Source organism: Miscanthus floridulus, chromosome 1 (genome assembly GCF_019320115.1).
Source record: "Miscanthus floridulus cultivar M001 chromosome 1, ASM1932011v1, whole genome shotgun sequence".
In the NCBI taxonomy this organism is placed as follows: domain Eukaryota; kingdom Viridiplantae; phylum Streptophyta; class Magnoliopsida; order Poales; family Poaceae; genus Miscanthus; species Miscanthus floridulus.
In genome coordinates this window covers 139,529,815-139,601,903 of record NC_089580.1, presented here as the reverse complement: position 1 = coordinate 139,601,903, position 72,089 = coordinate 139,529,815, and the positions used below count along the sequence as shown (strand labels likewise).

At 42.9% G+C, this 72,089-nt stretch overlaps 1 protein-coding gene across 1 annotated transcript; it reads left to right on the top strand.

The window, feature by feature from the left end:
• The first annotated feature begins 30,920 nt into the window (after positions 1 to 30,920).
• Positions 30,921 to 36,069, top strand: LOC136495414 (serine/threonine-protein kinase RIPK-like). Its single transcript, XM_066491360.1, has 3 exons — positions 30,921 to 31,623; positions 33,839 to 33,975; positions 35,238 to 36,069. The coding sequence occupies exons 1-3, from the start codon at positions 30,996 to 30,998 to the stop codon at positions 35,919 to 35,921; spliced, it is 1,449 nt and encodes a 482-aa protein (XP_066347457.1). The 5' UTR covers positions 30,921 to 30,995; the 3' UTR covers positions 35,922 to 36,069.
• The last annotated feature ends 36,020 nt before the right edge of the window (positions 36,070 to 72,089 follow it).

The window sequence follows — 72,089 nt, the reverse complement described above, 5'->3', positions numbered from 1 at the left end:
ATCGTAGCCGCCCGCCATGGTCGCCGGTGATGAGCTTCGGTGCTCCTTCTAGCCGTACGAAGGCCACCATCGGGTGCGGGTGGATGAGTAGACCATGTAGGCATAGTCGATACCACCGGCAAGTTCACCGGCGGCGAGCTAGGGCCGTGCCGCGTCGAACGGCACCGTCTCCCCTGTTTTCAGTCGATGACAAGTGGGTCCAGCTGACCGGTGGGCCCCTGTTGCCAGTGACTGGTAGTAGAAAGCTAGTTCATTCTTTTCAGATTTAAACCCTAATTTTAGGTGATTTGTTATTTTTGTATCTTTAGTTTGGTAGCTCCTAAAATTGTGAAATAAATTTTGTAGTGTTCCTTAGGAAGTGTAGTATTTAGGAAAAATATGTTTTTGACTTATACAGTAGAAATTTTTGGAGATTTAAATAAGGATTTGAAATGTGCTTTTGAATGCATTCAAATTTGTTTATTTTATATCTAGAGTTCCTGTGCTCCAAAAATTATGAAAATTTTGTGGTAAGCTAGTATTAGCATATATAAACTCTGGTAAAAATTTGAAGACTAGTGCATGGGTAGATTTATAGTTATAGATTTTTCTTTTATGCTAGTTAATCCTTGCATGAATTTTCATAAATTAATTATGAGTCCAAAATTAATGAAATTTGTTGGAGGTAATACTAGTACCATATGGATGTTAAGAAAAATAAGAAATCTGTTGCTTGACACATTTCAATAGGATTTTCCATTTATGCTATTTCAAGCCTTGCTTCCTTATCATTTTTGTATAGAATGTTCTACTTAGTAAAATGACATGAAATTTTTATAGTAGTCCTTTGATAGCATTAATAAGACTTTGTAAATGTTTGAGAATTTATTAAGCATATCTGATATATATTTATTATTTAACCTAGATATCTAAATAAAATAATAAAGGCAATTTAATAAATAGTTTGGGCTTCACCATTATGTTATCTAAAATGTATTTGGTATGCTTAAACTGTTGGTAGGTTCTATGTTGTCGAATTTTGAATGATTACATGAAGTAGAAATATTATTACTTTATATTGCATGTTAAATCATTTCCGAACTAATTCTCAAGTGTGATGAGTTGCATGTTGAAACTGATGTGTACTGTAAAAATGGTTAATAACAAAGTTATAGAGAATTTGATAAGCTTTCCAGAAAGTCCAGGATCACTAGATTTGGATTTGTGGAACTCCAGTTATGAGTGAAACAAGTAGCCGCTATTTTATGGTATAGTCGATGCATTGTAGAAGTAGTTAAGTAATAATCGAGAAGAGATATGCACCTACTCAATAAACATGATGCACTTGTTAACATATATGCATTCGTAATACTCATGCCATACTCATGCATCTAGGATCGGAGGAAGAGATCACGTTGCTGGAATTCGAAGAAGCAGAGGAAGGGAACCCGCAGGAGGATCCACAAGCCGCAGCTCCCGAAGGCGTGGAGCAGAACCCTGAAGAGCTTCCAGAGTGTCCTGACCATCGCCCTACTTCCTTTCTGTGAGGCAAGCCCCGGAGCATTATAAGTCTCCCAGTAATTTACAAATGTTTACTTACGTATTTATGATTGATGCATTAGGTTATAAGAGTTGAATGAAACCACTTGATGCATGTACATTCCTTGTCCAGATATTACACCTTTAACCGGTATAGGTCCAGGATCGAATATATATGCTTAGCCATGCTTAGACCGGTAGAAGTCGGGTGATGTCCTGTCACCTGCGAGATATAGGTGGATACCGGAGCACGGTTGGCTATATCTGCTATCGTGGAATAGAACCATGAGGTAAAAGTAAATTGAGACCGGACGGGAAGTCGATAGAGAAGCAACAAGACATGGAGGTCTTGGGTGTGGACTTATCCCCGTCTGTGTCGATTAAGGACCGTATCGTTGTTGGCGCTTCTGACAAGATTGAACGTATGCCTCTCACTTAGCTGGCCGGATAACTCGTTCCGACCGCGAAGCCGAGTAATTCAACTCAGGCCGGGAACCATTCTATTGTGTGCTCCTTCCGGGGAACGATCAGACTGAGCCCAAGGGCAGGCTTGGCCTGAGCATCCTGGCATCTGGTGTTCCAGATTGTGCGGCGCGGTACGGACCCGCGAAATGTGTACCTGAGTTGTACCAAAGGTGACCTAAGACTATCGTGGCTGGTAGATCTGGGTTTGTGTTAGGAATAAATTCCCAGCTGGTTGAAATCGATTCGAATCGCCGTCTCTCCCGGATAGTGAGAAACTTGGCTAGTCCCAACATCGTAGCAACTATATTATGAAACATGATGGTTCAGATGAATATGGAATTACAATACCTGCTATGGTTACTATTGTATGCTTCTAAATGATATACCACATGTTTAGCACATGATAGTTGCTAATCTAGAAATGGAATAGTTATAATTAACTTGATAAAGGAACCATAATTGTTTAACGGGTAAGTTGCCTTTTTCGCAAAATGTTGCCAAGTTACGTCCACTTATATAGCCTTGCATAATCCTTGGAGTCATTTTATTTCTGGTTCATGACGCGTAAGTCTAGCTGAGTACCTACTCGTACTCAGGGTTTATTTTCCCATTGTTGCAGATGGCACTGTGTATCATGGTTATTGCAAGAGTTGCTTCTATCCCGCTGTGGATGAGGAGTAAGCCTTGGGCAGGCTTCCTTAGTAATTCCTATCCTTGCTTTTGTGGACCGTGATCTGGTTTGGCACTGTATCAAACTATGTTGGAAACTTTATCTTCGAACTTATTTGCTTCCGCTTTAATTATCAAACTCAGTTTGTAATAACTTTTATTAGTACTCTGATGATGAAAAGTATCTGTGAACTTTATGTAATATGTGGCATGTATGTTGAATCCTGTACGATCTTGGTTGTTGTAAATCGTTTATCGAGACCCGTCGTGGTACTCGACGGACTACCGGGTTTATATGGGTTCAAGTATAACAGTGCGACCGCTTGCGGATTTCCATTGTACTTGTATTCTTATAAATTGGTCGGTTCTGCGACAGCTGGCATCAGAGCAAGATTCAACGTTAATTGTCACAAGTGTATTTAAAACAAAAGTTTTTGTTTTCCAAAAACCCTTCTCTAGCAACTATTAGTTATTTAATAGGTATTTGAAATCTAAAGTGTGCCTATGATCACTTTCCTTATGCCCAAATTAAGGACTATTAGGTGGCTATTTAAGTACTAACATGGGGGTTTTTACTTCGTCGTCCATACAGCGTGCTATAGTATGGATGCCATTCACTTGAGTGGTAATGTATGGATCAAATGCCTCTACGCCAAGGTAAGATGAGTGTATGACCGCAAGATGTGAGCGTGCAGTCGGGAAGAGTTAGCTTTGGTACGGCTATGTATGCATGCTTGTAGGTGTATATGGTACGTATTTAATTATGGGTTAAATTCTTGTCGGGTAGATTGATACGGAAGTATATGTATGGGTATACATATATGAAAGTATTTACAATTACATTCTGCATATTTATTATGGGTTTAGGGCTGAAATGAAATTTTATGCAGGTACACTAACAATGAAACATGTAGCTCGACTAGTTACGATATATATGAGAGAACGTATGTATGCCACCGTGTCTACCGTTAGAAACAAATTTTTCCTAGGTTTGTAAGGACGTACGGCACGAGCATGCATCATGTTAAAAATTTCCATTCACATAATTACATTGTTCCTCCCCTTATAAGATTCTTACTCGGTTATGTAACTCTTATCCATTATGGCATTGTCTCACCAAAGGATACATGTTGATGGTGCAGATGGCACGCACCAAGCAGACTGCTCGCAAGTCCACCGGAGGCAGAGCTCCTAGCCGTCAACTTGCTCCACGTACCCGTCAATGTCACACGTTCCTTGGAGAGTTTGGGATGCCTACACTCTTGTGGAGAGTGCTCAGCTATGTAGGTTATCCTGATGGAATGGAACCCCGCTACTTCTGGGCGAATGAGCGGTTGGGAGAAGGTCTCTTAGTTACTATGGAGGCCGTTGTTCGTCCCCGTGGTGACGATTCTGAGTGGACAGGCTGGTGTTATGAGTCAACTGGCAGGACTGCTGAAGAAGCAGCTGGCAGGGCAGCCTTTGGGATCTTGAGGAATATCATGGATCATTTTCCTCAAGAGCTGGCGGCCGCTTTGGTTGGAGTCTTTCCAAGAGGTAACCCATCCACTGACTCATGGCAGCAGGCAAGAGGAAGATCTTTGGAGATTGGTGCAGCAGAAGGGTAGAACAGTGATAACCCTGCCATGAGCGCCATGTTCACAGTGATGAGAGTGTTAGATGTAGTAGAAGGTAGCCTCAGACGTGTGTCTGGTGCTCTTGGTCATGCCCGCGAGGACCGACGTTAGCTTCAGAGGGAGCACGACGCCGAGATTGAGAGGCTCACTGAAGAGATGACTCGGTTAACTCACCAGCGAAATGCAGCTTGGTCCAGGGAAGATGTCCTGAGAGCTCGACAGTTTGAGCTAATGCAGCAGCTGGCCAATGCGGAAGGATACAACGATAATCTGCATGAAGAGGTTCATCTACTGCACAATCAGCTCCACCCTTATGTCCCACCTGGAGCCATAGAAATGGATCTAGAAGGGTACGAGGAAGAAGAAGAAGTGGAGCCTGAAGAAGAAGTAGAACCTGAGGAAGGAGACGATTCTGCATCTGACCTCGATAGTGATCATGAGGAGGATTAGATCGCTTAGCACTTAGTGGAAGGACAAATGTATCACCTTTATTTATGTAATGGACCTGTAGTTGAAGTTGGCATTAGTGACCAGACTATCATGTAATGTTAATCGCACGTTTGGATGAACGTCAATGCAATTCTAGTTCTTTGCCGGTAACCATGCTCTAAATTTGCATGCGTTATGAGCACGATAAGTGGTCAAATTGGTGATGTCATGTTGCGAGAATGAATTGTTATGCCTCTGTTTTTATTGTGCTTTTGAGAATTTTCTCCAGTAATTTCAGTTTGGCATGAGTACCAAATTCATCTGCAATCTCTTGACATCAACCAATAATCGCTTATTGTTGTAAATTCGTAGATGACGCGCACCCATGCAGGAGCTAGTAGCAGCCAGGATGGCAATGGTGATGACTTACGCCCACCACCGCCACCGTCTGCTCAAGAGTTCTTTGCCCAGTTCCTGGGTAGCCAGAGGACAATGGAAGAAGCCTTGCGCCTTATCGCGCAAAACACTGCTCGTGGCCACCCACAGCAACCAGGGGCCGAGCCCAATCAGCACAGTTCATTCAAGGAGTTTCTGGACACGAAGCCACCGATCTTCAAGGTGGCTGGGGAACCACTGCAGGCCGATGAGTGGCTGAATACCATCGAGCAGAAATTTCGTCTGCTAAGGGTCACAGAGCACCTGAAAGCAGAATATGCTTCTCATCAATTGCAAGGACCAGCAGGAATCTGGTGGACACACTTTCTGTCGTCTCTGCCTGCTAATGCGAGAGTGACCTGGGATCAATTCAAGCTGGCTTTTAGGGGACACCATATTCCCCCGGGCCTGATGCGCATGAAAGCAGCAGAATTTATGAGGCTCACTCAGGGAACAAAGTCACTCACAGAATATATGCACGCATTCAACAACTTGTCAAGATATGCTCCAAGTTTCGTGGATACTGAAGAGAAAAAGATTGAGAGTTTCAAGCGAGGGTTGGGTACCAAATTAATGAAGACTATGGCAAATTCTCGATGTGCCACGTACAATGAGTTTATTAGTGATGCCTTGACCCAAGAAAACCACAACAACATGCATGCAGTTGCTAAAGGTCGCAAGAGGGCCTACGAGGCCGGTGCATCCGGATCTTTCCAATCGAAAGCGCCTATCACAGCTAGGCCACAATTCTATCCACCTGCACCCAAGTTTAGGCCTCCACCACCAAAAGCTCAGAATAACAGGCCACAGAAACCGTTTCGTAAGGCGTTCACTATTGCCTTACCAAAAGGAAATGGTAATCAGGACAGCTCCGCCGGATTCAGAAGTAATCAACCTTGTTTCAACTGCAACCAACTGGGTCATTGGTCCAAGGAGTGCCCCCACCCCAAGAGGAATGGCAACCCAAATTAGAATAATCAGAGGCAGGTGAATGCCAGGGCACGTCAAGGACAAGTGCACTATTCCGCTGTGGAGGAAGTGCCCGCCGGAGAAGTTGTCACGGCTGGTATGTTTCTCGTCAACAAGCACCCTGCTGTTGTTTTATTTGATTCGGGAGCTTCTCATTCATTTATGAGTCAAGCATTTGCATCTAGACATGATCAAGAAATTATAGAAGTAAGTAAAGGGGGTTTTAACATAAGTTCAGCAGGGGGAACTGTTACTACCAAAAAGATAGTTAAAAATGTACTCATCTTGATACAAGGGAGAGAGTACACAACAGATTTGATAATATTGCCGGGGTTGTTGATAAGTGTAATCTTAGGCATGAATTGGATGAAGGATCATGGTGTTCTTATTGACACTAGCACCCGTACCATTATGTTGAGAGAACCCACGGGAGGGAATGCTTTTCTAGTTCCGCTCTCCCATGATTTCGAACCCCAACATTTAGCCTGTGCTATCCAAGCCACCACCATATGTGATATTCCCGTGGTTTGTGAGTTTCCGGATGTATTTCCAGAGGAATTACCAGGTCTACCACCAGATAGGGACGTGGAATTTAAGATTGAATTAGTGCCAGGTACCGCACCCATATCCAGAAGGCCCTATAGAATGCCACCCAATGAGCTAGCAGAACTTAAGGTTCAATTGCAAGATCTATTGGACAAGGGTCTTATCCAACCTAGCTCATCTCCGTGGGGATGTCTAGCCTTGTTTGTGAAAAAGAAGGATAAGTCACTAAGGATGTGTGTAGATTACAGACCACTCAATGCTGTGACCATCAAGAACAAGTATCCGTTACCCCGCATCGACATCTTGTTCGATCAGCTAGCGAAGGCAAAGGTATTCTCCAAAATTGACTTGAGATCAGGTTACCATCAGATAAAGATCAGACCGGAGGATATACCTAAAACTGCTTTCTCTACTAGGTACGGCTTATACGAGTATTTGGTGATGTCTTTCGGACTAACAAATGCTCCAGCCTATTTCATGTACCTGATGAACTCGGTATTCATGCCCGAACTTGATAAGTTCGTGGTTGTGTTTATCGATGACATATTGATTTATTCAGAAAATGAGTCAGATCATGAAGAGCATCTGAGGATTGTCCTATCCAGACTGAGGGAGCATAAGCTATATGCCAAGTTTAGCAAATGTGAATTTTGGATGAGCAAAGTACCTTTCTTAGGTCACATTTTATCAAGAGATGGAATCTCAGTAGACCCATCAAAAGTACAAGAGGTCATGGATTGGAAAGCCCTAACTTCGATGCATGAAGTTCGGAGTTTTCTAGGGTTAGCAGGATACTATCGCCGGTTTATTCCAGACTTCTCAAAGATAGCTAAACCTATGACCAGACTACTTCAGAAAGATGAGAAATACAAATGGACACCAGAATGTGAAACAGCTTTTCACACCCTCAGAACTTTGTTGACTACAGCACCAGTGCTAGCACAACCAAACATTGAAAAGCCTTTTGATGTGTTTTGTGATGCATCAGGAATAGGTTTAGGATGTGTACTTATGCAAGAAGGGAGAGTAATTGCATATGCCTCTCGGCAATTGAGAAAACATGAAGTCAACTACCCTACACATGATTTGGAACTTGCAGCCGTTGTCCATGCACTAAAGATATGGAGACATTACTTGTTGGGCAATGTATGTCATATCTATACTAACCACAAAAGCCTCAAGTATATCTTTACCTAGCCAGAATTGAACATGAGACAACGTAGATGGTTGGAATTGATTAAGGACTATAACTTGGAAGTGCATTACCATCCGGGTAAAGCGAATGTAGTAGCGGATGCACTTAGTCGAAAATCCCATTGCAACACTGTGGAAGCACTATTGGAAGATGGATTCAACTTGCTACATCCTGCTGTACTACACAATATCACAATCAGTTGTTCGCTTGAGGGCAAAATCATAGAGCTACAGCAGACAGATGTAGGAATAAGTCACATCAAGAGAAAAATGCAAGAGCAAGAAACCCAACATTTTAGATTGGATGAAAGAGGTGTATTATGGTTTGAGGACCGACTAGTGGTGCCAAAAGACCATGGTCTAAGGAATCAAATTTTAGAAGAAGCTCACTCGTCCAAATTGTCTATCCATCCGGGTAGTAGTAAAATGTATCAAGATCTAAGAACCCGTTTTTGGTGGACTAAGATGAAGAAGGAGATCGCAGCCTATGTTGCTAGGTGTGATAACTGCAGTAGAGTGAAAGCCGTCCATATGAAAACCGCTGAATTACTTCAGCCACTGCCTATTCTAGGATGGAAATGGGAGGAAATCGGTATGGACTTTATTACAGGCCTTCCAACAACGCCACAAGGTCACGATTCAATCTGGGTCATTGTTGATCGTCTTACCAAGTCAGCACACTTTATACCCATGAACACGTGGTATATAGTTGGGAAATACGCTGAGATATATGTTGCCCAGATCGTGAGATTGCATGGAGTGCCTAGGACCATAATCTCAGATAGAGGACCACAGTTCATAGCTCGTTTCTGGGAGCACTTACACCAAGCTTTGGGAACCAAGCTAATCAGAAGTTCAGCTTATCATCCGCAAACTTCAGGACAGACAGAGCGAGTGAACCAAATCCTAGAAGATTTACTTAGAGCTTGTGTTATATCTTCAAAAGGTTCATGGGAGAAATGGTTACCTTTAGCTGAATTCTCCTATAACAATAGTTATCAAGCGAGTATCAAAATGGCTCCATTTGAAGCCTTGTATGGCAGAAAGTGCAGAACTCCATTGAATTGGATTGAGCCCGGTGAAAGGAGATACTTTGGTATTGATTTTGTCAATGAAGCCGAAGAACAAGTACGTATCATCCAACAACACATGAAGGCAGCTCAATCAAGACAGAAAAGTTATGCCGACAGAAGAAGAAGACCACTGACTTTTGAAGTGGGTGACTATGTATACTTGAGAGTATCACCCATGAAAGGTGTGAAGAGATTTGGGATGAAAAAGAAGCTTTCACCAAGATATGTAGGGCCATACAAAATTTTGGAACGAAAAGGAAATGTTGCGTATAAGCTACAACTACCACCAGAGATGAGTGCAATCTTTGATGTGTTCCATGTTTCTCAGCTAAAGAAATGTCTTCGAGTACCGGAAGAAGCTATTGCACCCACCAACGTGAAGCTTCAATCGGATTTGACCTATGAAGAAAAACCAATTCGAGTATTAGAGGAGATGGAGAGAGTGACAAGGAGTAAGATTATTAAGTTCTATAGGGTGGTGTGGAACAATCATAGTGAACAAGATGCTACATGGGAAAGAGAAGATTATCTACGAGAAGTTTATCCTGCCTTTTTCCAAGAATGGTAGGTCTTACAAATCTCGGGACAAGATTTTTATAAGGGGGAGGGTTTGTAACACCTCGGGTGTTAGCCTTGCATAACTTGACTTGCATAACATGAGCATGAGCATCAAGCATTCATAAATCATCATTTACAATTGAAACATTTGATCGAAACATATGAAACATTGCTTGTTATCTCGTGTTTCTTAGAACATATGCATATGATCATGTGCAAATGAATGCAAGTGGGTAATGCTAGTCACTAAAACACCTTAGCTACACTTAGGTTAACAAAAGGAACCTTGTTCATGAAGGCCACATTTCATGATCAAGCACTTAAGTGATATTTCATGTGTTGACTTAGATAGCTATATGAGTGACTACTACATGAAATGTTCAAATGACCTTGCAAATTGTTTAAACATGCTTAGAGTATCATTATGAACAACTTTGGTATTTAGTGCTAGGGCTAGTTTGGTCATTTAGTCAAGGTTTGAATGTGTATCATGATTTCAAAGTGACATGTTTGACCAATTTGGAACTAGGTGTTAGAGACCTTACATGGAGGAGTTCACTAAAGCAAAGTTGTAGTGTTTGGTATAAGGAACAACTTTTATTTTTGGGTCATGGACTGATTTAGCTTCTAACATGCTTGAATGGGTCCCACAAAAACCAGCAAAACCAAGCTTCATGACTTAACGAAATTTTCTAAGTCCTTTTTGCAATGGCAGTTGACAGGCTCAACTTGGGACTGATTTTTCTCCCTATCTGTTGCGAATTAGCACGAGATCTTTGAACAACATTTGTAACTGGTACTTAGGTCTACAAAGTTGGTTTAGTAACCTAGCGCTAATTCGTCACGGTTTGGAAGTTAATTCATCACCAAAACGCGCTGTCAGGCACTGCTCGGACGACTGACGAACTGAACTCGCCATTCGTCTGTGGCCGACCGCGCCAGGGTCTAGCCGCCGCGTGGAGCCGATGGAGGCCGCGCGTCGCCATTGCTCTGATCAGCCCAGCCACGTCGAGCCGCAACGCCCTACATAGCGCCCCGAAGTCGCCTGCTCCGTCCCCGCGCCTTCATTTCACTTTTGTGGCCTCCTTCGCTCACCCGCAGCCGCCACCGTAGCTCAGGAGCGCCACCGACGCCGTTGCCGGCGCCAGCTTGCCCTCGTCACCCCTCTGTCACCACAGCAGCCACGTAGTGCCCCCTCAGTCCCACCGTGCCTGCATTGCCAGCCGAAGAAGCACGGTAAGCTCCCGTGCCACGTGCGGTCCTCGCTGGTGCTCCGCCGCCGCAACCGTCGTCGTAGCCGCACCGACTCCGACCTCCATTCGCCGAGTTAGTTGGTAAAATGGTTTCGCCGTAGCTCGTATATACTTGGCCGGACCTCATTTCGAGCCTTCACGGCCAACTTCGGCACCTTGCCGTCGTTCCGCCCGCCGTGCCATCGTAGCCGCCCGCCATGGTCACCGGTGATGAGCTTCGGTGCTCCTTCTAGCCGTACGAAGGCCACCATCGGGTGCGGGTGGATGAGTAGACCATGTAGGCGTAGTCGATACCACCGGCAAGTTCACCGGCGGCGAGCTAGGGCCGTGCCGCGTCGAACGGCACCGTCTCCCCTGTTTTCAGTCGATGACAAGTGGGTCCGGCTGACCGGTGGGCCCCTGTTGCCAGTGACGGGTAGTAGAAAGCTAGTTCATTCTTTTCAGATTTAAACCCTAATTTCATGTGTTTTGTTATTTTTGTATCTTTAGTTTGGTAGCTCCTAAAATTGTGAAATAAATTTTGTAGTGTTCCTTAGGAAGTGTAGTATTTGGGAAAAATATGTTTTTGACTTATACAGTAGAAATGTTTGGAGATTTAAATAAGGATTTGAAATGTACTTTTGAATGCATTCAAATTTGTTTATTTTATATCTAGAGTTCCTGTGCTCCAAAAATTATGAAAATTTTGTGGTAAGCTAGTATTAGGATATATAAACTCTGGTAAAAATTTGAAGACTAGTGCATGGGTAGATTTATAGTTATAGATTTTTCTTTTATGACTAGTTAATCCTTGCATGAATTTTCATAAATTAATTATGAGCCCAAAATTCATGAAATTTGTTGGAGGTAATACTAGTACCATATGGATGTTAAGAAAAATAAGAAATCTGTTGCTTGACACTTTTCAATAGGATTTTCCATTTATGCTATTTCAAGCCTTGCTTCCTTATCATTTTTGTATAGAATGTTCTACTTAGTAAAATGACATGAAATTTTTATAGTAGTCCGTTGATAGCATTAGTAAGACTCTGTAAATGTTTGAGAATTTATTAAGCATATCTGATATATATTTATTATTTAACCTAGATATCTAAATAAAATAATAAAGGCAATTTAATAAATAGTTTGGGCTTCACCATTATGTTATCTAAAATGTATTTGGTATGCTTAAACTGTTGGTAGGTTCTATGTTGTCAAATTTTGAATGATTACATGAAGTAGAAATATTATTACTTTATATTGCATGTTAAATCGTTTCCTGACTAATTCTCAAGTGTGATGAGTTGCATGTTGAAACTGATGTGTACTGTAAAAATGGTTAATAACAAAGTTATAGAGAATTTGATAAGCTTTCCAGAAAGTCCAGGATCACTGGATTTGGATTTGTGGAACTCCAGTTATGAGTGAAACAAGTAGCCGCTATTTTATGGTATAGTCGATGCATTGTAGAAGTAGTTAAGTAATAATCGAGAAGAGATATGCACCTACTCAATAAACATGATGCACTTGTTAACATATATGCATTCGTAATACTCATGCCATACTCATGCATCTAGGATCGGAGGAAGAGATCACGTTGCTGGAATTCGAAGAAGCAGAGGAAGGGAACCCGCAGGAGGATCCGCAAGCCGCAGCTCCCGAAGGCGTGGAGCAGAACCCTGAAGAGCTTCCAGAGTGTCCTGACCATCGCCCTACTTCCTTTCTGCGAGGCAAGCCCTAGAGCATTATAAGTCTCCCAGTAATTTACAAATGTTTACTTACGTATTTATGATTGATGCATTAGGTTATAAGAGTTAAATGAAACCACTTGATGCATGTACATTCCTTGTCTAGATATTACACCTTTAACCGGTATAGGTCCAGGATCGAATATATATGCTTAGCCATGCTTAGACCGGTAGAAGTCAGGTGATGTCCTGTCACCTGCGAGATATAGGTGGATACCGGAGCACGGTTGGCTATATCTGCTATCGTGGAACAGAACCATGAGGTAAAAGTAAATTGAGACCGAACGGGAAGTCGATAGAGAAGCAACAAGACATGGAGGTCTTGGGTGTGGACTTATCCCCGTCTGTGTCGATTAAGGACCGTACCGTTGTTGGCGCTTCTGACAAGATTGAATGCATGCCTCTCACTTAGCTGGCCGGATAACTCATTCCGACCACGAAGCCGAGTAATTCAACTCAGGCCGGGAACCGTTCTGTTGTGCGCTCCTTCTGGGGAACGATCAGACTGAGCCCAAGGGCAGGCTTGGCCTGAGCATCCTGGCATCTGGTGTTCCATATTGTGCGGCGTGGTACGGACCCACAAAATGTGTACCTGAGTTGTACCAAAGGTGACCTAAGACTATCGTGGCTGGTAGATCTAGGTTTGTGTTAGGAATAAATTCCCAGCTGGTTGAAATCGATTCGAATCGCCGTCTCTCCCGGATAGTGAGAAACTTGGCTAGTCCCAACATCGTAGCAACTATATTATGAAACATGATGGTTCAGATGAATATGGAATTACAATACCTGCTATGGTTACTATTGTATGCTTCTAAATGATATACCACATGTTTGGCACAGGATAGTTGCTAATCTAGAAATGGAATAGTTATAATTAACTTGATAAAGGAACCATAATTGTTTAACGGGTAAGTTGCCTTTTTCGCAAAATGTTGCCAAGTTACGTCCACTTATATAGCCTTGCATAATCCTTGGAGTCATTTTATTTCTGGTTCATGACGGATAAGTCTAGCTGAGTACCTGCTCGTACTCAGGGTTTATTTTCCCATTGTTGCAGATGGCACTGTGTATCATGGTTATTGCAAAAGTTGCTTCTATCCCGCTGTGGATGAGGAGTAAGCCTTGGGCAGGCTTCCTTAGTAATTCCTATCCTTGCTTTTGTGGACCGTGATCTGGTTTGGCACTGTATCAAACTATGTTGCAAACTTTATCTTCGAACTTATTTGCTTCCGCTTTAATTATCAAACTCGGTTTGTAATAACTTTTATTAGTACTCTGATGATGAAAAGTATCTGTGAACTTTATGTAATATGTGGCATGTATGTTGAATCCTGTACGATCTTGGTTGTTGTAAATCGTTTATCGAGACCCGTCGTGGTACTCGACGGACTACCGGGTTTATATGGGTTCAAGTATAACAGTGCGACCGCTTGCGGATTGCCATTGTACTTGTATTCTTATAAATTGGTCGGTTCTGCGACATTGTTCCCTTCGGTACACGGTGGCGGCCGCACCACAAACGCGGTTGGTGCGATCTCGCAAGACTTCAAGCCCCTCTGATGTACAACTCTTGTGCTCGCAAGCACGGGGTGGCAAGAGGTATGCAAACCTCACTAAACACTAGGCATACACCTAGAGCAAGTGCATAAGCGGTGGTCTAATCAACCTAAGTACTTCACAAAGCACCTACGCTAATCACTTGATGAAACACTAAGCACTTAGCAAGTGGAGATCACTAAAACGGTGTATCAACACCCTTGGTATGTTTCCTCAGCTCCACACTTCTCAAATGGCCGGTTGGGGTTGTATTTATAAGCCCCACTGAGAAAGTAGCCGTTGGGGTCGAACTCCCGCAATTCTGCTACTGACCGGACGCTGAATCGCCCTGACTGGACGTGTCCGGTCGTCCCGACCGTTGAGACAGCAAAACACTGATCGGACGCTGGCAGCGTCCGGTCGCCTGCCGCCGGACGCGTCCGGTCACAGATATGCCGCTCTGGAACCTTACTATACTCGATCGGACGCTGCGTTCCTACGTTCGGTCGGTTGCCGCTAGCGTCCGGTCCTCGTGTCCGGTCGCCTGTCTACCGAGTCTCCACCTAGCGTCCGGTCGCTTGTCCAGCGTCCGGTCTAGCGACTGGTCACCACAGTGAGCTTGTTTCTTTGTGATCTTGCATACGGCTTGGTTCCAATCTTCATGCTTGGACTTTGCTTGATGTCTTGGGTCTTCACTTGTGCTTCTAAGGTCTTGCTTTAAGGTGTTGATCATCGGATCATCACGTCGCCTTCGTCCAAGTCACGTCTTGCACCCTATTGGACTACAAAACAAACACTTGCAAATTTATTAGTCCAATTTGGTTGTATTGGTCATCAAACACCAAAATCCAAAGTAAATGGGCCAAGGGTCCATTTTCCTTACAATCTCCCCCTTTTGGTGATTGATGACAACACGACCAAAGCAAACAAATAATAAAAAATTTTAATTTAAAAACTATCTACTTGCTAGGATGTAATGCAAGGGGCAAGGTTTTATGATGCTAAGAGATACTACATGAAAGATTATGATACCAATTGAAGACCTATCTTGCCCTTGCAAATGTCCCCATGTGGCATTATGGATTAAAGTCTTGCTTCTTATAAATTCTCCTCATTACTTAGACTAATCCATAATCCACTAATCCACTATCCTCCCTTTCTTGGACCATTACTATTTGTAGACATTAACTTAATGCTTGCCTTTGGTCCTCCAAATTCTCCCCCTTTGGCATCAAACACCAAAAAGGAAGACATTAGTAGCACAAGGGAGGGTCAAACTTTGTGATCCTTTGTATGTAGAATTGGTTAGATCACAAAATTTGACTCTCACATTATATAGACTAAGCTCCCCCTAAGTAAATGCATACATATGATAGAAGGCAAAGCATATGCATAATTGGCAAATTATCGCACAAAGGAGTTTAATCTATATAATGCATGGAGAAAGCATATAAATATCAAAATGAAGTCAACATGATAATACTAAATGAAGAATGATGCCTATCTCCAGGGACTCCACTTTCCTTGCAATGAAACTACTACACACATGATAAACTTGAAAAGGTGTTAGTCTCAAAGCATCCATCTTGTAGATGATCCTCCCCCTAAATTTGTGCATGCAATCGTGGAATACTTGTAGTACTCACGCACATTGATTTTAGAATCAAAAATACCATTTGAAGATGATATTTGAGAGAAAATTATCTACAATTTAGACTTTGGCACATATTAGTTAAAAAATTGTAAGACAAGCTATGTGCCATGCTTCTAATAAATTTTAAACCATGTAGGTTTGCTCCAAGGGTTAAGAATGAAACCGAGCAAGCCTACCATAAGATATACCTATTATATGCATGGCAAATGATTTAAACACGTAAATGCAAACATAGGCATGAAAGATAACTAGATGCTTAAAAATACCAATTAAAAGCAATATCAATAAATACTAATTGAAAGTAATGACATCTAGTTACCTAGCATGGGAAGGGGAATTTGGGTCCATAATATTCACTAACCCACTTGGCAATTACTTTGTCCATCAAGATTCACCCCATGAAATGCACACATACTTTGCCAAGTCTCCAAATTTCCCGTAGTCCAATGGACTTCTCACTTCCCTTTCGGGATCCAAACCTTCTTGGTGCTCTTCATATTTGAAATGATTTCCTTTGGCACCCAAAAGCGTTTGACCCCATTGTTGGCTTGCTTATTCACCTTGATGGCCACCACCTTGTCATTTTTCTTCTTCTTCAAGAGATAAGGTGTGGAGGGCTTCTTGTCCACCTTGTTGGTGTAGGTGTTGGAGAGCTTGCTTGTTTGCTTTTGCTCCTTCTTCTTTGCTCTTCCCCCATTCTTCACCTTGCACTCATAGGACTTGTGGCCTTCCTTATGGCATACGTAGCAAACCATGATTTGTCCTTCATCAAGCTTCTTCACTCCCTTGACAGTGTTATCTTGATGAAGTTGGGTTTGCTTCGCCTTGCCTTTCACTTGAGTTAAGTCCTTTGTGAGGCGAGCTACTTCTTACTTGAGTTGCTCATTCTCTTTTGCAACCTCTTGGGTGAGTCTAAACATAAGTCATCACAAGAAGTAGAGACATCCGTTTTAGACATGTTAACCATGGAGTTTTTCTTTTTAGATGCCTTGGTGAGGGTTGAATTAACGGCTTCAAGATTAGCAACTTTATTAGTTAGCTCATCACAATGTTTGCACATGATTTCCATTTTAGCAAGCAAACTTTTATAAGCATATTGTGAGCTAGCTAACTTTTCTTTTAATTTTTCATTTTTCTTTGCAAGTTGCTCATCATTGATTGTGCATTCATTTGATGTTGCACTAGCCTTAAGTTGCTCAATTTTAGTAGATAGTTCAACATTGAGATTAGCAAAGTTCTCAAATTATTCAAGCAAAGTTTTGTATGCTTCTTGTGAACTATCTAGCTTTTCTTTTAAACTTTTGAGCTTATTTTGTTGACTAGTGCAAACTTTAGCATATTTAAGATTTTGTTGCACAATCTCATGATAAGAAGGCATATCATCATCACTATCACTCTCACTAGAGGAAGAGCTTTCGTTACCTTGTGCCATAAGGCACATACATGAAGAGCTAGATGACGAGTGCTTGTGCCCTCGCCTCTTGTGATGGTCTTCTTCACTTGAAGAATCATCCCATGATCTTATTGATGTGAGGGCTTTGTTCTTGCACGCCTTCTTTTTTGAATTGGGTGTGGGCTTGTTTGGACAAACTTCCATAAAGTGCCCCACCTCGCCACATCCATAGCATCCTCTCTTTCTTTGCTCGTTTCTTTGATTGGTGAAAACAAGGCCTTGGATTTGGATGGGCACACCCTTGACATTGAGCTTTTGGATCATCTTCTCCACCTTGTTGATAAGTTTGATTGATTCTTCATCAAGGTCGGAGGTGGAGGAGGAAGATTGATCATCACTTGATTCTTCTTCTTCATCATCATCATCCTCATCTTTGTCTTCACTTGAGGAACTTGAGCTTGAGCTTGTCTCAACTTTCTTGCCCTTCATCTTCTTTTTCTCGCTACATGCGAGAGCTTTGCCTTTGCTTGATGAAGAGGCTTCTTCTTGACCCATCTTGCGTGATATTTCAAATGCCACTATCTTGCCAATGACAATGCCCGGGGTCATGGAGCTCAAGTCCTCCATATTGTGAAGGATGGTGATGAGGCTTGAATATTTCTTTTGTGGTAGCACGGAGATGATCTTCCTCATGATGTCCGCATCATCTAGCTTTAATAATCCTATAGAGTGGAGCTCATTGATAATTAGATTCAATCAAGAATACATATCACGAACAAGCTCATCTTCATTCATTGTAAAGGAATCATAATTTTGCTTAGCTAGATAATGTTTTTGCTCACGAACATTACTTGTGCCGTCATGGAGCTCTTGGAGTTTTAACCAAATTTCATGTATTTAAAGTGAATACTTGGTTAAAAACAACAATGCTAAAAGATTCAAACAAGCAATTTTTAGCTCTAGCATTAAAATGCAATTCTTTTTCATCACTCTTCGTGGGGTTTTTAGGATTCTTAATGGGTTTCATCCCATCACGAGTGACTCTCCATACACCTAAATCAACCGCCTCAAGATGGCAAGCCATTCTAGCCTTATAATAGAGGAAGTTAGTGCCGTCAAATTGTGGAGGCCTAGCGGTATCCATCCCAACCACTCTAAGTAGCGTCGGCTCAATGGTGGTCAAGCCAAAGGTCCAAAAATGAGCCAACCGGCTCTGATACCACTTGTAGGACACGTGGACACCTAAGAGGGGGGTGAATTAGGCAACTTAAAATTCTAGCTCCAAACTATGGCCTCTTTTTCTACCTCTAGCAAAACCTATGCAAAAGATAATCTATCTAGATGTGCAACTACGGTTTTGCTAGTGTGTTGCTATCTCTACCGCAAATGATAATAAAATGATCAATGTAAATGTGGAAGCTTTAAAGAGCAAGGTAGAGATATGCAAACTCCTATCGATGACTCTGGTATTTTTACCGAGGTATTGAGAAGCGCGCAAGCTTCCCCCTAGTCCTCATTAGAGCCCCTCACAAGGAATCCCTCGCAAGGGCCAAGCTCTCGATCAGGTAACTCCATGGATAGCCTCGGGCCTTCCCCACGCGCAAGTGGGTCTCCGATGTGCCTTCCGGCAAGCCTCTCCCGGATGCTCCCCCGCCGTCTTCACTATCAAGCTTCCGGCCGAAACGCCGCGGGCCTTGTTCCCTTCGGTACACGGTGGCGGCCGCACCACAAACGCGGTTGGTGTGATCTCGCAAGACTTCAAGCCCCTCCGATGTACAACTCTTGTGCTCGCAAGCACGGGGTGGCAAGAGGTATGCAAACCTCACTAAACACCAGGCATACACCTAGAGCAAGCGCATAATCGGTGGTCTAATCAACCTAAGTACTTCACAAAGCACCTACGCTAATCACCTGATGAAACACTAAGCACTTAGCAAGTGGAGATCACTAAAACGGTGTATCAACACCCTTGGTATGTTTCCTCAGCTCCACACTTCTCAAATGGCCGGTTGGGGGTTGTATTTATAAGCCCCACTGAGAAAGTAGCCATTGGGGTCGAACTCCCGCAATTTTGCTACTGACCAGACGCTGAATCGTCCTGACCGGACGTGTCCGGTCATCCCAACCGTTGAGACGGCAAAACACTGATCAGACGCTGGCAGCGTCCGATCGCCTGCCATCGGACGCGTCTGGTCGCAGATATGCCGCTCTGGAACCTTACTGTACTCGATCGGACGCTGCGTTCCTACGTCCGATCGGTTGCCGCTAGCGTCCGGTCCTCGTGTCCGGTCACCTGTCTGCCGAGTCTCCACCCAGCATCCGGTCACAGCGTCCGATCGCTTGTCCAGCGTCCGGTCTAGCGACTGGTCACCACAGTGAGCTTGTTTCTTCGTGATCTTGCGTACGGCTTGGTTTTAATCTTCATGTCTAAAACGGATGTCTCTACTTCTTGTGATGACTTTGCTTGATGTCTTGGGTCTTCACTTGTGCTTCTAAGGTCTTGCTTTAAGGTGTTGATCATCGGATCATCACGTCGCCTTTGTCCAAGTCACGTCTTGCACCCTATTGGACTACAAAACAAACACTTGCAAATTTATTAGTCCAATTTGGTTGTGTTGGTCATCAAACACCAAAATCCAAAGTAAATGGGCCAAGGGTCCATTTTCCTTATAGTCACCACAAGAACAAACTCTTCAATTCTTTTCTCCAACTCATGCATATGATGAGCTCTAGAGAGGAGAAATAGCAATGAAAGTCCACTCTTCAATTCTTTTCTCTAACTCATTCAAATCTAGTTCCACTAAAGGATTGGGGCATTCGACAATAAACTGGTAGCACTTGGTTTATAAAGACCAAGACCCATAGAATAATTGTGAAACACCTAAAAATCCAAAGGAACCATCCATCCTCCTTTTTCCCATGTGTGGGACTGCACAACATACACTTGAGAGAAACCATTAGTCTCACAAGATATATACTAAACTCCCCCTCAATTTGTGCATACAAGGGTACACAAAGCACCTTCATGCACATCAATAACATAAGGTTAAGGGAGAAGTTTACACTAAATTCCAACTAATCTTAAACTCCTTCAAACTGCATGCAATCCAATTAGTTTCAGCTGGCTTCAGTTGCTTCCAATTGATTTCAAAGAGTTCCAATTGATTGTAGCCTATTTCTGCTACTTGTAACTGTAGAAGTCAACTAATTTCATCTTGTTTCAGTTGATCTCAGCCGCTGTTTCTGAAAGCATGTAACTGATTTCTTCTAGTTCCAATCGGTTGCAATTACTTGCTGCTTCTTATATTTTGATTGTAACTCTTTGGACCCTTGTGTGAGTCATTCTCTTTTCATTGCAACTCCTTTAGACCAAACTGATGCTTGTCATTTATACTGATTCTTCATGACCAACTTGAGAGCCAACTTAATCTTCTTGTTACAATGCAATCCAATCCAATACAATGAGTTTTCTGATTCTATCTTCCTTGGAGAAAAATTCATATCCCTCAGACCACTAGTCCAATATGCATGAAATTTGACAAAAATGTGAACCCATGAATCCTCTAACTACTGTGAAAATTTAAGCTCATTTGGACTCCATTTGGTCAGTCAAATCAATTTTCTACCAAAACTACTAAGGTCTAAAACTGCAGTGCTAAAGCTGACAAAATTCAACTCAAAACTGACTTTATTCTAAACCAATCTTCATGCCAACTGTACAGCAATAAGTACTATATGTGTATAGCATGCTCACAAAGTTTCAGGCCAATTCATCAGTATTTGAGCTTCTAAATCCATGCTTGAAGGCAGCCAATTCAGAATTTTAATTTTCTAGATAGATTTGATAATTCCCAATTCTTCTCTTCTTCTTGTCCAATCTTGAGGTGAATTTAGTTGAGAATACTCACATGATGTTATTTCCATTCAATTCTCTTATTGATACTTGTAGTCTTATGAATTCTTCCAATATAGCTTATTCAACTCAACTTTAAACTTGATTTTATCCAAACTGAGAATTTGGTCTCTTTGGCCTCTAGCAACCTCATCTTTCTTTAGGTGAAGAGTAACCATGGGCTTGTGGTTTATTTAGTTAAACAAGCACAACCTCTTTTTTCTTGATTTTCTATAAATAAGCTCAACATAAGAGGGCATTAGTAACACAAGCACTAGTTTCTCATTTAGTAACCTTTCATGTGTGAAGACAAATGGGTTACTAAAATAGAGAAACCTCATAACATGGACTAAATCTCCCTTAAACCCTCATGCACATTCTTTAGAGTGGACTAGAAATGTAAATGTGCATGGTTCGTCAATTAAGTCCAAAAGGGTAGATTTAAGCCATATTATGGTGAGTGGCTAAAATAGATGAATCAATTCCAAATTAACTAGAGAGAGAGAGCACGTCACATAGTTTTGGATTGATGATCTTCCTATGATAGAACACTCCATTCGAGAAACACATTCTCATTTAGTGAGACTACACTAAATCACTTAGAGAGAAATATTAGTCTCACAACACTAGTCATAGAGTAAATTCTCTTTTGATAAGTGCTCTAAGTATTTGAAATTTCTCACATAGCACTTTATTCACTTAAGAACTTGGGATTTCACTCTACAGTCTAGGTCATGGCAACAATAGAATATTTAAATTGAAGTATGCCAAGAAATACTTACAACCATTAGAACATGAAGATGGTCATAAGATAAGAATGAGAATTTAGCAATCTACCATAAGACAAGATTCCATCAAGTAGAGAGTTCTTGAAGTGTGAGTGATGAGTGCCTCTACTTGAGCTTGATTCTTTATTCTTGGCTTTCTTGAGATTCTTGGTTTGAAGTCCACAAAGAAAACCCAAGTCATGTATGTTGCTTGGTGTGGATGATCAATTCAATTCCAATCATACTTTTCATCCAGAATGACCAACAACCAATTTATATCCTCAAGTGCTTTATTTTCCTAAGTGGCTACACAAGACACAAAGGAGTAAAATTTGAAAATATCATGCACTTGTGATTTTAGAGATTACCACTCCTTTTCAATGTTTTGGTGAGCTCTTGGTTATGGCACTAGAGATTGGTCTTGAGTTGTCCATCCATTTTCATCACATAGAAATGAATCACTTCCATCATGAGTTTCATCTTCTTCTTGCTCAAATATGGGTTGTAGGTTTTGTCCTCGAACTAGGACTGTTGTCAGCTGCTGCTCTTTGTTGCTGTGGCACTCGGTCAGAGGTGCGGCACTGCCGCAGATGCTGCATCAGCTAGGTTCTGGAGCAGCGACAACTTGAGGATCCTCATCTATAGTGGCCTAGATTTCTTGTGGTCTAATATCACTAATGGCCATTTGCTTGATTGCCTTGCAAGGTGGTTCCTCATTACCTACAACATGAATAAGATCTTGCTCTACTAGAGAGCCATTAAAGCATCATATGGCAAATGATTCATTTAAACTTGAAATACTCTAGCCACTCTTAACAATTCATAGACACACACATATTGTGAACTACTAGAGACTACACAAGTCAAGTGGCTAGCTAGGAAGGGTTAGGTACTAGTTACCGAGGTAAGTATGAAGTTAGAAATATATCCATCAAGTTGTCCTTGGGTCAATCTTGAGAAAATAGACAATATGAATAAGATTGATAGCTTGAGATGATATTTTCAATTAACTTGCTCAAGCACCCCAAAGCTTCATACCACCTTCAAGTACCTACAATACTCATCAAGCACAACTTGGTACCCAAACTATGTTGGGTCCATCAAGGATTAGTCATAAGAGACTTAGGCACCTAAATGGACCTTTGTGCTAGCACATGGGGAACAAATCACCTTTCTAGCACAAGTGTCATTTTTGGGCCTCCTAAGCAAATTTGAATCAATTGATGAGTTGAGCTTAGGAGTGTTACCCATGGGACAATCCATACTTAGATGTCCCTTTCCTCGGCAAGTGTAGCAAATACGGCGCTTGATCTTGTAAGACATCTTTTTATCTTGCTTCTTGTTTGCTACCTTGCTAATGAACCTCTTTCTTGATGACACAGGGCTTTCACTTTTCTTGTTAGAACATGAGCCAATTTCATGTCCCTTCTCATTGCAACCATAACACTTCCTCTTGTTTCTTCTTGTCTTCTTCTTTGGAAGTGTGGATTGATCATCAACCTTGTTGGAACACATAGAGGCATTGTGTCCCATATTGGAACACTTGAGGCACTTGACATGAGCCATCTTCTTCTCTTGAATCTTACTCATGCCTTTGTTTTCTTTCTTCAAGGAGCAATCTCTTACATGGTGACCCTCCTTGCACCTGAAGCTAGTGATGAGAGTCTTCTTTGGTTGAAGTTGCACCTTGGTGGCCTTGGGGGCATTGCTGTTCTTCCCAAGTGTGGCACTACCGCACTAGGAGGTGGCACTATTGCATCCTAGAACTTATGCAGCCTTCAGCTGAACTGCTACATTTTGGACTGATTGCACTTCTTCAAATTTCCCTTTGACTTTGGCACTATTGGGCTTGTGTCCTTCTTGATGTGGCTTGATGCATGTTTCAGTTGATCCCTTCTCAAGCTTCTTCACCATGTCATTACGGTTATCTTGAGAAGGTTGAGCATTGCACTTGCCCTTCCATTGAATCAAGTTCCTTCTTAGCCTCTCAACTTCTTCCTTGAGCTATTCATTTTCTTTTGTAATGGAATCATCACAAATTTCTACAAGTACATGCTCAACGGAAGGTTGGCTTGCTTGATAGAAACAATTGTTAGCACTTGATAAAATAAATGGAACTTGTGTACATGTGCACTTGTGAGTGTGAGGTTGGTATGATTTTACCGTTGTTATCCATAGCCTCATGAGCAATTTCTAGCATGAGATGAGAATCCATAAGCTTCTCATGAGAGCACAAAAGCTCATCATGATCTTCTTGTAAGGTCTCATTCTTGCTAGTGAGCCTTTCCACCTTGTCCTTGAGCACATAATTCTTATCTTCTAATTTGGCAACACAAGATATTGAGTTAATAGTATGAGTTTGCTCAATTGACAAGTTCTCATACCTTTCGACCAAACTAGCATGAGAGCACTTAAGCTTTTCATGCCTTTTGGTCAACTTCTCCAAGCATTTGATCTTATTGATGAGAAACTCTTCTTGCTCGTGAAGTATTTCTTCTTGCTCTTGAATTTTCTCTATGAGCTTAAGCACCATCAACTTGTCTTTCTTGCTTAGATGTGCCAAGTGTTGATTGAACTCATCATCTTCACTCTCACTCTTACTCTCACCTTCACTCTCACTCTCACTTGCCACATTCTTTCTTTCTTTGCCATGAGACCCAAATGAGGAGTGGCATAGAGAGTTGAGTTTCTTGGTGTGGTGAATTCATCATTTGGCCTCCACCAATCATAAGTTTCTTCTTCCATTAAGTCATATGTTGGTGAGGAAGTGGATGTGGCATGATCACTTGAACCTTTTGGGAGAATCACTTGAGGCTCTTCATTTGTCGGTGAAGTTGAGCACTCCTCAAGTGGTTCCTCAAATGAGAGCAACTTCTCATTACATTTGTACTTGTCATATTTTTCTTTGAGTGTGGTCCAAATGATATGAGCATCATCAAATGGTTCATCATCTCCAAATATGACGGCATCAAAAACATCTTCACTCAAAGCACTAAATAAGACATTAGTAGCTTGAGCATTGTTTTGTAAGCATTTCACTTCCTCTTTAGATAAGATGGTCAGATCATTAATAGGAGGTGAAATGTTTACATCTACAATCCGCTCAATATGAGGACTCATGGCCCTAAAAACATTAAGCACACTAGCGGACCAAGATGCATAATTTGAGCCATCTAAAAGTAGAAGTTCTAGATATACCTCCTCACATGTCGACATCATCTCTCAAGGCAGTTAAGCCCTAAATTGAGAGCCTAGCTCTAATACCAATTAAAAGACCTTGATGTCGCCTAGAGGGGGTGAATAGGCCTATTTAAGATAAACTCATAGCGGAAGTTAAATTCTAGGTGCGGCACTGTTGATCCCAAGGGTCCGCACTATGGCACTGCCTCACAAAAGTGCGACACTACCGCGCCTACATATAAGCTCGAACTACAATTCAAAAACTGCCTAAGGAAAAGTAGATCGAGCAAATTACTGATGTTCCTGGGGTAGTGTAGACCCTATTCCACCACCTAGATGTTGGCAGAAGTGCATGAGCAAGTAGATCGGGACCAAACCCTAGAATCACCACAAATACAAGTATAGCAATGTAAATCATAAGAACACAAGTGAGACCAATTTATCACGTGGTTTAGCTCGCCACTAAGGCTTGCCTATGTCCACGTTGTTGAGGTTGCCACAAAGGCTTTGGGTCTCTTTCAACCCTTTCCTTGTTCTCAAGTCAAGAGAATGAACTCTTGAGATGAGGGGTGATTTCACTTATTGTTTGGGGTGATTACAAACCTCCTGGGGCTGCCACACAAGTTGGCAAGCTCCACGAGTGATGCTCTAGCCGGCTAGGAGCAAGCTCCAAGAGTAACAAACACAATCCACCAGCTTGAACGCTAACTAAGTGCTCTAGGAGATGAAGAACAGTTAGGGTTGCTCTCTAATGTAGTTTGGAGACTCAAACTCTCTTGGATTTGGAAGGGAATCAAAGAGAGAAGCTTGAGGGGCTCCAATGGTGAGTGAGGGAGAGAGAGAGCTGCTCTGGTCGCACCTAGGAAGGGAATGGTCAGGCTAAAAATAGGTGACCATTGTGGGAGAGAAGAGAATGTATAAATACCCCCTGCTCCCAATGGTCACTTGAGTCACGGCAATGCCGCTCCTCAAGTGCAGGCAGTACCACATTGTGGCAGTGCCTCTCTTCAGTTGTGGCGGTGCCTCACCTGCCAGGCAGCACAAAAGATAGGATTGCAAAGCTTGCTGTCTTGGCTGAGGCTTTAAGGATATTTGGTGGGTAAATGAGCACTTGGTTGCACATTAAAGCTTGTGCATTGTATCCCCTTTATAGTACGGCTTTTCCTAAACTCAAATACAAAAATCAAAGAATTTAAACACCTTTGAGTTGGTCACCGCATCCTTTTATAAATTGGGGGTTTTCACCATTGCATGTATTATCCTCTTTCTCAATATCACTTCACAAAGGCTTTGCAAACATCTTTGTCTCATTTCTTCAAGCAAACATATCTTGAGTATGTGACTTTAACCATTTCTTCAATAGTATGATCCTTGCTTGAATATCTTCTATATATGAATGTTGAGATCAATCAAGCTTTAGTTTGATTCACATAAAGACATATATGAATCAACATCAATATGGTCAAGTCAATTCATGATTCCTTATATCCTCTTCATCTTGGCTTAACACTCCTAATACTCACTTCAATATCTATCTTCATACTTCTAGCTTGATCAAAGCTAATCCACTATCAAACTCTTCTTGTTCATGCAAAGCAAGCCATTATTGGGACCAATCCAAAATCATCAACTCATGTCTCTTTTAACATTTGCTAAATATGCTTGCTTTCTCATGATACTATGATATTCTCAACATAGAAGCCTATTTTATCAACTCCATTTGCATCGTTGTCTTTCTCTTGAACTATATTGTTTCCATAATCTTCCAACACAATACACAATTTTGGCCTTGATTTGAACATTATGTGGAATATCATCAAGTTTGGCTTCTTGTTGAACCTATATACACTTCTCATTCCACAATCCACAAGTGTATGCAATAAAATCAATTTCACTCCCGGTTAAACTGGTCGGATGCTCGACTCAACAGCTCGGCTCAATTAAACTGGTCAGATGCTCGATTCAATAGCTCGGCTACCAGTTCAACTGGTCGGATGCTTGATTCAATAGCTCGGCTACCAGTTCAACTGGTCGGATGCTTGATTCAACAGCTCGGCTCCTAGTTCAACTGGTCAGATGCTTGATTCAACAGCTCGGCTCCCAGCTAAACTGGTCGGACATTTGATTCAATAGCTCGGCTCCCAGATAAACTGGTTGGACGCCTGCTCCTGTTGACCAGTTATATGTTCAACTACTCAGACAAGCTCAAGACGGTGTTGCTCAACGAATACAAGGCGCCCAGGAACTAGCTGTTCAACACTTAGCAAACTTGTTAGACCTTTAATGGTGTTGTCATTCAATTCACCAAAACCCACTAAAGGGCTAGATGCACTTACAAGTGGCAACGGCAAGGTGTTTGTGCCACTCGCAAACGAGATCAAGGCCATTGTGGCATTGCATATAGCTAGGTCAAGCACCTTGACGATGCGATCGAAGAAGTCGGCGATGAGGCGGTCAAGCGGGTGCCGCATGGCGGGTGAGTCCCCGGAGCCAAAGGGCAAGACGCTCAACTCCTTGAGATAGAGGTGGCGGTGCATCTAGGCGAGGGAGGAGGCTCGCGGTCGGGTCATCAACCGGGAGGACAAGGAGGTCAGCAGTGCCAAATGTTTATTGTACCGTTCTTAAACCCGGAAGAACAGGTATGACAACAAAAGAACCTAACCAGCTAAGTTATGCGCCTGTGCACAGTTCATCTTGATAGTAAGTTATGATTGAACCGAAACTAGAAAGAAAGACTCTAATCATCATTACCAACAATAGTCATTGGATATATTCTACTTCCAAAAAGTTACTAACCTATGTCATTATGAAGAATACATAAAGGAACCTCCTAAATTTATATCTAAATTATTCATCTCTATTATTATAAAAGGTAATTTAAAATAACATTAGGTTTACATCTACCAGTTACCCATATTTCCTAGTAACCCCTAAATTTACCTTAAATTACCCACAGATGTGTCATTATGCATGATAATATAAAGCAACCACCTTTAATTTGTATCTACATTATCCACTTCTACTATTATAAAAATATAAAATAATCCTCAAAGATATATCTAAAATACCGGTATAAGCTATTATACAAAATAATTCAATAATCATAATAGAACAATATACTTACTTCTACCGTTGTTAAATTAAAAATGTTATGTGCAAGTGCCACCGTATAGGCGAAGTAAACATGCATCCATTTGGACCGAAACACATCTCGTAATAGCTGGTTGATGCTAGCTTTGATGTGGAGGCTTCATTGAGCAACCAGCTATTAGTTTATTTTAGTAGGGAGAGAAAAACAGCTTAATGATAATGTAGTATAGAGCCGGAGCCTATAGAAGCCATGCCAAAACAAGGCCTAATCCTCATAAGATGTGTTAGATAGAAATAAAAAAAGATAAAATCCTTCTTTAAAAAAGTAATATTTTATATAAACTCATAGAGTGCTAAAAAGAGACGGTAGCCTAGTGAGGTTCCTGGGTTTGACTCCCTGTGAAGTGAATATTGCAGAGTTAACGGCTTTGTGCTTTTAGTGGTATGCGACGTTTCCGTCGACATGCATCTATGGTAACGAATATTTCAGATTTAATGGCTTTGTGCTTTTAGCTGGTAGGCGACGTTCTCGTCGACGTGCGTCTATGGTAACTTCGTCAATCATGTTAAAGATTGAATAGAGAGGAAGTACAGATAATCCATTTTGTGAGGGACAAGTGTATGCATAGCATGATCTGATGGATCGAGCAAAGTGACGATATATGGTAGAACCCAAAAAAGATGAAAATGTTATAGCCTACGCCAAATTTGAATTCTACCTATAGTAGGCATGTCGTGGAAGTAACAAAATGTTAATAGGATAGAGAACCAGAACCAATAACGATAAGTCTAGCATGAATGAAATTACATGAATAGTACGTTGGCCTCTTCATACTAGCACCTCAATTGAGGTGGGTCACCTTCAAAAATGGCAAAGCAATAACTCAACGAGGAGGCGGCATTTGGTGATCATCGTGCATGCACCTCATCACCTGTGTGCGGAGTCTTTGTAATCATTTTGTTTACTAGAATTCCATGAAGCCAAACCCTAGCTAAATTTGGCTTCTACTACTCTGCTCCGATCATATCGTAGCATTAATTAAATGAAATGAAGGAATAAATGGGGGGAAACCCCTATAGCTTCACGCATGCTTACACTAGAGAGATCGATAGAAAGTTAGGAACCTGTAAAAATCAACGTTCTGGCTTATCCCCTGCAAAATCCGTAATTCACCTCTTTTTTAGGTTGGGTATAAGAAACGGCAACCTCTCATATTTCGCTTCTCACATGTTTATACGTGCGTGTACATGGCAATCCATGCGCCACACGCGTCGCCGAGGATATCTGTTCTTCAACGATGACATGCACATTTCAAGTCCATGTTGCTTACTGCATGTGTGAATTGCATTGTTGTCGTTGGCAACATATATATTCAAACCTACATGGCTACTATTTTTTTTGTTCAGGTTTGAACTTCCCATACAAAATTATGTGATCAGTTCATAACCAGAACACAAATGTACTCTGCTACATATATATAGTAAATTTATCTTAAAATTGTTACGTACTACCTCCGTCCTAAAAAAAGATACAATTAGAAAAAAGGAGATTCTAGTGTCAAAACAACCATCCCATTTTTTAATTGCTATTTTTTTGCCTGCTCCTCAAGCGAGGTGAGGTCCTAATCATGCAGCTGATTGGGTATGGTTGCGTGCTTGTCAACACCAATCGCATCAGGGGAAGAAAGCCTACGAGGAGATCTATGAGGCTGAGCATAGCGCTTCAAACGTCGAAGCGCTCTTCCACGGCGTCGGGAATGAGTCGCGTCGGAAGCAGCACAAGCGCAAGCTCTCTTCATAGGCTGCGTCGTTGCCCTTTCTTGGTTGTTTATCATTTGTGTAATATCGAAATGTGTATCTGTTTGCTAGGATGGTCCAGCTAGCCTACGACTGTAATCCTGTAGACCTCTAGGGCGCTTGCCAAAAGCGCGTTGATTGTATCAAACTTTCTACCTTAATTATAAAGATACGCAAGTCTTTTGCGTATTCGAGAAAAAAAAATATGCTTTTTTTATGGAGGTAGCAACAATTTTAAGATTAATTTACTATATACGTAGCACAATACATTTATGTTGTAGCTATTAACTGATCACATAGTGTTGCTTATTATATTAACCATCTTGGGTAATGGATACTTTCTCATCATCAAGCTGATGAGCTTAGTCTCCACAGAACAAGATCAATGAATGACTAATGCTGAATGGGGTCTTATTTTTTTACTGCTTCCCATGTTCCAAATTATAGGTCAATAATTCAAGTTAGCTTGGTCTCAGTCAAATTTATCTAATTTTGAACACTTTTTTCGAAAAATATATATGGAGATGCATAGTATTAAACAAATGCACTGTCGAGGCATATTTTATAGTGGATCCAACGAAACTAATTTGATAATACAAATGTTTGTGTATTTTTCTATAACCTTAGTCAAAATTAGATAAGTTTCACTTTAATTTAGCCAAAGCCAAAGTGATCTATAAATATAGTATTTAGAAAGGAGGGAAGCATTGTCCTTATTGCTAAAGAAAACAGGATGATTTTTAGCCGCGTCAGCAGATTTTCCATCAACATGAAAGCTACCTCAATCAGCAGCCAAAAGGGAAAAAGAAAAGGTATTGTACACATATACAATGCAAGGGGGGTGGGGTGGCAGGAAGAAAGAAAAAAAATGGAGGGCGTTGAGCTGTCAAGTCAACGGTCAGCGCGGCGACATGTCATCCGCTGTGGAATGGAACGGAAGCCGATCGATCGAACGCGGCTCCCCATCCCGTGTTACCGGTAGAGCCTAACCAAGAGGCCGGCCGGGTCGGAAGAAGCGGTCTGCTGCTGCTGCTCCTCCCTCCGTCTCGTCCCGTCTGCAAGGTAGGTAAGCTAGCTACTTCGCCCCGGGCCGGACGGCCTCTACAAATACCCCTCCATCCCCCCCCACCACACGTCCACACGCGCGCCTTCTTCTCGATCTACTCCTCCAGCTAGCGCCTCAAACTGATCCCAAACCTTGCATGTGGTGTGTGGCATAGACAGTAGATCATCGATGGCGAGGTCATCCAAGAAGAAGTCGCAGCAGCTGAAGCAGAAGCCGGTGTCGGCGTGGCAGTTCCTCTTCCGCGGCTGCCTGGGCGGTATCGTCGGCAGCGCCGCTGCGGGGAGCAGGCGGAACAAGGTCCAGCCGCGGACGACGCCGAAGCACGGGCGGGCGCCGTCCCCCGCCCCGTCGTCGTTCCCGTCCCCGTCACCGGCGACGGGGCTGCAGCACCAGCGCCTGTCTCTAACAGACGTGATGAGCACGGCGTCGGACCAGGACCTGTCGGTGTCGCTGGTGGGGTCGAACCTTCAGGTGTTCACGGTGGGGGAGCTCAAGGCCGCGACGCGGGGGTTCGTGGACAGCAACTTCCTGGGGGAAGGCGGCTTCGGCCCCGTGTACCGGGGCGCCGTCGCCGAGGGCGCCAAGCCGGGGCTCCGCGCGCAGCAGATCGCCGTCAAGCTGTGGGACCCCGAGGGCACGCAGGGCCACAAGGAGTGGCTCTCCGAGGTCATCTTCCTCGGCCAGCTCCGGCACCGCAACCTCGTCAAGCTCGTCGGGTACTGCAGCGAGGAGGAGCACCGGCTGCTGGTGTACGAGTACATGCCCAAAGGGAGCCTCGAGAACCACCTCTTCAAGAGTGAGTGGTTTTACTATTTATTGTTTATTTATCTACTGCATGCATGCATGCCGGTTAATTGGTTATAACAGCACTTTATACAGCTACTGGTACTCGTTAAATTTATCATCATTTTGTTATTTATTTACGCATATATAATTATATATACTGAACATACTTTGGTTATTAATTCGTGTGTACATGCTACTGTTTTTCTTTTGGAGTACTGCGTACTGACATAAAAATAGCATCATACTGTATACTGTATATGAACAACTATAAAAATATGCGTGCCATGTCAGCGGAGAATGGATCAGGTTGTCTTCAATAGGAGACCCGTTGCAGAGCCCAAACCTAAAATGGGTCTCCAACACAATACCTATAACATCCAATAGAGTACCTATATGAAAGACCTATTTTGGATGCCAGGAGAGACATAACCCAAATCTGAGTATCATCTCTTTTGGAAACCATTTACAGAAAGTGTTGTCTTTTGGGTCTTGTTGTTAGAGAAAACCAAAAATAGGGATTGAACCCTTTTGCCTGAAGCGCTTCCTAAAGGACGAATGGATCTAATATTTTGGGTCGTGGTTGTCAGAGACCGTCTTGTATCACCGTATATAGGCCGGCAAGCTGACAAACTAGGCTTATTTTATGAGACACATGCACATTCACCTAAATGACTTCACTTAGTTGTACTGCACTACTACGTATATACACAGTTCGACATGTACATATACACAGCTTACTACTGCTAGTAGACAGCAGCTAATTGATTGTTTTTTACCACGTTGTCAGCGCGATGGGTGGATCCAGGCCAGTTCTTGCGTGCTAGCTAGCTGTACTTAGCTGCTTTCTGCTTTCATATATCCATCGTCTATGCAACATTTGCTACGTGTGTACAACGTGCTCCAGCTAGCCCGCACTAACAAACTTCAGCTCGTCAACTGATCATATGGATCGGATTAGCTGGTAAACAACCAAATAAAACACTGTTTGAACGAAAGAGCTGCAGGCTAGGCCTAGCTAGAGAAGGGGGACCAATTGATATTGACCAAACTACCCAAGCTAGGTGGTTGACCCAGTCTTACATGAGACTGTTGACTTTGTTAATATAATGGTAATGCACTCCTAGTTGCCCTGGGCCCTTGGTTTGCTTGCGGCGGTGGTTTCTGGTTTGTAGAAAAAGATGAACACGCGCTCCGCTGCGCGCTGTAGTGGGCGGATGCATAACGGTGAATGGATATTAATATTAATCAAAGTTTGACGCTCTTTGTACTACTAGTATATACGGTACGCTCCTATTTCTTTCATGTCGGGCTAAGTACTCTCTGGCTCGATCGGATCGGGAGAGAGCAGCAAAACCGTACCGTGAGTCGTCAAGTCCACAACCACCTTTGTTGAAAGTGACTTATGGAACTATCTCTATATAAACTCCGTTTCAAATTATAAGTCACTTTTTCTTTGTCTTAATGTCCTGTTCGTTTGGGCTGGTTTGACTTATAAGCCATGGTTGAAAGTACTGTTGACTAGTTTGGTGTGAGAGAAAAATATTGTTCGTTAGCTAATAAGTCATGGCTTATAAGACAAATACGACCCAGCGAACAGGCTGTAAGTTAAAACTTTAATAAAGTATACAATAAAATATACCAACAGGCAACATTTACGGCATCAAAATGAGTTCCCATGCAATCCAACCATAAGCAATTTGTCTTGAGAATGAACTTATTTATCGTGCATGCTGCTAGTATATATTTCTATAATCTTGGTTAAAATTAGGGAAGTCTGGCTTAAAATAAATCCAGAATGATTTATAATTTAGGACGGACGAAGTTTGTGTGTATATATACAGTCCACTAAATAATATATGAGTGGACGCTTGCATTTGACTGCTATAAATAGTTTTTGGGTAGTTTTATGTATCTATACATGCTAGCCGCACGGGGGACATGGCAGTTGGCAAGCAAGATATCGATCGATTATCAACAATGTTAAACTGCAGCTAGCCATCATGCTGCATAATGAACAAATGATATGATATACGTATTTGTTAATGCTGAATGGTGCGTCGTGACTGTCTCTCTGACTGATCCGATCCCATCCATTTGTAGTGTAGTTAGTCATCATACCAATGCAAAATTAAAAACATCATTATATTTAATCACGCTTGTACCATGTTGGTTCACTAATATAACAGTTAATAATGATCTTCCTTGTTGATGCATGCGTGTTGCAGAGTTCCCGCCCGTTCTGTCGTGGGCAACGCGTCTCAACATCGCGGTGGGCGCCGCCAAGGGCCTCGCCTTCCTTCACGACCACGAGAAACCCGTCATCTACCGCGACTTCAAGACATCCAACATCTTGCTCGACCCGGTACGTAATCAATACAGCAGCTGTAAATTATAATCTCGACTCTGCTAATCTCTTCTCTTCGCAAAAAATTTCGTCAGACAAACCATTTTTTCTGAAGAAAAAATAAAGAAAATTAAAAAGCTGTACCCTAGTTGTTGTAGCACTGACCACTGACTGGAATAATAATAATAGGTTGACTTGGCATGAAGCAATGCAACAAACTTCAAACTGATCAACCCGTTCTGTCGTGGGCAACCCGTCATCTAGGGCCTGTTCGGCTGGTATTAAAGTTGGCTGATAAACCAGCTGAAGCTGTTTTGTTGTGAGAGAAAAATACTGTAGATTCTAGCTGATAAGCCAACTAATAAGTTCAAGCGAACAGGCCTGCAGAATTCGTCAGACAACCATTTTTTCTAAAGAAAAATAAAGAAAATTAAAAAGTTGTACCCTAGTTGTTGTAGCACTGGCCACTGACTGGAGTAATAGGTTGACTTGGCATGAAACAATGCAACAAACTTCAAACTGATCAACCTGCCCGTAGTTGACTTGGTATGCAAATGGTACGTTCCTACTACTAGTAAACCCTTTATTACCAGCGCCGCTACATATACTCTTTCCAACTGCGGCGGCGACGCCACATGTGGCTGTGGGAGGGCCTTTTTCTTTGCTTCCCGCCGCACAATTAATCATCCGATGATGCTTCCTTTTCTCATCCTTTCATACTAGTACTTTTCTGTTTCCGCAAAATAAAGAAGAAGAAAAGTAGACAAAAGAGAAGAGCATGATTCGAGGAACTCCTTTTTGAATTTCGGCTGATTCGGTGTTGTTCAAAATGTGGGGGTGGTTGGCTAGATTTGCTCGTGTACTTCAATTTCTTCATTCAGTTCAAAGGCAAGTCGTCTTCAGGTGTCACGGGTTTCATTTAAAAAGAAAAAATAAAGGCACGTTGCATTATTGGGCTACTTGCAGCCCAGCAAAACTTCGGAGTTAGAGCTACTGGGCCACTATGTTGGGATAAAAACTGGGCCATACTGCGCTTAAGATCCAGCCCAACTTAATTGAAGTTTTCAGGTGTCCCAACTTTTATTTTTTAATAAAAAGAAAAATAAATGCATTATTGGGCTACCTGCAGCCCAGCAACACTTTTGGAGTTACTATTCTACTGGAGTACTGGACCATTGACTTGGGAGTTGGATCTACGAATGGGCCGCAATGCTCTAAAGTTCAGCCCGACTGAATCTAAACATACAGATGACTGACAATTTGAATCGAAAATTCTGCAGGACTACGAGGCGAAGCTGTCGGACTTTGGGCTGGCGAAGGACGGGCCGGAGGGGGACGACACCCACGTGTCGACCCGGGTGATGGGCACCCACGGGTACGCGGCGCCGGAGTACATCCTGACGGGCCACCTCACGGCGAAGAGCGACGTGTACAGCTTCGGCGTGGTGCTGCTGGAGACCCTGTCGGGGCGCCGCGCCGTGGACAAGGCCCGCCCCAGCCGGGAGCAGCACCTGGTGGAGCACATGCGCGGGTGGCTCAAGGACCCGCACAAGCTGGCCCGGGTCATGGACCCGGCCCTGGAGGGCAAGTACCCCGCCGCGGCCGCGCACAGGGCGGCGCTGGTGGCGTACCAGTGCCTCAGCGGCAGCCCCAAGAACCGGCCGGACATGTCCCGCGTCGTCCAGGACCTGGAGCCGCTGCTCACGCTCACCGACGACGAGGCGGTGGTGTACGTGGCGCCGGCGCGGGACGAGGCGAGGAAGGAGAGGTCGACAACAAGGAGAAGCGGCGACGGCGGCGGTGGCGGCGACCGGAGAGACAAGGAGCGGCGGCAGGATAAAGCGGCGGCGGCCAGGTCGCCGAACCCGAAGAGCGCGGTCAGGAGGCGGGCTCCGGGCCACAGCGAGGAGTTCTGGGAGTGGCACATGCCTACTGCTGCTGCGGCTGGACAGGGAAAAGCGTAGCAGGGGTAGTGTGGCGCCGCGACCTAACTCTATAGGGTTTTTTTTTTAACAGTGCTTGTTTTTTGACAACATTTAACAGTGCTTGTTACTGCTTTGTGTGTAGAGAGAGAGAGTGGAGGGAAAACAGGTGTCGTATGATTGTAGATGATATACAACTCTTCTCTGCATGCCTTTGTTCAGGGTTGCACTTGCACTCCCTGTTGTAAGGCTGTAATTCCTTTGTTTCTTTCCGTTAATTTCTACTATTGGCGTGTCCCTCTGTGTGTGTTTCACTCCATCCTCTTTTTAAGTTTAGTTTTGCAGTGCTACCCGAGAGAGTGAGATATCCTCCAAACCATTGCTAGTACTCTCTCCGTCAATTCTAGCCGCGTTTGGAGGGGCTCCGGTCGGCTCCGACTTGGGCACCCTAGCGGAGCCGGTGACGCCCCAAAACCATGGTTCCTGTTTATATTGTTTTGTGAAGGACTCGGAGCCTTTTTCTTGCTAGCTACAGTATCACGCCTAGCTCCGTTTGGCTTTTATGAGCTACGGCTCCGACTCCAGATACACTGTCTAGTGAGTAATGAGCACCAAAATGACTCTAGCTTCGCACATAGGCCCATTCGGTTTACCTCATGTTTATCTTATTTTTTCAGCGGAACAGTGTTTTTCTCTCAGAATAATTCAGTCAAAACAGTGTTTTTCAGCCAGTTTCATCCAAGATTCAGCAAGCTGAACGGGGTCATAGAGAGCTTGCTGATTTTTTGAGCTTTCTCTTACTCCTGCTGCAATAGTATTATAATTGAAAAGCTATAGTAAACTATTAAATCCGTTCCAAATTATAGTTCGTTTGACTTTTTTTTTTGACCCTAGGTTTGACCATTTGTCTTATTCAAAAAATTGTGTTAAATATCACCTTTTTGCTGTGGCTTGTTTCATTAACAAAAGTTCTTCAAAGAATTACTTAAATTCGACCATGTTTGCACAAATTTTTTAAATAAGACGAGTGGTCAAACTTGTAGTCAAAAAAATCAAATGAATTATAATTTGGAACTGAGGGAGTAGCTTAATACTCAAATAGAACACTTTGACTTTGATCAAATTTATGTTAAAAAGTATCCATATTCTAATACACCAAATACGTGTCAATAAATTCGCCATGTTGCATATTTTTACATCATGAATTTAGTTAAACTTTAAATAATTCGATAAAAATATTCATTTATAACACTGTAAATAAAATAAGTGACCAAATGACTTGACATGCATGCAAGGAAAAAGCAAAGTACAGAGGCCCATGCATGATGGATGTGATTGCACAGTGCCTGGCACTTGTCTTGTTTTTGTTGTTGCTGTGCAGTGGGTGCTAGATAGGGGCGGGCACCGCGCAGGCACGCACAGTCGGGTAGGGGGCGCTTTTTAGACAGTCTGGGACAAAGGGTGAGCAGTGGTGCAGGTTCCCGGCCCCACTTGGTTACTCATGCAGCTTACTATGCTACAAAACACATGACTTTCAATTCCTAGTTGCAAAAAGAATTTTTAGTATTATTAGGAGCTTGGACTGCAGCTGCACTTTGGTCTTTGGATCATCTACGTACAAACTTGCATTGTTGGGAGGACAAGTCAAAATTTGTCTTTTAAAAGGTCAAAGCTGCAAATTAAAACTAATTTTGATTTCTACCTATAAGAGGCTTTTATGTATGTTTACATTTTAAATTACGGTAATTTTTCCATCCATCCCTCGCTTCCATTCCCTTTTAATCCATCACTCTGTACTGCATCCGTCAGTCACTCTCAGCGCCTCCTCTTCCTCATTTTTTATGGCAAGTATAGACCCTAAAAACTCTAGGCAAACCATTTATCGAGTGTAACACTCGGCAAACAGAACTCGGTATACTTTGACTCGGCAAACAGCTATTTGCCGAGTGTTTTTTTATCGCGCATTCGACAAATGGTTTGTCGAGTGTCAAATTTGACACCCGGCAAAAAAAGTGGTTTGCCGAGTGTTTTATCAAAATACACTCGGCAAAGAATTATTGTTTGCCGAGTGTTTTTGGTAATTACACTCGGCAAACCTATTTTTCAAAGAAAAATAATAATTTTTTTTCTCAGCATACCATTATTGTTCGCCGAGTGTTTTTGAGAATTACACTCGGCAAACCTATTTTCCAAAGAAAAAAAATAATTTTTTCTCAACATATTTCAGTTTAATAGCTGCCATACAAAACACTCTTAGTACACCATATCTGCATGCACATCATACTCCTGGCAACATAATTCTCATAAATAACCACATGGACATAGAAATGAAGATGACAAATTTAAGAGACTAATGACGAGTATAAGTTCAGGAAGAATCAACATCCAGAAAAAATTTCAAAAACTATGCTACCAAAATAGTGAAGGTAAAACCATCAGCACCCCAGTAGACATGTCTTCTACTCTATTCTTCATGAAACTAGCTTCTTCACTGCTGCAAGAAGGAAGAAACGTGAACATAGTTTGTTGTCTCACCCTTAGGTATAGAAGTAACCACATGTTTACACACTGATAACTAACTATATCATTCAAGTTCACTGTGAACTTCGACTTTGCAGCAGCTAACCAGTGCACGACCAACTCCAATAGTTATTCTTTTATTTACTTTTCCTAAAAAAAATAGGACAATGACTTGATTTTTCTATATAGTCATGAACCGGACACCCACCTCTTAGGCAGAAAAGAGGCCATTACAAACAGAAGATAAAAGTTCATGTATGCAGAAAAAGGTGCTAGGAAAACATCTATTTGGACATTTTAGAAAAAGGTTTTGTTGAGCTACCATTTCAGTGATGGATTGTTGGCTTACAGAACTATGTGTGAGAAATTTAAAGAATCACAAGTTGTGTGAGAAGAACCTTTTCTATTAGAAGAATATTTTTGATCCCCTAGCTTCTCCTTCCTCACCTAGAGCAAAAGAACAAGAGCAAAAGAACTTAAGAAATGGCTCAGATTTACCCATTATCAGTGAAGAGACCATGACGCCTAAGAGGGAGGGGGTGAATTAGGCAACTTAAAAATTCTAGCTCACAACTATGACCTCTTTTTCTAACCTTAGCAAAATATATGCAAAAGATAAACTATCTAAATGTGCACTACGATTTTGCTAGTGTGTTGCTATCTCTACCGCAAAAGGAGTAATACAATCAATGTAAATGCAGAAGCTAAAGAGCAAGGTAGAGATATGCAAACTCTCGTCGACGACTCTGGTATTTTTACCGAGGTATCGAGAAGCGCGCAAGCTTCCCCCTAGTCCTCGTTGGAGCCCCTCGCAAGGGCCAAGCTCCCGGTCGGGTAACTCTGTGGATAGCCTCGGGCCTTCCCCACATGCCAGTGGATCTCCAACGTGCCTTCCGGTAAGCCTCTCATGGATGCTCCCCGCCGTCTTCACTATCAAGCTTCCGGCCGAAACGCCGCGGGCCTTGTTCCCTCCAGTACATAGTGGCGGCCACACCACAAACGTGGTTGGTGTGATCTCGCAAGACTACAAGCCCCTCCAATGTACAACAATGGTGCGCGCAAGCACCGAGTGGTAAGAGGTATGCAAACCTCACTAAACACTAGGCCTAAACCTAGAGCAAGCGCATAAGCGGTGGTCTAATCAACCTAAGTACTTCGCAAAGCACCTACGCTAATCACCTAATGAATCACTAAGCACTATGCAAGTAGAGATCACTAAAATGGTGTATCAACACCCTTGATATGTTTCCTCAGCTCCACACACCTCAAATGGCCGGTTGAGGGGTCTATTTATAAGCCCCACTGAGAAAGTAGCCGTTGGGAACGAAATCCCACTTTTCTGCTACTGACCGGACAGTTGGAGTCATCCTGATCGGACGCTGTCGATCGTCCCGACCGTTGGAGCCGTGATCTACTGATCGGACGCTGCTAGCGTCCGGTCATATGCCACTGGACGCGTCCGGTTGCATTTTCGCCACTCTAGGAACCTCTCTATACTCGACCAGACTCTATTGTCCTACGTCCGGTCGATCTGCCGCCAATGTTCAGTCCAGTGTCCGGTCACGCCTATTGCCAAGCCTCTTGATCGGAGCGTCCAGTCACTTTCCTCCATCGTCCGGTCCAGCGTCCGGTCACCTCTGTGAGCTCGTTTCTTCGCGATCTTGCGTACGGCTTGGTTCCTATCTTCGTGCTTGGACTTTGCTTGATATCTTTAGTCTTCTCTTGTGCTTCTAAGGTCTTGCTTATGGTGTTGATCATCGAATCATCACGTTGCCTTCGTCCAAGTCACGTCTTGCATCCTATTGAACTACAAAACAATCACTTGCAAATTCATTAGTCCAATTTGGTTGTGTTGGTCATCAAACACCAAAATCCAAAGTAAATGGGCCAAGGATCCATTTTCCTTACAACTCCCCCTTTTTGGTGATCGATGACAACACGACCAAAGCAAGCAAATAATAAAAATTGGTAATTTTAAAATTTATCTACTTGCTAGGATGCAATGCAAGGGGCAAGGTTATGTGATGCTAAAAGATACTACTCGTAAGACTAAAAGATACTACATAAAAACTTATCTTGCCCCCTTGCAAATGTCCCCATGTGGCATTATGGATTTAAGCCTTGCTTCCTACAAATTCTCCCCATTACATAGGCAATCCATAATCCACTATCCCTCCTTTATAGGACCATTACCACTTGTAAATTATTAATGCTTGCTTTTGGTCCTCTAAATTCTCCCCTTTGGAATCAAACACCAAAAAGGAAGACATTAGTAGCACAAGGGAGGGTCAAACTTTGTGATCCTTTGTGTGTAGAGTGGAATAGGTCACAAAATTTGACTCTCACATTATATAGATTAAGCTCCCCCTAAATATATGCATACATATGGTAGAAAGCAAGGCATATGCATATTTGGCAAATTATTGCTCAAGAGAATTTAATCTATATAATGCATGGAGAAAGCATATAAATATCAAAATGAAATCAACATGATGATATCGGTTTAGAAATACCATATGTGGAAACCAATTTGATTTCTACCACTTGCAATAGGTGGTGGATATTTGAAGTATGATGCTTAACTCTAGGGACTCCATTTTCCTTGCAATGAGATTACTACACACATGATAAACTTAAAAGATGTTAGTCTCAAGGCATCAACTTGTAGAGTAACCTCCCCCTAAATTTGTGCACACAAGTATGGAATACTTGTAGGAAACATGCACATTGATTTTAGAATAAAAAATACCACTTGAAAGATGACATCACATGAATGTGTGAGTCATTTTCGAAGATGATATTCGGGAGAGATTATCTACAATTTGGACTTTGGCACATATTAGATGAACAATCAAAAGACAAGCTATGTGACGTGCTCCTAAACAATTTTAAACCATGTAGTTTTGCTCCAAGGGTTAAGAATGAAACCGAGCAAGCCTACCATAAGATATACCTAGTGTATGCATGACAAAAGATATAAGCATGCAAATGCAAACATAGGCATGAAAAGTAACTAGATGCTTAAAGATACCAATTTGTAAGAAATACCACTTGTAGGAAAAGCAAATAGATACTACTTGAAGAAAATTGAATCTAGTTACCTAACATGGGAAGGGGAATTTGGGTCCATAGTATTCACTAACCCACTTGGCAATGATTTTGCCCATCATGATGCACCCCATGAAATGCATCCATACTTTTGCCAAGTCTCCAAATTCCCCTAAGTCCAACGGACTTCTCACTTTCCTTTTGGGGATCCAAACCTTCTTGGTGCTCTTCATGTTGGAGATGATTTCCTTTGGTACCCAAAAGCATTTGACCCCATTGATGGCTTGCTTGTTCACCTTGATTGCGACCACCTTGTCATTTTTCTTCTTCTTCAAAAGATAAGGTGTGGAGGCCTTCTTGTCCACCTTGTTGGTGTAGGTGTTGGAGAGCTTGCTTGTTTGCTTCTTCTCTTTCTTCTTTCCTCCTCCCCCATTCTTCACCTTGCACTCATAGGACTTGTGACCTTCCTTGTGGCACACGTAGCAAACCACTAGTTTGTCCTTCATCAAGCTTCTTCACTCCCTTGACGGTGTTATCTTGATGAAGTTGGGCTTGCTTCGTCTTGCCTTTCACTTGAGTCAAGTCCTTGGTGAGGCGAGCTACTTCTTGCTTGAGTTGCTCATTCACCTTTGCAACCTCTTAGTGTGCATGTATCTACAACAACTTTCTCAACACAAACTTGGTTGCAGCAATGATGAGTCTAAACATAAATCATTACAAGAAGTAGAGGCATCCTTTTTAGACAAGTTAAAGATAGAACTTTTCTTTTTAGATGCCTTGGAGGGGGTTGTACTAACGGCTTCAAGATTAGCAACTTTATTAGTTAGCTCATCACATTGTTTGCACATAGTTTCCATTTTAGCAAGCAAACTTTTATAAGCATCTTGTGAGCTAGCTAACTTTCCTTTTAATTTTTCATTTTTCTTTACAAGTTGCTCATCATTGATTGTGCATGCATTTATTGTTGCACTAGCCTTAAGTTGCTCAATTTTAGTAGATAGTTCAACATTGAGATTAGCAAAGTTCTCATATTGTTCAAGCAAAGTTTTGTATGCTTCTTGTGAACTATTTAGCTTTTCTTTTAATTTTTTGAGCTTCTTTTGTTGCCTAGTGCAAACTTTAGCATAATTAAGATTTTGTTGCACAATTTCATCATAAGAAGGCATTTCATCATCACTATCACTCTCACTAGAGGATGAGCTTTCGTTACCTCAGTGCCACAAGGCACACACGAGAAGAGCTTGATGATGAGTGCTTGTGCCCTCGCCTCTTGTGATGGAGTTCTTCTTCACTTGAAGAATCATCCCATGACCTTATTGATGTGAGGGCTTGGTTCTTGCATGCCTTCTTTGTTGTCTTGGGTGTGGGCTTGTTTGGACAAGCTTCCACAAAGTGCCCCAACTCGCCACGTCCATAGCATCATCTCTTTCTTTGCTCATTTCTTTGATTGGTAAAAATGAGATCTTGGATTTAGATTGGCACACCCTTGACATTGAGCCTTTGGATCATCTTCTCCACCTTGTTAATTAGTTTGATTGATTCTTCATCAAGGTCGGAGGTGGAGGAGGAAGATTGATCATCTTCACTTGAATCTTCATCATCATCATCATCGTCCTCATCTTCTTCTTAATCTTCACTTGAGGAGCTTGAGCTTGTCTCAACTTGCTTGCCCTTCATCTTCTTTTTCTTGCTACATAGCGAGAGCTTTGCCTTTGCTTGATGAAGAGGCTTCTTCTTGACCCATCTTGCGTGACATTTCAAATGCCACTATCTTGCCAATGACTATGGCCGAGGTCATGGTGCTCAAGTCCTCCATGTTGTGAAGGATGGTGATGATGCTTGCATATTTCTTTTGTGGTAGCATGGAGATGATCTTCCTCATGATGTCCGCATCATCTAGCTTTGTTAGTCCTATTGAATGGAGCTCATTGATAATTAGATTCAAGCGAGAATACATATCACGAACAAGCTCATCATCATTCATTGTAAAGGAATCATAATTTTGTTTAGCTAGACAATGTTTTTGCTCACTGACATTAGATGTGCCGTCATGGAGCTCTTGGAGTTTTAACCAAATTTCATGTGACAGTATTTAAAGTGAACACTTGGTTAAACACTGTCCATACTAAATGATTCAAACAAGCAATTTTTAGCTCTAGCATTGAAATGAATTTCCTTTTCTTCACTCTTCGTGGGTTTATCGGGATTCTTAATGGTTTTCATCCCATCATGAGTGACTCTCCAAACACCCAAATCAACCTGCCTCAAGGTAGCAAGCCATTCTAGCTTTATAATAGGGGAAGTTAGTGCCATCAAAGTGCGGAGGCCTAGAGGTATCCATCCCAACCACTCTAAAAAGCGTCGGTTCAACGACGGTTAAGCCAAAGGTCCAAATTGAGCCAACTGGCTCTGATGAAGCGACTGTGACGCCTAAGAGGGGGGGGTGAATTAGGCAACTTAAAAATTCTAGCTCACAACTATGGCCTCTTTTTCTAACCTTAGCAAAACATATGCAAAAGATAAACTATCTAAATGTGCAACTACGATTTTGCTAGTGTGTTGCTATCTCTACTGCAAAAGGAGTAATACAATCAATGTAAATGCGGAAGCTAAAGAGCAAGGTAGAGATATGCAAACTCCCATTCGACGACTCTGGTATTTTTACCGAGGTATCGAGAAGCACGCAAGCTTCCCCTAGTCCTCGTTGGAGCCCCTCGCAAGGGCCAAGCTCCTGGTCAGGGTAACTCTATGTGAATAGCAGTCAGGCCTTCCCCACGTGCAAGTGGGTCTCCGACATGCCTTTCGGCAAGGCCTCTCCTAGATGCTCCCCGCTGTCTTCACTATCAAGCTTCCGACCGAAACACCGCGGGCCTTGTTCCCTCCGGTACACGGTGGCGGCCACACCACAAACATGGTTGGTGTGATCTCGCAAGACTACAAGCCCCTCCGATGTACAACAATGGTGCGCGCAAGCACCGAGTGGTAAGAGGTATGCAAACCTCACTAAACATTAGGCCTAAACCTAGAGCAAGCACATAAGCAGTGGTCTAATCAACCTAAGCACTTCGCAAAGCACCTACGCTAATCATCTAATGAATCACTAAGCACTATGCAAGTGGAGATCACTAAAATGGTGTATCAACACCCTTGATATATTTCCTTAGCTCCACACACCTTAAATGGCCGGTTGGGGAGTCTATTTATAAGCCCAACTAAGAAAGTAGCCATTGGGAATGAAATCTCGCTTTTCTGCTACTGGCTGGACGCTGGAGTCGTCCTAATCGGACGCGTCTGGTCATTCTGACCGTTGGAGCCACGATCCACTAATCGGACGCTGCCAGCATCCGGTCATGCCACTAGACGTGTTCGTTCGCATTTTTTCCACTCTCGAACCTCTCTGTACTCGATCGGACTCTGTTGTCCTACGTTCGGTCGATCTACCGCCAGCGTTCGGTCCAGCGTTCGGTCGCGCCTGTTGCCAAGCCTCTTGATCGGAGCGTCCGGTCACTTTCCTCCGGCGTCCGGTGCATCTCTATGAGCTCGTTTCTTCGTGATCTTGCGTACGGCTTGGTTCCTATCTTTGTACTTGGACTTTGCTTGCATATCTTGAGTCTTCTCTTGTGCTTCTAAGGTCTTGCTTATGGTGTTGATCATCGAATCATCACGTTGCCTTCGTCCTAAGTCACGTCTTGCATCCTATTGAACTACAAAACAATCACTTGCAAATTCATTAGTCCAATTTGGTTGTGTTGGTCATCAAACACCAAAATCCAAAGTAAATGGGCCAAGGGTCCATTTTCCTTACAATCAGCATGACAACTGCAACTTAATTTCACCTGGAGCTTAATTTAATTCTCTCTCTCTAATGGGAATTGAACTAGCCACAGAAACTAGTTGCATGTACTGGTACAAGTCATCCTAGTTAAGCAGCAAACAGAATAAAATATCCCAAGTACCAGCTCATAAGGTGCTAAAGTAGCAGAAGTTCTCTAATGGAAACTTGATTCATCACAGCCACTCAAGAGTTGTACAAAACAAAAAAAGTCACAAGGCATAGTTAGGGAAGGGGAGAGCAGCGCGGCACGAGACTGGGGTTCCATATCATCTCAGCTCCGCAAATATCACATATCAAAATGATTGATCAGGTTGATATATGCAAGATATTCAAGATACTGTTTTCATAGCATCTCATGCACGAAATACCAGGTGATGTGTTCACATACCAGATTTAGGAAATATTAAATTCCTTTCGATTATGTGCAAGGTTAAAATATAGCTTTGAAGTTATATGTATAACATCATCTAACCCTAAAAGCAACCAGGGTAAGAAAACATACAAGGAAATTGTATTTTAACTTTGCAGTAAAATCTTCTTATTACATTGCTCCCTCAAATTCAAATATAATGACATTATTTGAGTGGTCCATCCATGTATATTTCTTATATTACAGTATATTTTTCTTACATCAGTAGTCAATTTAGAGGTTTTACCGATGAGTTCGCACAACAAACTTTATTTAGTTGAGAACCAAAAAATAGATTAGGGAGTTAATGTGCATGGAATCCATAATGCCAAAACTGGAAGTAGCAGATTAAACAGAATTTCCTATTTGCGCATTACATCTTCTACAAAATGTAAGCTGATGTGTGCTTAGTTGTTTGCCTAGGGCACTCCCATAGTCTGCTTAATTAACAGAGTTAATGTAAAAAAATTAACAGAATTAATGGATCAGAATGTAACATAGACAGCTCAATCCAAATCCAGGTCAGTGATTTCTTAACTTGAGGCCTCGACATCCAAAAGAACTAAAGGAGTATTTTTTACATGCCCGGTTCTCGCACACCATATAGGTATTTTATCTTCGTAGCAATCCATCAGGATGCGCACATCCAAAAGTAGCAGAATAAGAGACATGGGAATTGTGAGGGAGAGCTCACCATGGACATCCTAGGAATGGGGCAGCAGGTTCCCTAGTCACCATCGCCACACTCCGCAATCAGATAGGAGAGATCGAGCGAGAGAGGGGCACCACACCTTCGTTGGAGCACGGAACAACAGCCGGGCGGAGCGACGACGCGGAGCAGTTGTGCTGGTCAGCGCTGAGCCTACTGGGCCTCCACGAGAGGCGCGTGCGGCTACCTCGGGGAGAGCGGCGGCACAATGGCGCCCCCTGCAGCATCATCAAGGGTAGCATTGCGGCCCCCACCGCCCCACCGCCGCTTGCCTTAGCCTTCTATGTAGGTCATTGTCACACCCAATTTTAAGGATAAAATTGAATGCACTAAACTCTTGTGTGCCCAGGGATTAGTCACACACAAGTTGACAAATTATAAAAAGTATCATCATAGTGTATCTTACATCACGATTAATAACAACACATAGTCTTACACAACATAGCGGAAGATAAAATGTAAACTCTCTCGTGGAACTCCATCACAGGGAAGGTCAACTGGTTGACCACAAGCCTAATAATCCTCAGGAAACTCCTCATACCCGTTGTCATCTGTTACCCATCCAAGATTTTTATCCAAATATAGAAAGTAAACAAGCGTAAGTACTTCTCGTACTTAATAAGATAACATGGGGTTATGTAGCTCAAAAAGGATGACATTGGTTTACTGTAGTTAGCACTTTTAGTAAGTCAAAATTTTATTATCAAGTATTATCAAGTTATGTTTAAGCTCCCATTTATACCCACATAATCAGATATCAGAATCATTTGCATCATATTATCATCGTATATCCATCATAAATGAACCACAACTGAGTAACCAATTATTCTGTGAGTTTTCTAGGGCCGCTCGTGACCGTGAGCACGACTGTTATAACAGTTTGTAACCCTCTACAGTGGTGGTGCACATTCACCGTGAGTCGTGATTCCCTATATGCCCGGGTTAATTACTCCCATGTCACTAGCCAAGGTGAGTGGATAGGGTACACTATGAAGCCATTTCATAGGTTTATCTAACAAGTTAGGGCCACTATGTTTCCTCAACAGGCAGATGTAGGAACCCTCCTTTCCTATGGCACAAATCCTTCCTGGCTATACGCATAAGAACAGGGGCAGTCCTATACGCAACAGTGGTAAGCCCCTTTTGTGCCATAAAGGTAACCTCTAACAAGCTAGAAAAGGTCCTATTACTGAGCTAAAGTCAGAGCCATATGACTCTCACGATTGCACTGTCAGTCCCAGCTTTTGCCGACAGATAAGTCCTTATGGAGGGCCGGGAGCAACATGATCAAAAGTCATTTGCACCTTCGCCCTATGGATCAGTTGTTATAAATCATGTTTTACTTTTAGTTCCATAGAACCATTAACCATTGTATAGATCATGTTCAGTAGGGCACTAGCAATCTACCCATATGCAATTAACCCAAAGGAGTCAAGGAAACATGTCATCAAATAACTAGGATGTCCTTATGGTTATCAAATTTAGACACATGCACATGAGTGAATGATTAAAGTGAATAGGACATCAAGGTAGGCCCATGCTATACTTGCCTTGGTTAGCAAACTCCTGCTGATCCTGCTGGTCGTCGAAGTACTCCTGGTCACCAACGTTCTCCTCACCGTCTGAACACTGACCAACACAACAACATACAATATTCCAGGAGCATTCATGCAAAGCAGACAATACTACAGTTAGAATAGTACACCAGCAGTATTGAAAACAAATTAAAATATTTATGAAAAGAATCTATGTCTCGCTACGATCACGGCAACGCGAAGTTCACGAAAAACGGAGCTAATACGCGAAAGTTATGATTTAAATGGGATTTCCTATAGCAATTTATTTAATTAAATCTAACCATGAAAATTAAAAGTTGCAAACATGATTAACAGTGGTACTAACACGTAGATTATGAAATTACGAAACTAACGCAATTTGAACGGGATCAATTCGGAGCTAAAACGAAGTTTTTATGAGCAAAACAAATCTAGTGGCATTTCTGTAAATACTGAAAACGTATTTTGGACTAAAACAGGATACTTTACGTCTTCAAAGCGAGGAAAGCGTACTCTGGAAATGTGCTTTGGACGGCGGGTTCAATTTGTCCGAACCCGAGGGACTCTTTAGCAAAATCACCCGTGAAGGGGTATTGGCCATCCTGGGCCTTTGATCACTGTGATGGACGGCTAGGATTAAACCAGGGATGGGAGAGGGGAGGCGACTCGCCGGAGACGAAGCCGACGCGGCGGCGCTGCCATGGTTGGCGGCGAGGAGCTCGCCGGCGTGAACGGATCAGGCCCTACGGGCCATGGTTCTCCAATCCGACACCACAGGGAAGATGCGGGGAAGATGGCGAGTTCACCCCTGGGACAAAACACGGCCGAGGGATGGCTCGCGCGGCAATGGCCACCTGGCCGAGCAGGGACGGCCCAAGAAGGGAAGAGGGGAGGGAGAGCGGGCCGTGGGAAAGGTAAAAGGTCAATCGGGCCGAAAGTGAGGAAGAGAAAGGGAGGGGAAAAATATTTCCTTTATCTTTTTCCAAATTAATTTTTCAAATGATTTTCAATTTGAATTTGAATTCAATTCAAACTTTAGTCAAAGCTAATCATTACAAAAACAAATGTGCAGCAGCATGAATGCATCAACATGTTTCTATCCTTATATTTACTTTTAATTTCATAAAAATATATTTCCTAAATTTGAAAATGCACATATAATTGCATAATTAAATCAAATTTTCTTATTTCAAAAGACTGAATTTTTGGGTGTTACAGTCCTCCCCAGCGTGGCGGTGTCCGGGAGCGAGAGCCCGTGCACGAAGATGCGGTCGAGGACACCGCGCAGCGTGGGCTCCCCCAGCGGTAGCTGCAGGAGGTCCACTTGTAGTGGTAGCACGCTCACCTACGAGAGCAGGGAGCTAGAGCCCACACACAGGAGGGGCACACCCCAACGTGGCTGCCCTGTCCCGTAGGCCGAGGCCGCCCGAGCCGCTGCCCGTTGGGGTTGCCGGAGGACGAGCGCTGCAGATCTGAGATGAGAGGGGGAAGTGTGGTGCGGGAGAGGAGAGGCGCTGCCGTGGGCGGCGGCGGCGGTCGTGTGTGCTGTGGTGGCGCTGGCATCTTGGGCACATGTGGCCAGGCGGTGCGGGAGGCGGGAGGGGGCGCAGAGGAGAGGCGGCGCGGGGGAGAAGAGGGAAGGGAGCGCGGGGAGAGGCTTGCGGCCGATGGCTAAAAGAGATAAGGGGAGACGCGCGCGTGGGCCTATAAGCCCGAGTTTGCCGAGTGTCCTAGATCTGACACTCGGCAAATAAAAGAGTTCGCCGAGTGTTAGATATTAGACACTCGACAAACGATTTATTTATTTTTATTTATTTTTCTCTTTTCATGGGAGGCGAAAAATAGCAAGCTCGGAAATTTGAGCTCAATCTAATGTATAGAAAAGTTTCAAGGTCAAATGATGATTGAACCGTCACTTCGCCTTCAAACCTGTTCTGTTCTCTCTCGATAGCACGATTCTTCCTTAGAGATGCTTCGCTTTCTAAGCAATGTACGTTACAACTTTTCTGAAATCTTCTCATTTTTTACCATAGCCTCTACATATCATAACACGATACAATGGCAAGTCCTATGTTTTTTAGACTTCGTTTAAATTTTTTATAATTAAAAAACCAATAAGCTACTTGTCGATGGTCTGAGTGTTGCCTACCCAGATGTTTCAAATTTCTTTTCATTTCTTCGGTAAGGCCAAAAAATAGACTTGACAACATGAATATGATTTTTCTACCTATTTTATTCTATTATTTCATGCACTTATAGATCAAATTTGACGTAAATCAATTAAATTCCTAAAATGCATTTAATGAATTAAAACTAGCAAACAAATTAAAAAAATGCTAAATTTTAACATGGATTATGCTATGTTATTTGTTGAGTACAAAAAAAGTTTCAAGGTCAAATGAGAAAAAAAAATAAATTGTTTGCCGAGTGTTGCTCAACGAACACTCGGCAAAAGGGCAATATGGAGGGACACGTGACTGCGATGTTTGTCGAGTGCCATAATATTGCCGAGTGTCCGGAGTTTGCCGAGTGCTTTTCAGTAGAATTGCCGAGTGTTTTTTAGTAAGGCACTCAGGCAAACGGAGAGTTTGCCGAGTAGTCAGAATCTTTGCCGAGTGTTTTTAGTTTGGCACTCGGCAAAGAGATGGTTTGCCGTGTGTCCGATAAAATACACTCGGTAAAGAATATGACACTCGGCAAAGTCTTGGATTCCGGTAGTGCACGACATGAGCCTGAGATCCAGAAGAGGTAGACTGTATCATGTAACATGACGTTGGTGATAACTTAGAGCTGCAAAACTTTTCACTAGCGTCGCACCACGCTCGTGTCGTGGTCTAGTTGTCCGATCACATGCATGCGTGCATCATGAGTCGACATGCAAGCGGGTGTATGACTCACGTTCCACCTTTCTTAACCTCGCAAAAGATATACACAATAGACATCTAAAACCGGGTCAATTTTCCATGAGATTAATCCTCTACACCTAGCATTTATTCTGGTCATTGTAATTTATTTTATTTAATTGAAATAAGGTTAGGTTAAGCCTAAGCCCAACTAAATCTAACAAAGCTATCTAGCTTATTGTCACCATGAGCGAATCTAGGTAAGCCTGTTCGAAGCTAGGTTCCACCATGATGACATTGTTCGGGCCCGACATTTTCAACTTGAAGTAGGTATAGTTGGACACGGCCATGAATTTCGCACACCACGTTCGCCGACAGGATGATAGTGGTAAGTGCCCGGAAAGTCCACAACATGAAACATTATATTAGGGCCTCGGTGCAGAAGTAGGCTCGCACGCCAAAGGTAGCGGTCAAGTCTATCTGCCCGAGCAGGACAACTTGTCAGGCGTCCCATGGGGTCTGATGCGCGAGCGCGAGATGTTTGGCAATGACTGTTTGTTGCTAGAAGAAGAGCCGCAACCTCAGCTTCAATTCACATAGTGAGCTTGACACCATCTGAGAGTTCATAGTCTGCCCTGAAGGGATTACAATGAATACCCCAATACCCCAATGCCGGGGCAGCATCCATATAGCATTTTGTACCTTTGAGAGATATAGGAAAAGTTACCTAGTGGTCTTGTATCATTGCGTGCTGCCATTGGTCTCCACGTACGTATCGAGCTGGTGGTTATCCGTCTTCATCTTCATGCAATGTACATGTGGATGGATATATACATGTCTGCATTAGTTTCAAGGTGGACCATTTTAATGGTCCGCTTTTTGTTATTAAACCTTAAGTCATTTATGGATTTCCAAATATACCATAAAGTGGTGAGAACCTTTTGTTACAGCTCATTAGAACAAGTGTCAGGAAGGATAAGGGACAACGAAAGTTGTACACCATTTGGTTCCGATAGGAGGTCAGTTCTAAGAGGAGGATCTAAACTAAACCATACTGCTCTGGCAAAGTCGCAATCAAAGGAAATGTGCTTATCATTCTCTTTCTTAATTACCACAAAGTTTGTAGCGGTTGTCTATGTGGGAGGAGTACCTCTCTTTCTTAATTACCTGTTGCTAATGCATGTGGAATGAGTCTCTATGAAAAGGCTTTTATTCTAGGAGGCTAATGTCTTGTGTGCGTCCAAACTTTTTGGAGAAGGCTAAGGATATATGAGGGGTCAACCGTCTAGGTCCTTGAGTCGAGAGAGTCTGTTGCATCTATCTCGAGAGATATACGTGTAGGCTTCTTCGGTAGTGCAGCTCCCTTTTTTCGCTGAGTATGACTGAATGAGCAGAGTGGCCATAACGTATGAATCTAGATTTTTTTTAATTTTAACACTTTTTACAAACTAATTTGAAATCTAACATGGTCGGTTTTTTTTAAAAAACTAACACTTTTGGCCGCGCCTATTGCCATAGGCGCGGCCAAATGCCTGTGCCGCGCCATGCATGATGGCGCGGCAGAGGGCTAACGTGGCAGCGACCGGAGTCGCTGACCGCTGACGAGGCAGGGCCTGCCGCGCCACCGATCTTGGCGTGGTACTGCGCGCCCTGATCCGTGGCGCGGCAGAGCCAAATAAAACCGGCCGCCGCTGCCCGCGTCCGCCAGTGGCCGAGCAGCCACCGTTGCTCGAGCAGCGCGGTAAGGCTGCCGCGTCCGCCCGCGCCAGCCCGCCGCCGAGCCCTGCCGGCCGCCGCGGCCACGTCAGCCCGCGCCAGCCAGCCCACCGCCGAGCACGGCATGGCCGCCGGTCGCCCGGTGCGGCCGCCGAGCCCCCACGCCGGTGCGCCACCCCCTCCGGCCACGCACAGCGGCTACCCGTCGAGGACTGCGCCCACGCCTCCCTGGCCCGGTCTAGCGCGCTGCAGCGAGGTACTCCCCTAATAGGTAGTAAAATTATTACAGTATAGTTAGTAAAGTTGTTTAGTTTAGTTAGTATAGGTAATATAGTAAGTTAGTATAGGTAGTAAAGTTTGGTAGTTTAGTTAGTATAGTTATTGAGTCTAGTTATACATTGGATTTAGTCTTATTAGTTGTTTCTTTTAATGATTTTGCAGATGGATTGTTGTGTTAGAGTTTTGTATGGAGGAAAGTGTTAGGAGAGAAGATGGTATGTTTGAGGATATGGAAGAAGAATTGGAATGGTTTGATGAACCTCCTAGTTTCAACTGACCTTTATGTCCGTTTGAATGCAAAGTTTAACGGTGATTTCACACTGAAGGGGAGGTTTGATACTGGGAAGACTAGGGCACACTATGTCCTCATGCCCTTGCGCGACCCTGCTCACTGGTCCCTGCTACACTAGGGTTCTCCAAGGTTTCAATGTGCCCATGGCTGAGGTGGTGGTGGAGAATGGGTATAGGATGCAGGGTGTTCAGGACGGCTCGTCCATTGACGGTGTTGGAGGCAATGAGCAAGAATTGGGGGTCGAAGGGGAAGCAACTCAGGGTAACATGGAATTGGATGGTCAGTTGACGCAGGAGCAGTTTCATTCAACTGCAGTAGGTTGTATAAGCAATGACTTCGATGTGAATGATTTCGAACGGGAAGAGGAGGACAGGATCGGTGATGTAGTTAGCAGTGATTCAGACAATTCTGATGATGACCAAGGAGGTACAGATGCTACAGCCAACATCGGCTGATACCATGCAAGTAACCAGGTTCATACTATACCATTACCAGTACCAATTGAGGTTTTGTATGGTGTCCTAGGCTCAGGGTAGACTAGTCACAGTTTTGGCTGCAGATGATATCCCCCTATGATTCATGGGTCAGAATTAGCGAAGCGCAATAGTATGTTCCACCACCATCATACACAACGACTGAGCTTGAGCAACTAAGGTCCAAGAACGTACCTTTCATTGGCGTTCTGAACTATAGGGATGTCAGCATGACGGATATGGCAGTTTATGACACCGGTCTCCTAGTTGTGTAGGAATTCATTGTATAACCATGAGAAAGAAATCCTTAGTAAGGGGATGATATTCAACACAATGTCAGAGATAAAACTCTTCTTTCAGGACTATGCTGTGTACCACCATAGGTCAGTACACCATCACTCATTCGGACCAGGAGTTGAGGTACCACGTGATATGCAAGAACGGTTGTTTGTGGAGGTTAAATGCACGAAAGAGACAGAGTGATGGCAAGTGGAGGATAACTAAAGTTGTCGAACCCCACACTTGCCTAGACAATAGGGGGAAGGAAAATCATCAGCAGCTCACTGCACGTTACCTTGCCTGTCGTATATTGGGGCTCGTGGATGATAATAACGACATCTCGGTGTCTTCTTTACAACTAGTCCATATCTGGATTTGTTAGGTACAATGTGACATATGGAAAGGCTTGGCGTGCTAAGCAAATTGCTCTGGCGATTCGATGGGGTACTTAGGAGGAAGCATACAATAGGGTGCCCCGCATCCTTTGTGCAATGCATTACTACAACCCTGGCTTGAAATGGTTTGTGGACATGGGAGGGATGTTTTTTGGGACCCATTAAGGCATGTCCTCTATCATGTGTTCTGGTCATTTGCGCAAATAGAACATGCATTCTAGTTTTGTCGACCAGTCGTACTTGTTGATGGCACTTTCCTAACAGGAAAGTACAGGGGACCTTGATGATGGCTGCTACTGTTGATCCTGAGGACCAGATAGTACCCATGGCTTTTGCTTTGGAAGAGGGAGAGAACAATGAATCGTGGTCATGGTTCATGCGGCTTCTACGTGTGTAGGTGCTTGGCCCAACTCGCACTATATATTTGATCTCGGACCGTCATGCAGGGCTTTTTAATGCTACAGCTGAGCATATAGATGGGTTCCCGCCTCTAGTACATAGATGGTGCATGAGACACTTTGCCGCTAATTTCTAGCGGTGTCAGCGAAAGCAGGAGGTATGTGATAAGGTAAAGGCTCTATGTTGTGTACGTACAGAGCACCAGTTCAAGGAGACAAAGAGAGAACTAGACAAGATGGTTAATGTAGCGGGAAAGACCTGGTTAGAGGCGTAGATGGAACATAAGGCTCAGTGGGCGTTAGCATATGACTGAGGGGGGTTTCAGGTATGGCATCATGACCACTAACTCCTCAGGAGTCCTTCAACCATGTATTCACCGAAGTTCGATCGTTGCCTGTTTCTGGAATTGTTGAGTTCTCATTTTATAAGTGCAACGAATATTTTGTGAAGAGGTGGGAACTTGCGTAGAGGAATATAGCTGAGCAGGGGTGTTTTGGAAAGGCCGGAGCTGAACATTTTATAAGTGCAATCAAGTCCTATTGTGGGTTTTAGCATTGATGACCACCAAATTAGAGGACTAATGAGATTTATCGAGATGACAAGCAGGGAATCGAAAAATGAGGATGATGTACTAGGTTGCAGGTGTCCTAATTACAAAAGGTGGCTAGACCTAGCTCAAAGAGGTTTAAATTCTTTTATGTTTTGAAATTGAGTTTAGGGAAAGCCGTGCTATTAAGAGGGATTTTATGATAGTTGGTCAACTGTTGAACCAGATGCTCAAATTCTCAGATTTACATCTTCTCACCTAGTCAAAATAGCCAGCCAAATTTCACCTCAACTTACCTGTTTTGGCTAGGGCGGCAGTGACTGCCCTAGTTAAGAGCGGTAGTGCCACCCTTAACTGACCGTTGGACCCAAAGGGTATTTATACCCTTCAGGCCCAGCCCACAATGGTCATCCACTTTACTCAGTCATTCTGCTCGAAACAGGACAGAACAGAACCAAAGCTCACCCTCTCTCCTCCATTATTGCTCCTTCATTCCTCAAGCAAATCCTTGATTCCAACCATCAAAACTTGAGAGAAAAGGCAGCAAAACTCGATTGGAGAGCTGATTCACTGATTCCCAAAGTCTAAGACCATTTGGTTCACGTTTGGCTGGTAGTTCTAGGGTTTGTTACTCTTGGAGCTTGCTCCTAGTCGGCTAGGCATCGCCCTTGGTCTTGCCAACTTGTGTGGCAGTCTTGGGAGGTTTGCTACCTCATTCTCAGAGCTAAGAAATCACCTCTCACTTCAAGAGTTCATTCTCTTGATTTGAGAACGAGGGTAAGGCAAGCCTTAGTGGCAAGCCCAAGAATTTTGTGGCTTCCTCAACAACGTGGACCTAGGCAAACCTTTGTGCTGAGCTGAACCATAGGATAAATCTTGTGTATCGCATGCTTCATCTTGTTTACTTGCTGGTTTAGCGCTTTGGTAGCTGGTGCTAGGGTTTGGTTGCTCGATCCACTCTTGTGTGGAGTTTCTGTGGTATTCAGTCTTCGAGCTGGATCTTATCTTTCTATTGCAAGATTATACAGCTATTGGGGTCAGGTTCATCTCTGTAAAATCACAGTTGTGTTAGATTTATTTTCGAAGATCAGCAGTGCCACCCTACCGGCTGGCAGTGCCGCCCTCTGTTCTGATAGAGTTTTGAGTTGAATTTTTATAGGCCTATTCACCCCCCCTCTACGCCTCCTTTATCTTCCTATAGATCCTACACATTTGAAGGAGGCCGAGGAATTGGCCAAGCAGCACACCGTCGAGCCGTATAGACCCCGCCACCATATCTTTAGTGTACAGGGCAAGGGTGGCACAAGCTTGGGCGGTGAATGTTATGGTGGACGAAACTACCGAGTTGATCTTGAAAAGGTAGAGTGTAGTTGCAACGTCCCTCAGATCATGTATGCCCCTTGCTCTCATATGATCACGGCCTGTAGGGTTCGTGGGTACAACTATGAGGATTCAACGATGTGACCAACAAGTCAACTCCACAAAATGATGATACAAGTTCATCCTCAAGTGAAGATGAAGATGATGGGGCTGATTACATGAAGATTGATGACATGGCTTTGTTCATGAAGAACTATCACTAGGGGCTAAAAAGGAATGGATATAAAATAGTGCAAAGAAGGTTCCCAAACAAGTAGAAGAGGACTTGCTACAATTGTGGCAGCACCGAGCGTTTCATTGCTAAATGTCCCTATGAGAAGAAAGACAATAAATACAAGAGGGACAACAATGAAGGCAAGCATGAACACAAAAAAAGATACAAGCAAATGGGAGAGGCACACATTGGGCATGAGTGGGACTCAACTAAAGAGTCAAGTGATGAGGATGTGAAGGTTGTAACCATGGCCATTCTAAAGCCATCCTCTACACCAAGGCTCTTCAACAACATGTCCGATGATGATGACCACCACTCCACTCACATTTGTCTTATGGCAAAGGGTGAGAAGGTAAAACGAAGAGACAAATCTCCTTCACCTCCTAGTGACATCTCTAGTAGTGAACTTAGTGATTCTAGTGATGATGAAACTAGTGATGTTGAGAAATATGCTAAATTGACTAAAAATTTAGATCCTAAGACCAAGCTCTTCATCACAAATCTAATGGAGAAATTAGAAAGTGTCAAAGCCTGAGCTAGCCGATAGAGATAAAAATCTTGAGGAAACCAAAAAGATGTATATTGGCTGCAAGGAAGCTCTTGAGTTAGAGAGAAGTGAGGTGGACTCTTTGAACAAGGCCTTGCCCGAAGAATAAAGAGAATATGCTCTCACAAAGAAGGCAAATATTGCACTCAATGACAAGTATTGTGTCTTAATTGAAAAGCACAACAAACTTGAGGAGCAATATAATCTTCTATGCGAGAGCACCCCACTACCCGTCCAACACAAATGACATTTCTATTCCCTCCACTAGCCAAGGGTGTGGAAAATTCTATAATCTTGACTTAAATGTTTATTCCACTAACCTTGCAAACATGGAGGTTATGAAAAAGAAGATTGCTAGGACTCAATGCTGTGTTAGGCAAAAGGTGCATGGAAGGCAAGAAATCTGCTAGTGGCAAAGTTGAACAACCAAAGGGGCCACAATACAAAGATGGAAGAAATCCACACATCAAGGATGGGCTTGGGCACACTCATGGAGGTAAAACCAATGGGAGAAAGGTAATCAATGGATATGAGTGTGTTCAGTTCATGAGCAAAGGGCAGGAAGGTATAGATAGGTCTGCATAGATGGTGGCACAAGGCCAGCCTAGAGCAGCACCGCAGCCTATGGGCGGTAGTGCCGCTAGTGAAGGGTGGCTAGTGGCGCTCCCCCATAGAAAAGGGAAGACCACCTCCTCCTCCTCTGCTCATGTCAAGCCCAAGAAGAAGGTGTCTCATCCTGAGCAGGTTGTCTAGAAACCAAAGAAATCTATCTGGGTCACTCCAAATAGATATGCTTATCAACCAAAGGCAAAAATACCTCAACAATGTTTGAATTCTAACTTTGTTTTGCAGCACAACAGCAAGGGGGAAGTGTTTGCCAACTTTGTTGGCAATGGTCGAAATGTTTATCTTAATACTTTCATTTGGGTTCCTAAAGTTGTTATGACTAACGTGCAAGGCCCCAAGAATATTTGGGGACCTAAAACTAGGAACTAAACTTGTGTTGCAGGCATACTCCTCCGGTGGGTCAAGTTGGGTACTTGACAGCGGCTGTACAAATCATATGACCAAAGAAAGGAGTATGTTCTCATCATACTCCCCAACTACAAATTTAGATGAGAATATCATATTTGGTGACAATTCAAAAGGAGGTGTGATTGGACTTGGTAAAGTAGCTATTACACTTGATCATTCAATTACAAATGTCTTACATATTGATTCCTTGAAGTACAATCTATTGTCCATCTCTCAATTGTGTGAGATGGACTACAATTGCCTCTTCACGGATAAGGGTGTGGAAGTCTCTAAGAGGGGGGATTCCTCTATTGTCTTTACTGGGTCGCCTCAAGAACAAGCTTTACCTAGTTGATTTTAGCAAAAGTAAAGCTAAGCTTGAGACCTGTTTAGTGGCAAAATCTAGCATGGGTTGGCTATGGCATCGCCGACTAGCTCATATTGGGATGAGGAACTTGGCCAAACTCCTAAAAGACAACCACATCCTCGGACTAACCAATATTCAATTTGAAAAAGACAGGATTTGTAGTGCTTGCCAAGCCGGAAAGCAAGTAGGTGTACCTCACCCACCAAAAAGCATCATGACCACCACACAACCGTTGGAGTTGATTCACATGGATCTCTTTGGACCAGTCGCCTACCTAAGCATCGGGGGTAACAAATATGGTCTAGTTATTGTTGATGATTATTCCCATTTCACTTGGGTGTTCTTTGTTTATGATAAGTCCCAGGTGCAAGAGAAAGTCAAGATATTTATGAGAAGAGCACAAAGGGAGTTCGGTCTTCCTATCAAGAAGATAAGAAGTGATAATGGGACTAAATTCAAGAACACTCTAGTTGAAGAGTTTCTTGATGATGAGGGCATCAAGCATGAGTTTTCAACCCCTTACACCCCTCAACAAAATGGTGTAGTAGAGAGGAAGAACCGTACACTTCTTGATATGGCAAGGACAATGCTAGATGAGTACAAGATGTCAGACCTCTTTTGGAGTGATGCCATCAACACCACTTGTCATGCCATCAACCTGCCTCTACTTACACAAGAAACTCAAGAAGACTTCATACACTAGTAGAGAACAGACCTTTGATCCTCGGCCAAAATAGGCTCTAGTCCCGGAATTTTTTGCGCCCAGGACTAGAGATACCTTTAGTCTCAGTTGGTGGCTCCAACCGGGACTAAAGGTCCCTGCCCAAAGGCTACTACACCTAGATAGAGGTGGCAGGGACCTTTAGTCTTGGTTGGAGCCACCAACCTGGGACTAAAGGTATACTTTTACTCCCGGTTGGTGGCTCCAACCGGGAGTAAAGGTCTACTCCCGGGCCGTTGCTGCGCCCAGATTTGGAAAGTTACCTTTAGTCCCGGTTGGAGCCACCAACCGGGACTAAAGGTCCCCCCTTTATATCCTGGCCGTCTCCTTCCTCCCCGAGCCTGAGCTCAGCACATTTTGAAGCTCACTGCAGTAGTGTTCTTGCTTCCTCCCTCCCTCCATTGTTCCTCCATCCATTCTTCGATTCCTCCTGTCGATTTCTTCGATTTCTCCGTCGATTCTTCAGTTGTAAAGGTTACCAATCTCATACTCTCATTTTTCACCATTGTCTTATCTCATTTTGTTCACTATATATATATGGTTCTTTATTATGGTTTTTTTCATTTGTAAGCAATTTGAGCTCAAAATCACTTCAAGCTTGCATATTTACATGAAAGAAGGTTAAAGTAGCTAGTTGAACTTGCGGACCGTGTTCATCTCGGCGACCATGTTCTCTACCGAGCGGTAACGGACGTCAAGGAGGAGCTTTGATTCTATGAGGGAGAGCGGCAACGGTCGTGGAAGACCGTGTTCCCTTCCTCGTAGAATCGGAGCTCTTCCGTGGCAAGTACGGTGCCGTCCGGTGGAGAAATGCTCGCCGAGATGATCACGTAAGCAAGTTCAACTAGTACGGATGGTTATTTATTCACATGTCCCGATATCGTCGCAGTAGTCTATCAATCACCGTACTTTTTATTTTAACTTTTTATGAAATGAAAAACTTAGAAAATAGTTAGAAAATTATAGAAAATCCGTACTAGTTGAACTTGCGGACCGTGTTCAGCTCGGCGAGCATGTTCTCTGTCGAGCGGTAATGGACATCAAGGAGGAGCTTTGATTCTACGAGGGAGAGCGACAACGGTCGTGGAAGACCGTGTTCCCTTCCTCGTAGAATCGGAGCTCTTCCGTGGCAAGTACGGTGCCGTCCGGTGGAGAAATGCTCGACGAGATGATCACATAAGCAAGTTCAACTAGTACGGATGGTTATTTATTCACATGTCCCGATATCGTCGCAGTAGTCTGTCAATCACCGTACTTTTTATTTTAACTTTTTATGAAATGAAAAACTTAGAAAATAGTTAGAAAATTATAGAAAATCTGTACTAGTTGAACTTACGGACCGTGTTTAGCTTGGCGAGCATGTTCTCTGTCGAGCGGTAACGGACATCAAGGAGGAGCTTTGATTCTACTGAGGGAGAGCGACAACGGTCGTGGAAGACCGTGTTCCCTTCCTCGTAGAATCGGAGCTCTTCCTTGACCAAGTACGGTGCCGTCCAGTGGAGAAATGCTCACCGAGATGATCACGTAAGCAAGGTCAACTAGTACGGATGGTTATTTATTAAAACATGTTTTTGAGCTATAGTGTATTAAAAAATGAGTATAGAGATATAGATAATTTTATAGTTTCTTAATTTTATTTGTTTATAAAATAAGAAATTTATAGTGTATTAAAAAATGAGTATAGAGAGTAGATGACAACTGCTTCATTGTTTAGAGATATAGATAATTTTATAGTTTCTTAATTTTATTTGTTTATAAAATGAGAAATTTATAGTGTATTAAAAAATGAGTATAGAGAGTAGATGGCAACTGCTTCCGGGTCCTCGGCCTCTCATGGGTTTCCAAAGCGACTTAGGCCGGGCCTCCCTCTCATTCCATGCGGCAAGTGTCGTGATGAGACGAAGATTGTGATGGAGTACCGAGTGAAGAAGGAGGGTCCCAACAAGGATCGTATCTTCTACAAGTGTCCGGATCGCAATGTGAGTTATTTTATCATATTTAATGATTATGGTTAGTTTATACCTATTTTCATGATGGTTGTGATTAAAGTTCTAATTTTTTGTTTTAATTTCAGTGGGATGGCAGTGGACGATGTTCAGGCTTCTACTGGGAGGAAGAGTATGTTGAACTCGTGCAAAAATATCTTGCACAACAGGCAGATACGGCGGCTAATGAGGCAGTGATCTAGCCGAAGAAGCCCAAAGATGTTGCACAATCGGGGATCTGTCTGTTTTAGTTGAGATTGGTCACGAAATCCTTGTGCTCCTGAAATGTATTTTAGCTTTAGTTCTTTTAGTGGTAGTTGGGATTGTCTATATTGTAGCGATGCTTTCATAAATTTGTACCTTTTGTGGTGGCACGCATGTTGTATAAATAATTAATTATGATCTAGGTTTTAATATGGTATTTATGTCATGTAATGCAGATGAGCCGGCATTGGATGTACAATGCTGATCGCCGCTCCCAAGAGTTCATTGATGGCGTGCATTCTTTGTTACGTGCGGCCGAGGCAAACAAACGCGACTGGTTTTATGTGCTGCCCATGTGCCATATGTAAGAATACGGTGGAATATCCTTGCTCAAAGACTCTTCATTCACACTTGTTCAAGTCGGGTTTCATGTCAAACTATATTTGTTGGATGAAGCACTGGAGAAACCGGTGTTGTAATGGAAGAAGGTGAAGAAGAACAATGGGACGACAATGATATTATTCCTGATGGTGCGTGCTTCAATGATACTGCAATGGGAGAAGCTAAAGAAGAGGTAGCCGCAGAAGATGATCCGGCTGATGATCTTTGTTAGGTCATTCGTGACGCACAAAGAGAATGTGAAAGTGAAAAGGAGAAGATCAAGTTCGAGCGGATGCTAGAAGATCACAAGAAATTGTTGTACCCAACTTGTGATGCAGGGCAGAAAAAGTTGGGAACCACACTAGAATTGCTGCAATGGAAGGCAAAGAATGGTGTATCTGACAAGGGATTTGGAGAGTTACTAAAAATCCAAAAGAAGATGCTTCTGAAGGACAATGAATTGCCCGCCACTACCTACGAAGCAAACAAGTTGTCTATCATATGGGGCTAGAAATCGAGAAGATACATGCATGTCCTAATGACTGCATCCTGTACCAGTGGTAAAGAGTACGAGAAATTGGATGCATGCCCGGTATGCCATGCATCGTGGTATAAGATCAGGCGAGATGACCCTGGTGATGTTGAGGGCGAACGTCCGTGGAAGAAAATCCCTGCCAAGGTTATGTGGTATGCTCCTATAATACCACGCTTGAAACGTCTGTTCAAAAACAAAGAACATGCAAAATTGTTGCGATGGCACAAAGAAGACCGTAAGGTAGACAATATGTTGAGACACCCTGCTGATGGGTCCCAGTGGAGAGCAATTGACAGAGAATTCCCAGAGTTTGCAAATGACGCAAGAAACTTAAGGTTTGCTTTAAGTACAGATGGTATCAATCCTTTTGGAGAGCAGAACAGTAGTCATAGCACTTGGCCTGTTACTCTAAGTATCTACAACATTCCTCCTTGGTTATGCATGAAGCGGAAGTTCATTATGATGCCTGTGCTCATCCAAGGCCCGAAGCAACCTGGCAATGACATCGATGTGTACCTGAGACCACTTATTGACGAACTTCTCATTTTGTGGAATAAAGAAGGTGTACGTGTGTGGGATGAGTACAAATAGGAACACTTTGATCTACGAGCATTGTTGTTTGTAACAATCAATGATTGGCCTGCTCTAAGTAATCTTTCATGACAGTCAAACAAGGGATATAATGCATGCACACACTGCTTCGGTGATATTAGAGGTGTATTCTTGAAAAAATGTTGAAAGGTCGTGTACCTTGGCCATCGTCGATTTCTTCCTGCAAATCACCCCGTAAGAAAGAAAGGCAAGCATTTTAAAGGAAAGGACAGACCACCTGACCAAGCCTCGCAACCGAACCAGTGAGGATGTACTCGATATGGTCAATGATGTGAAAGTCGTCTTTGGAAAAGGACATGGCAGCCAACCTGTTCTGAACGACGCTAATGGTCACGCACCCATGTGGAAGAAGTCCATATTTTGGGATCCTACCCTATTGGCAAGTCCTAGAGGTCCATAGCTCGATCAATGTGATGCACCTGAATGAAGAATCTTTGTGTGAACCTGCTAGGCTTCATAGGGTGTGTATGGAAAGCCTAAGGACACATTTGAAGCACGATAGGACCTGCGTTGTTTGAGAGAAAGAGACAACTTGCATCCAGAGAAGACAGATGATGGATGCCATTACTTACGTCCTGCCAGCTACACTCTAAGCAAAGAGGAGAAGGAAATCATGTTTGAATGCTTAAACAACATCAAGGTACCATCTGGATTCTCCTCGAATATAAAGGGTATTATAAATGTGCTAGAGAAGAAATTCTATAACTTAAAGTCCCATGACTGTCACTGTTCTCATGACGCAATTACTTCCAGTTGCATTAAGAGGAATTCTACCTCCAAATATACGTCTAGCCACCGTGAAGCTATGTGTATTCCTCAATGCAATTTCTCAGAAGGCAATTGATCCAACTGATCTAGCTAAACTACAGAATGATGTGGTTCAATGTCTCGTCAGCTTTGAGTTGGTGTTCCCTCCTTCCTTCTTTGATATCATGACACACCTCCTAGTTCACCTAGTCAAGGAGATTTTCATTCTCGGTCCTGTGTTCCTACACAACATGTTCCCCTTAGAGAGATTCATGGGAGTCCTTGAAGAAATATGTTCACAACCGTGCTCGCCTAGAAGGAAGCATCGCCAAGGGCTATGGAATAGAAGAGGTCATTGAGTTCTGTGTTGACTTTATTCTCGACCTTGACTCCATTGGTGTTCCTGAATCGAGACATGAGGGGAGACTAAGCGGAAAGGGGACACTAGGGAGGAAAACATATATTGGTACTGATGATGATTATTTCAATAAAGTGCACTACATAGTTCTATAGAACTCCTCTTTGGTAGATCCGTATATTGAGACACACAAGGAATCTCTTACGATCCAAGTTTCCAGGGAAGACTGAAGCTTGGATTACGCGTAAGCACATGGAAACTTTCGGCGGTTGGTTGCGAAAAAATGTCAAGGTGATGAGAGCATCCATGAGCAACTGTATTTATTAGCTATGCAACCATAATGGCATATCGTCACATACAAAGGGTACTGAGATAAATGGGAACATATTCTACACAGTAGCCCAAGATAAAAGGAGTACCAACCAAAACAGTGGTGTCCGCATAGATGCCACAGACCCGAAATGGGAATAAGCAGACATATTATGGACGCATAGATGAAATATGGGAACTAGAATATGCACCTACTTTGAAGATCCCATTGTTCAAGTGCCAATGGGTCAAGGTGATCGGAGGCGGGGTAATAGTAGACAACGAGTATGGAATGACAACAGTAGACCTTAGTAATATTGGGTACAAAGACGAATCATTCGTCCTTGCCAAGGATGTGAATCAGGTGTTCTATGTCAATGATATGTCTACCAAACCAAAAAGAGGGAAAAACGATAATGACTCAACCAAAGAGCCAAAGCGCCACATAGTTCTTTCAGGGAAAAGAGTCATCGTGGGAATTGAGGACAAGTCGGACATGTCAGAAGATTATGAAAAGGATGACTGAATTCTGCCCTTCAAAGTGAACAAAGACCCTAGCATCTTAGTAAATGATGAGGACACTCCATGGTTACGACGTGATCATAACCAAGGGACATACGTAAAGAAGAAGTTCACTGCTGTGCCCACTTGATGATATAGTGATTTAATGTAGTGTGTGTTTGAGATATTATGTAATAATTGTGAATTCAGATGTTTATTATGTCATGTTTCAAATTAAATCAATGTTTGATTTGGGGGGATTTCTCTCTCAAAAAGGTAAATTAGGATATTGAGTGATGAAAATTAAAATATTAACGTTAAAATGATGTGAAAACAAATTTCCTGTCCAAAACCAATAGTTTTAATAATTTTAATTAAACACTACATTTTTGCAATTAACGAAATAATAAATATTAGTTACATTATGTTTTATAATTGTAACAAAAAATAAAAAAAGTTAGGTTATAGATTTTTCCTATGTGCAATAAAGAAAAAGAAAATCCATATTTTTAACAAAATAATTTTATGCCTTTTATTTAATTTACTATGTATTTAACAAGACTATTGCATTTCTATTAAAAAAATTTGCTTGAAACACACGGGAAACAAAACTGCAGCCCACCTTTACTCTCGGGTTGGAAGCCCACCCGGGAGTAAAGGTGGCCTGCAGTTTCGTGGCCCGCCAAAAAAACCTTTACTCCCGGTGCTTATTACCAACCAGGAGTAAAGGTAAGCCTTTACTCCCGGTGCGGGTTACCAACCGGAAGTAAAGGGGCATGGCATATATATACCAGTGCCATCTTCTTCCTTGTGTTCTTCACCGATTCCTCTCCACCTGCGCCCACGCCACTCGGCCCGCCACACCGAGGACGCCGCTGCCACCCCGCCCGACGTCGGTCGTCGCCACCACCTCACACGCATCTGCGGTCCCCACACCACCCCATGCACCGACGACCTCAAGGCGCCAGCTGCTGCCCGGCCACCCCAGCCAGATGCGCGGCCACACCACCAGTACCCTCGCCCCGGCCAGAGCGCGGCCACACCGTGTCGGTACCCTCACCCCAGCCAGACGCGTGGCCACACCACCGGTACCCACGCCCCTGCCAGACGTGCGGCCACACAGCCGGCCACCCTGAGGTACGCTGTGCTTGCTCCGATCCTATTCCATCTCCATGCATACATGTTTTAGGCAAGTTCACGATCATGGTAACCGTACGTACATGTTGTTCACGTTTTCTTTTATTCCTACGTGCATGCTTTGATACAATAGCGAAACTTTGTTGGTTGTCACTTGCATACATACGTACATCAACAAATGTGTGTATCGATCACAAACCCAAACGTATACTTAACTAATTTTCATGGCACGTCGCACACGGCGTTCAGACGGGCATTATTCTCTGTCGCGCTAACTATTATAAGAAAGAAAGCGCCAAAGGAACAGATCGAAAAAAATTCTAGTGTATACGCGCCATCTATAAGCGCCATGCGTTTCTATGTATAAGCACCATGCGTTTCTATGTATACGGCGGAGCACCGCTGCCCTTGTTCGCCCTAGGGTTTATACGGCGGAGCACCGCCGCCCTCATTTGCCCTAGCGTTTATACGGCGGAAGCACCGCTGCCCTCGTTCGCCCTAGGGTTTAGGGTTTATATGGCAGAGCACCGCTGCCCTCATTCACCCTAGGGTTTAGGGTTACGCCGCCCTCGTTCGATCATTTTTGGTGGGTGAAGGTTGGTTTGCAGGTGGTTGTGGATGATATAGCTGAGTCTATGAAGGGTGTAGCAGATGAAGTGGTTGAGAGTGTGCTTGAAAATATAGTTATGGAGATGGCTGAGGGATATGGCATGCGAGGTGTGTTTTGAAGAGGATGCTCTCGATGTTTGGGAGTTCCAACGCCAAGGGTCGACTTGATGTCTATTTTTTATCGATGTAACGTGTGTTGTTGTATTTGTTGTAAATTTGGCGTGTTGTTGTGAACCTCTTCGAGGGTTCCAATCATTGTAAATATTATTTGGAGCTGTTTACTCGATGAGTCAGGATGCAGTGCAATTTTGTTGTCATTTTGGTTTGCAGCAACGCCCCCCTTTTCTTTTAGGCGAGGCTCATCGTTTATTGTTCTTAGAAACTTGACAGCGCAATGATGCCCACTTTCTTTTAGGCGAGGCTCGCTATTTTCCGTTTAATAAAACCTAATGCGTAGCGACGCCCCCCTTTTGTTTTAGGCGGGACCGCCGCCAAAACCTACTCGCTTCCTGATTCTTCTTATCATACAAACCAACCTTCACCCATCAAAACCTACTCAGTTTAGGGTTTAGGGTTTTTACGGTGGAAGATTTTACGCATGTAAGCAAAGATTTGACGTACTATATATTGGTTTTGTTTTTTGAAGCTAGATGGCCGACCCGAGAAACATGGATGAGGAGGAGTTGATGATGAATTTGATCAACACTGGCACTCAAGTTGCCGGTGATGATGGTGCTAAAAATAACAGTGCAAGAGGATACAGATGACGGGAGTCAGTACTTAGCTCTTGAACAAAATGAGCAACAACATATTGGCCAAGTATATATTTTTTATTATTAGCTATATATATTATCATATGTCTTATGTGTGCTCATGACATTAAAAATAATGTTTATGTTTTGTAGCCCTCTGGATCGACATCAACAACTATAATGAAGAGTAAAAATGTTCGAAGGTCCCAAAAAGCCATTGGAGGGCCGCTTCATCATCTCGGAGTTCAATGTGGATATAGGCTGAACCGGGGGGGGCCAAATAAAATGAAATTCAGTGCACCACTATGGTTACCTTGTACGGGACCGGCTCCCGATCAGTTACCCGCGAATGGAAGAAGAAGACCAATGCTCCTCATATCAGTTTTGTCTCCGATCGTGACAAGACGTTAATTTGGAAAGATGTCTTGGTACATTTCACTGCTCCAAACAAATGGTTATGATGATATAATAGATGGTGATGAATTGAAGGAGCGAGTTAGGGATTGGGCAACAAAGAAGATGGCCACCCAATTTCAGACTTGGAAGAAACACCTATACACGACGTATGTCAAGAAGAACATAGCACCAGATTTTACTGTCCTAGGCCCGATCTCAAAGCAGAGGTCCTATTGGGATGAGTTTGTACAGTACAAGACTTCGGAAGAGGGTGTGAGTCGGGTGATAAAGAACCAATGTAATGTCCCAACAGAAGACATACCACCATAACTTGGGATCAGGTGGCTACCCGACTGCCATTAAGAATGTAGAACAAAATGGAAGCAGACCTTATCACACCAGAATCACTCGAGTGGGGAGAACGTGCAAAGAATTGGTTTTTCGCTCATGGGGGAACACTGGACTAGGAGATAGGGAAGTGCGTTTATGGCACAAGACTGCAAGAAGCAGCATAAAGATTGTTTTATGCTCAGAGAGCTACTGCTAGTGGTGCGTTCAGGCCCAACAGAGAGAAGGATGAGCTGACATACACCATCGGGACTATTGAACATGGTGGCCGAACTAGAGGCAAAGGAAGTGTCTCATGGGAGCATGGATTCCCTCAGGACAGACCTTCCTATAGAAGCCGCCAGAGAAAGAAGGAAGAAGAGGCACAGCGGCTCCAGAGGTTGGAGGAAGCAGGTGTGTGAAGCACTAGGAGCAGGAAAAAAAACCTTAAAGCGAGAATGCAGGAGGAAATCAGAAGGCAAGTGCAAATAGCAGTGAGTGCAAGCAAGCAGGCATCAAAGCCAGGAATCAACATTAGCCAATCTGTTCAGTTGAAAAGCAACTGCGCTTTCACAGAGATACCAAATCAAGGGGACACAGGATTGCGCTTCCCTATGGATGACGTCACTGAACCTTGTACATCGTGTGAGCTACACATTCTGAAGGGGAATTCCACAATCAAGGTGGCTATCGGTCTTGTTAATCCTATCGATCGAACCAAGACACCAAGGATTCATGGGAATATAATCTAAGAAGGATATGCTACCATCTCGGTAGATAAAGCTAAAAAAGGTTTTAGTGATTTTCCTCTTGACATTCCTGGAGGTGATGGCGAGAAGACTCTAGGAGAAGCAGAGAAGACATTCATTCTATGGCGCAAGCACTACATCATCATTCCTTGGGATGTCGGCTCCACCTCCTCCTGAACTACCTCACCATAGGTACATGCGGATGAAAACACTACATCATTAATTTGTATTGGCTTAAATAATTAGCAATCTGCTCATAATAATATAGTCATTCCTTTTTTGTAGCAGATCCTCCCCCAACCTAAATCCAATTGTTCAATCGCCAAATCATCATAGTGCTCTGTACGATGACATTGTGTTGGAAGGCGAGGCTGCATCCACACCATCTCCAAGGAGGTCTCCAACATCGCAGCCACCATCTCCAAGGAGGTCTCCAACGCCGCTGCCACCACCTCCAAGGAGGTCTCCAACGCCTCCCCCGCCCCCACCTACCAAGAAGCCTAGCAAGAGGCCTAGCCCCACAAACGAAGAACCAGTCCCCGTCGGTAAAGAAAGCCACCGTGAAACCAAGGGCTATTCTCAAAATAATATCTAAGAGAAGGAAGAAGGAACTGATGCATATAAAAAAGATATGTCTAGATTCTATGACAAACTTAAAAAGAATCAAGAAGCAAGGAGAAACCCGGAGAAACCATACTTCTTTCATAACTCTAGATATTCTAAGAAAAAAGGGTGGCTTCTTACCAGTAACAACAGCAGGAATCTCAGTAAGCCGTCCAAATCAACGTTAATGGACTATGACCGCACTCTCACCAAGTCAATTGAGGCAGGCATAGAAAAAGAAGCGGGCAGGGAAAGGAGTTGCCCAACTTGGACAACAAGCGCATCAATCAGTCCCCCCGCTAGTTGTTGGTAATAAATATGGTTCAAATTTAGGATTAATGCATCAGGCAAACATACCTCCGGATGTCGATTTGGATCACCTTGGTGAATTTATTGATGAGACTAGGTCTCGACCTTTACCAGATGTTTGGTGATGGAAACATTGAGAGTGCGGCAGGAGGTTGATATTTGGAAGAAAAAATTTGTACTAGGCCAGAGTCTATACAACCCTCAAGCCTTATCTGATCTGGGGACGCAAATGTACCTGCTAAACAAGTGGTACATGCAGGCGTCTACCGGTGGAGACTTCTACGTTGGTGTCAGAATTAGAGACGAACATTGGTTCCGTGGCGATGATGTTATGTATGTTGACTTTGCAGAATTTCATCAACTATGCCACCTGACCTCTCTGGACAAAGTTATCATTAGCTGCTATTGCCTGTAAGTAATAATTCTTTCGATCTATTATTAAACTCATCATATGTGTGTATATGCATATAAATTATCCTAATAAGTACTATATATATATGTAGATTTACAATGACAGAGCTCAGAAAGGAAGGCTTGCAATGAAATTGGTTTTGTTGATCCCCATATAGTATTCAAAGACCCAGTTACTCCAAAGACTAATTGGAAGTCTGACTCAGAGAGTAACCTCATGAAGTTCTTAGTGAACCAACACCACAAGAAGGATATACTCTTTCCCTACAACTTCAAGTGAGTGTTAATAATGTCGATCATCCTTAATGGCTCATATGCTGATTCTAGTTAATTAATGAGTGTTATGCGTTATATCCTATAAACACATGCAACAATCACTGGATATTGATGGACATCGATCTGGTGAAAAGTCACTTGATAATCTATGACTCGATGAGAAAACCACAACAAGACTACCAAGATATGATAGATATTATCCAGAGGTAATTTCGGTATCTCTAGCAACTATATATACACACAAACATGATGATTAACTTATATCTGATGACGTGGTAAATTTTTTATTGGGCAGTGTTTGGAAAACCTTTATTGAGAAGCAACACATGGGAAAATACAAAGCGCCACTGAATGTAATCCCTTTGAAAGTAAGTCCCCTAAATCGCATCATCTTTATTAATTAAACATATAGCTTTCACCGGATCACCAGATTGGATGACAAATCTTTTTCTCATAAAGTGGTGTCTGAGGCAGGAACAGGGGAACAACTACTGTGGTTACTATGTTTGCAAGTTTATCAAGGTTGTCTCCCAAAGAACTCCTACAGAGAGACTCAAAGTACGTTAAAAATACACTATATATTCATTTAATTATTATTATTGATTGTGTTACTATGTCTTTATATATATATATGTACATATATTAATTTATTTTCCTTTAATTCAAACCTAGTAGGCTCGATGGTTGGAGGAAAAGGTCATACGGCAAGACCAAATCAAAGCAATTCAAGAGTCTATAGCTGGATTTTTTAATGAGCAGGTCATCGATTCCAAGGGCGAGTTCTACTTCGACCCAACACTGCCATGGAAGCCAAGCTAGAGGATGAGAGGAAACTTGTTATATCACAACAACTGTAATGCAATCTTTTATAATATATGCACATGAAATAATATAATGTAAAATACACATATGCATGCATGCATGTAAATATATATATGATGCATGCATGCATATATATATATGCTTGAATTGTGTGATTTAATATGTTCATTGTGCTTGAACCGAAACATACTATACTGCACTGTATAAATGTATAATTAGCAGCGTACAATACGACTTCAAAAACCTATTTTGAAAAGAAAACAAAAAAATGAAAAGAAAAGAAAAAAGAAAAAAAACCTTTAGTCCCGGTTCGTATTACCAACCGGGACTAAAGGTGCCGGCCATCGTGGCATGTTAGGAGGCACCTTTAGTCCCAGTTGGTGTTACCCACCGGGACTAAAGGTCCTCCTTTAGTCCTAGTTCCTGACCCGGGACTAAAGGACCCCCCCCTTTAGTCTCGGATGCTTGCTCCCGGGTGGGGAACCGGGACTAGAGGGGGTTCCCCACCTGGGAGTAAAGCTCTGTTCTCTACTAGTGATATGAGCTTCTAACTGATAACAAACCAAATGTAGTCATACTTTAGAGTGTTTGGGTGCAAGTGTTTTATACTTAACAAAAGACCCAAAACCTCTAAATTCGCACCT

Excerpts from the sequence above, each read along its gene's own strand:
- LOC136495414 (XM_066491360.1), top strand. The coding sequence starts at position 30,996 with ATGGCGAGGTCATCCAAGAAGAAGTCGCAGCAGCTGAAGCAGAAGCCG. Across the intron at positions 31,624-33,838 it reads CGAGAACCACCTCTTCAAGA|AGTTCCCGCCCGTTCTGTCG; the intron begins GTGAGTGGTTTT and ends TGCGTGTTGCAG. Across the intron at positions 33,976-35,237 it reads CCAACATCTTGCTCGACCCG|GACTACGAGGCGAAGCTGTC; the intron begins GTACGTAATCAA and ends AAAATTCTGCAG.